We start from the raw sequence: 72,089 nt of genomic DNA, 5'->3' as shown, positions 1-72,089 counted from the left end.
CTCTTCCGCCGTGTGCCACTTTCATGAGGTGACAGGAATAAATCAAAAGGAGAAATTACAGGAGCACCACAGACCCTTCCTTCCCGTACAGCCCACCCGTGGGCAGCGGAGAGGAAGCCGGGAGCAAAGGTGGAGGTGTCCGAGTTCGGTTTTCCTCCTGGCTTATCTTCCCGTTGGCCCCCACACAGATGTCCCCTAGGAACGAACTTGGCTCCCTGGCCTTCATACCAGAATAGGATGGTCCAAAGAGGCCTGAAAAGAGGAACTCATATTTTCTGAACTGATTCTCAATTGACAAGAATTCAAATTTAGGAAAGAGCTGTCTAGCCTTTGACAAACACCCAAGACGCGTATGTGGCTCAGAGACTGAGCGGACATCCTTCTGTCCTCTCTTATCTCCACAGACGTGCCCTGGCTTTGGTTCACGGTTGCTCTGCACGGGCAGCTGAAAGTGCGCCCTTTCTTCCTCCCAGATTCACAAACAACAGGGTCCTTTCCATAACCTGAAGTCCCAGATGCTTGGAAATATTGCCAAATATTTTTTCCAGTTTTTATTTTTTTAAAGTTGTAATTGTCTCTCCTAATTTCAGATTAGAGCATGCATTCACATAATTTGAAGTTTCAGAAAATCGAATTTTCTTCAGAGCATGAAATGAAGTTTGTTCCCCTATCTTTGTGGCTTAGGTCCCTTCTCCGCCTAATGATATCTTCTGAGCTAGAGATTTTTACACACACTTAAAATAGCACATTCTGAATGAAAAAACGAGCTCTTCAAATTAAGGTGGCTGCTGTCAAAACCTGATCACCTGAGTTTGATCACTGGGGCCCACTTGGTGAATGGTGACATTCGACTCCTATAAATTGTTCTCTGACCACATGTGCATGTGACGCATGTTCACCCACAAAATAAACGAATGGAATAAATTTAAAAAAAAACATTTACCTATATCTTTTTCTACCTTTTTTTTTTTTTTTTAAAGACAGGGTTTCTCTGTGTAGCTCTGGCTGACCTGGAACTCACTCTGTAAACCAGGCTGGCCTTGAACTCAGAAATCCGCCTGCCTCTGCCTCCCAAGTACTGGAGGCCTCACCACCAAGCCTGCTCTTTTTCTATTATTCTTTTTTTTTTAACATTAATAATACTTCATTATAAGGAACCACTTTTCATTTTCTCTCTCCTTCATTAGAAGGAAGGCTCCATAAGGGAAAATACTTAGTGAGTATGGGACTGTCTTAAGACCTAGGAATGCTTAGTGCTAAGTAATTCTGGAGCCTCCTCCTAATCCCCAGGTTGCTACATGTCTGTGTAGGGCTCGGATTGGTGTGTGTTCCCTTTGTTCTCCCAGTTGGATTTGCTTAAAATGAAACAATCAGCAACTCTTCTAGGGGCAGAAGAGATGGCTTAGTGGTTAAGGTGGCTTCCCGAGCTTTCAAAAGACCAGAGTTCAGTTCCTTGCACACAAGCTGGGTGCCTCACAGCTGTTGTGTGACAAAACTTTTCTTGGGCAGACACGAGGCACAAGTCCACTCCACAGGCAGGGAAGGCATCACAGGCCAAAGTCCAACTTCATAAACTCTGAGTTTTATTGGGGTTACTTACAGAAATATGAGTGAGGTGTTACTTATAGGAGCAAAAATGACTCAAAGACAGTTACATCACCGAAATCCACCCACCACAGCGGTGACAGTTCACTGAACTGGGAAGCTGGAGCACACTGCATAGCCGGTCAAGTGAGTGACTCTGGTCTACACCCCTTCCAGGCAGCTCTTCCCACCTTAGCTGTCTGAGAACAACTCTCAGCAGCTGCTCTTGCTGACTCTGATAGGGCACAGCCTAGTGAATCTTGTCAGTTTCAGGAACTTCCTGAAGCTATTTTAAATTGTTTGCCTGGGAGGTTATTTCTTCAGTGGTGAAACAGCCAATTCAAGACAGGTTAGATTATATTCACAGCAGATTTATTGGAAAGCTGCTCTTGGCCGAGTTCACTGGCTCCAAGGATTGAGGCCAGGGGAGTCTCTATAGGAAGGTAGGGTGGAAAGGGCATGCAGAGAGAAAAGAGAAGGAGAGAGAGAGACTGAGAGACTCTAAATGTCTAGATTATATAGGGAGGAGCCTCTGAGGGGAAGGGCAGCCCAGGGTTGGGGGCAGGGTGTGTCAGATAGGAACTGAGGGATGCTGGGAGAACCTGGAGCTCAGGTCTGCTTTGATTATGTAAAATAAGCACCTCAGTCCCCTGTCCTGAACTCAAAACCAAACATTATCTTCCGGTTTAAGGAATTTACCTTCCGGACAGAATGTTTTAATCTGGGATGCAACAGGCACATAATAACAGAACTGCAACTTCCGCTCCAGGGCATCTGACCTCTGCAGGTACCGACATACAGGTGTTCATATATATACATGTGCTTAGACACAGCTTACACACACACACACACACACACACATATAAATAACAATAAGGTAAATCTTGAAAACGTTTTGCAATTTAGGGCTGGAGAGATGGTTCAGCCATTAAGAAAAATGCTCTTTGAGCAAGCATGGTGGCCCATGGTTTTAATCCCAACACTCAGGAGGCAGTGATAGGCAGATCTCTGTGAGTTCAAGGCATGGTCTACACAGTGAGTTCCAGGACAGTCAGAGCTACAACTGAGACTCTGTCTCAGGGCAAAAACAAATAAACAAACGGACATACAGACAGACAAACAAAAAACCATGCCTGCCCCTTTTGGTGAGGACCTAGGTTGGGTGCGAAGCCCCCACCCCACCCCACCCCAGGTGGCTTACAACTGCCTATAACTCCAGATCCAGCCATGTCTAATCATCCCTGATCAGGATCTCTGTGCCTGAGTACAGATGCCCATAGACAAGCAAAGCATATAACTAAAAAGAATAATTAATCTTTAAAAAAGGGACAACTCTTCAGGTGAAGTTGGTGGCCACAAAGATGGGGGACTTGGGGGTATCTTGGTGAATTCCTGAGTCAAATCCAGCCTCTACTCACACTAACAACAAAGAATAAAACTGGAGGAGGAGGAGGAGGAAGAGGAGGAGACTGGAGGAGGAGGGAGAGGATGAATTTTTCCCCCTCCAGCTTCTAACAGAGTTTTACAAACAATCGAAGTAATTAAAAGTTCTCAGAAGTGGCCGCTGGTGCCCTTTTCACCGAGGGAATGTGGGCCAAGCATGATATATTAAAAGAGAGAGAGAGCTACTCCATTGAAGTTAAAAATAATCCTCTGTCACATGGCTAATTTGTTGGAATGCAGCAATAAAGGGCTGTGCGCAGAGGGAGAGCGGGATGCAGCTGGCTGGTTTGCATGAGGCCCAGTGCACATCCTGGGGACTGTTTGTGTTTGCAAAAAGAAAAATAAAAAACAAAAAAAACAAACCCCAACTCTGTGTCAGCTGACCACACACACACACACACACACACACAGGAGGCAGGAAGCAGGGAAAGCGAGTTCAAGTTCAGAGCTGTGACCTTTGGGCTTATCAGTTGAGTGGGTGAGAACCAGTCACCTGTGCTGGCCTGGACATTGATTCACTAAAGGAAGGCCTTCTAGTTTCTCCGCCTTTGAATCTATTTCAAAGGAATACATGGCCCCAGGGAAACCTTTGATTCTGAATTCCTGGGGAAACCAACCTATAGTGTCTTGAGAGAATAAAAGCTCAGCTCTTACAAATCAAATCTCGCTTTGCAATGCTGGAGATGTAAAGTTTGTTTTTGAGCCCTAGGGATTGAACCTTGGGCACTCTGCCACTGAGCCACAGTCTCAGGTCTCATTTTATTTATTTATTTATTTATTTATTTATTTATTTATTTATTCATTCATTCATTCATTCTGAGACAGTGTCTTGGAATATTGTCCGGCTGACCTTGAAATCACTCTAGCCGAGACTGGCCTCAAACTTACAATTCTCTTGTCTCAGTCCCCTAAACAAAAGGTGTTAACACAGTAGAACTGCAAAGGAAAATGTTGGCTTCTGAATTTTTCTCTTGTGATGGCAATAGGATTAGAGAAGTTGACTTGCTCAAGGTCATTCAACTAACAAATGACAGCACTGTAGTCAAAGTCAGAGCTTCATCTAGCCAGGAGAGGTAAACTGGTTAGAGGTGTAAGGTTCACAGTGCTCTTGGGTTAAATCCCGGCACAGGGAACTAGAGTACCCTTAGGCGAGGTGCTAACTTTCCCCAGGGTGAGTTTATATCTATAAAACAACTGGGAGAACAGGGTTGTGATGTAGCAAGTTGACAGTGTTTGCTCTCCTAGTGTCTCAGTTCGGGTTTCTATTGCTGCAATGAAACCCAGGGCCTAACAAGCTGGGGAGGAAAGGGTTTATTCGGCCTATGCTTCCGGACCACAGTCCATCCCTGGAGGAAGTCAGGACAGGACCTCAAGTGGGACTGAAACCAGCAGGCAGGAGCTCATGCAGAGACCATGGAGGGGTTCTGCTTGCTTCACATGGCTTGATCAGCCTGCTTTCTTGTAGAACCCAGGGCCAACAGCCAGGGATAGCACCACCCACAGTGGGCTGGGCCCTCCCCCACTGATCGCTAATTGAGAGAATGTCTTGCAGCTGGATCTCATGGATGTATTTCCTCAACAGGGCTCCTACCTCTTCGATGAGTCTAGCTTGTGTCTAATTGACACACAAAACCAGCCAGTACACCTAGCAGGTGCAAAATTCTGCATTTCATTTCCAGCACTTCATAAACTTGGTGTGGTGGGCATTCCAGCAGACGGATGAGAAATTCAAGGTTATCCTTGGCCACGGAGTGAGTTTGAGGTACATGAAAACTTGTTTTGTTTCATGTATGTATGTATGTATGTATGTATGTAATATATGTACGCATGTATGTATGGTTTTTCAAGACAAGGCTTCTCTGGTAATATCCCTGGTTGTCCTGCAACTTGATTTGTAGATTAGGCTGACCTTGAACTCACAAAATTCCAACTGCCTCTGCCTCCTGAGTGCTGAGATTAAAAGGCATGTACGACAATGCCAGCTTGGTTTTTTATTTTTTGTTTTAAAGATTTTACTTATTTTATGTATATGAGTACACTGTAGCTGTCTTCAGACATGTCAGAAAAGGGTATCTAATCCCATTACAGATGGTTGTGAGCCACCATGTGGTTGCTGGGAATTGAACTCAGGACCTCAGGAAGAGCAGTTAGTGCTCTCAATTGCTGAGCCATCTCTCCAGCCCTCCCCTTTTTTAGACAACAAAAAACAGGACCATCAAGTAGAATTGTAGCTGTACTCAATTAATGTTACTCAAAAGATCCTGTCCCAGCAGTGCTTCCCTGCTCTCTGGCCCAGTGTATTCTTGAACGAAACACACATACACACACACACACAGTAACTTTTTATATATCTAAAACAACTCAATGGCTGGGCCACTCCCTAACCTCCATGTGGCTAACTTACCTTCCAGTATTCCCAATCCACCCCTTACTGAAATCTATTCTCCATCTTCGCTGCCCTGGACCCAGTTGCGCAGCCTCCTGGGCCACTCTTCCCTGGCTCCGACCTGGGGGCTATGCTCTCTGTCCTGTACCTTCTCAGATGTGGCATCTTGGTTTTCCTTCTCCCAACATGGCGGGGTTTTCTTTCTCCTTCCGAGGTCCCTTGCCCAAGAATCCTAAAAGTCCTGCTTCTGTCTCCCTGCCCAGCCACTGGTCTCTGACAACTTTATTTACCAATCAGAACCAACTGGGGTAGAATTTCCTCAGTGGGAATCAGGACATGTGGATTCTCATATGATTTTAGAGACTCGGATTAACATAACACAAACCCACAACATAGAATGTCTAAAATGCTTGTAAAATTCTTCTTCTTTTTTTTTTTTCTTCTGGTTTTTTGGATTTGTTTTTTTCGAGATAGGGTTTCTCTGTATAGTCCTGGCTGTCCTGGAACTTACTCTGTAGACCAGGCTGGCCTCGAACTCAGAAATCTGCCTGCCTCTGCCTCCCCTGAGTGCTGGGATTATAGGCATGCGCCACCACTGCCTGGCTCTAAAATAAATTCTTTTTTTCTCTCTTTTTTTTGTTTTTCCAAGACAGGGTTTCTCTGTGTAGCCCTGGCTGTCCTGGAACTCACTCTGTAGACCAGGCTGGCCTCAAACTCAGAAATCTGCCTGCCTCTGCCTCCCAAGTACTGGGATTAAAGGTGTGTGCCACCACCACCCGGCTAAAATAAATTCTTAATGGAAGGCTAATGAAGGCTGGCAAGAAGACTCAAGGGATAAAGATACTTGCCACAAGCCCTGGAGCCCATGGCCTCCAAACACAAGCCTTGGTGCAAATGGGTGAACACACACACACACATACACACACACACACACACGAACATAATTAATTAAAATAAATAAAAGGTTAGTAACTATTGTCTTACACATAGTTCTGCACCATCTGGCATCACATCTGTAGTCTTTTTGTTTTGTTTTCTTTTGAAGATTAACTTGCTAAAAATCCTATTTAGTTTGAGTGGGATTCTGCCTCCCCTCCCCCTCTGACAATGGCACAGTGGCCCCTTGTGTATGAAGAAGGAGGCTGCAAAGTCGGGATAGGCTCTCTGTTCTCAGGTAGCACAGACACCTTCTCCCACTTCCTGCATCCTACCACACTCACGTGGCTACTTTTCCCTCCAGCCTGCATCTCTCAAGCTGCCGACAAGCAAAGACAGGGCCAACACGAAGAAGCCTGAACTGCTGCTTCAATTTAGCAGCCAGATCTGCTCGAATCTTCTAGAATACTTGACCCATTTCCAAGCTCCCAATGGACACCTCTAAAAAGGGGAGTCAATATCTAATGGGAGTTTGGGGTTCGTAAGCTGAGCCCCCTCTGAGAAACGGAGGTCAAGTTCTCTGTGTGGTCTTAACGGTGCTAAGAGCAGAAACTACACTTGGTAGCTTTTGGAAAATTGAAAGTAATACTTTCTGTCACCAGACCAGATTTCATGTATGACAAGATGCAGTGCTCACCAAGGTCCTCAAGGACACTGTGTTTACTTTGTTAGCCTTCTGCTCCTCCAGTTACACTATCTGCCCCCTGGGTTCCTCTGACAGACGCTGCATCACCGCACTGCTGCAGAGAGACCCGTGAGGCCAGGATGGCCAGGAAGGGAATGGCATCCTCTAACGGGAGTGGGTAGCTTGTCCCACAGTGCCAGCATTGCCCAGAGCATCCTCCGGACAGACGGCCTTCCCATGCTTCTTTTCACCCCATGCTTCTTTTCACCCCGTGTGTCCTGGTGGGTGGGTCTCGGGCCGTCCGGTATCTTCCTTTTCCTGAGGTCTGAGGATTAAGAGATTGGGAAGGGGGTACAGGAGGGTAACCCAGTGGCAGAGGACTTACTTATCAAGTACAAGGCTTTAACACTAAAAAGGGCTGAGAAGGATGCTGAGGGTGAAGGAGGGATACAATTTCTTCCCTTCACTCTGTTCCACTAATCTTCAGAACTTCTGGTAAAAAAGATTGTTTAATAGGATGTAAGATGCCTCCTTGGCCACACTGCACCATGTTCTCTAACCTATAGCCTTTATCAGATAAACACCTTCTACTCTTTCTCAACGAACTCAGGGTCTGCTAGGTTCTTAAAGCTGTATTTACAACAGGCTGGCCCTAAACCTGTGACAATCCTCTTACCTCTCAAGTGCTGGGACTGCAGGTGACTGCCACATTCCCAGCCTTGAAGCCTGTCATTTATTAAATGCCTTCTGCAAGTGACCCAGGAGCACAACTATGTGCCAAGGTCCTACAGACTCACCCTCTCTTCCTTCCCCGATAGTTCCCAGCACTAGCAGCAAGGAGTGTTTTGGTTTGGGAATTTCAAGAGACAACAGAGGACTACATCAGACTCTGAGAGAAGTCATGAAGGAGGCGAGAAGGCCATATTTACTCACACCAGCAGGTGAGAGAGCTGGGATGTTTCATGTGGAGGGGACCGAGAAACAAGGGAGAGAGTCACATGGAGGGTGTGGCATCCCTGGTATTTTTCCACAACTTTGCTCTGACTGGATCAGAGACACAGCTGTCACCCACCTCTTCTGCTCCACTCTTGGGCTTTTACATGGACCTCTGGGAGAAGAAATTTGTTCCACTTGTGCAGAAATGTGCAGGGGGCTGAGCACACAAACCAATCTAAAGATATTTGATAGAAAAAAGTTTGGAAAGAAATGAAAATATGCAGAAAAGTATAAAGATGAAAGTTAAAACCAAATAGAAGCTCTCTGCTCTGGGATAGCTACTGTTAATTCTCTTTACTTTCTTTAAAGATTTATTTTTATTTTATATGGAGGATGTTTTACCTGTATGTATATTTGTGTATATATGTGTATGTGTATATGCATCTATGTTTGTATGTATGTGTATATGTATATGCATGTATGTATGCATGCATGCATGTGTATATATGTGCATATATATGTGTGTGTGTGTATGTATATATGTATATCATAGGCTTGCTTAGGGACACTGGCTGCCAGAAGTGGGTGTAGGATTCTTTAGAACTTCCAGACTGTTCCATGTGGTTGTAAGCTGCAATATGGGTGCTGGGAACTGAACTAGGTGTTGTGCAAGAATAGTAACCGCTTTCATCCCTTGAGCCACCTCTGCAGCCCCTATTTTATTTCATCTTTTTAATATAGGGTATCACCTAACTGCAGATTTGCTATGCAGCAGAGTATGTCTGTGAACTCCTGACCTTTCTGTCTGTCTGTCTCTCCCTTCCTAGTGTAGGATTACAAGTGTTGTAGCACCATGGCCAATCAACATTTTGATTGATCACTATCCTTTTTGTTCTATCTGTTTTCAATTTTTCCATTATTCCTGCGTAGGCAAGTAGTCCAAATAAGAGGAAACTGTATATAATGTAGAAGATGAACTTGACATATTCCAAAATCTTTTCGCTCTTCTTTCTAAAAACAGCATTTCATCATGTAGACCAGGATAGCCTCAGATGTCCTTCAGTCTCCTGAATGCTGGGATTATAGGCCCATGTGTACCCATAGTCTGCCATTTCTCTTAATATTTTCATGTACATGTTCTATGAAAAATATTTTTTGCAACTTTCTATTGTTTTTCAGGCTTTAAAAAATTTTGAAATTCATTTGAGAAGAAGGGGCTACCTTTCTGACACGATTGTTGGGGATAAAGAACTGAGGTTTCACTGGGCATAGTGGTGCAAGCCTGTAATGACAGCACTCGGGAGGCAGATGCGAGTCTGAGGCCTTGAAGTTAGCCTCTTCTACATAGCAGGCCAGACACCCAAGGCTGGAGATGGCGGCAGGCCCTTCTTCAAACAATAACAAAGAAGGACTGAGGTTCCCAGAGGTTGCCCTTAGCCATATTTGACCCCTGTTTGTGTGGCCAGACCCTGGGAACAGGACCCTTTGGGAATAGGAACAATTTTTTAACTTAGCAGATGACTTTGTTAAGAAAAAGTAGAAAGGCCGGGCGGTGGTGGTTCACGCCTTTAATCCCAGCACTCAGGAGGCAGAGGCAGGCAGATTTCTGAGTTCGAGACTAGCGAGACTAGTGTAGTCTACAAAGTGAGTTCCAGGACAGCCAGGTTTACACAGAGAAACCCTGTCTCGAAAACCCCCCCCCCCAAAAAAAAAAGAAAGAAAGAAAGAAAAAAAAAAGAAAGAAAGGAAGGAAGGAAGGAAGGAAGGAAGGAAGGAAGAAAGAAAGAAAGAAAGAAAGAAAGAAAGAAAGAAAGAAAGAAAGAAAGAAAGAAAGAAAGAAAAAGAAAAAGTAGAAAGAAAAGTGACAAAGACCAGGACTCTAGGACGTCTCTCTACCCATCACATCCACATTTGCCTGGGCCTCTATGGCTTCAGGAATCCGATCATGAGAACTCGTGAGTGAACAAAGAGTCAAGAAAATCCCTTATCAGCGGGAGAGTTGCTTGACTCAATGTGTTTCCTAATGTAAGTTGGGACAATAGGGGGAAAGAAAGAGAAGAAATAAAAGGTCATTTTCTTTGGCTGCTTTTAATGAGTCACCCCTATGTCATTACCCATCCCTAGTCAGGAAAAGCTTGAGTTTTTTCATGCCAAGAAAAACAGCAGGCAGGAAGAAACAAATTATGGCCTTGTTTGTGTTTTGTGTCCTAACTATTTGATTTATAGACCTTGATCCAGTGATTATGGGATGAAAGAAAATATTTCAGTGCCCCAACCGTAACCTGAACTTAACCAGGGGTGGGTCCCTTGTCCACGGCTAAAAAGTTACGAGGTTGAAATGCTTTGAGAATAAAGGATCAAAGTTTGGGGCTGTCTGTAGGCAATTTTTAAGCTACTCATAAGGTCAAATTCTTTTCTCACACTCCAATATCACAGAACTTTCTTTAGACAGTTTGCTGCCTTCTAGAAGCTGCTCATTGATAGACCTAGGATGTGGTTAAGTACCTACTGTGTACCAAGCACCAAATGAGACACTGGGGATCCACATCAAGTCAGAAGATATCATGTGGTCAGGGGCTCCAAGGGAAGGGGGAAGACAGGAGGATGGTTTAGAGGAAGACAGGAGAGCTGCTAAGAGGAGGCGGCACGTCTTGACCTCACTTAGGTGCTGACATTGGACCAGAGATGGAAAAAAATGTATGTATGGTTGGGGTAAGGTAGGTGGCTCTAAGACTGACTCATAAGCCAGGCCTGTGATATAGGTGATGGTGTAGATCCAGGCCCTTGGGTAACTAAGGCTTATCACAGCTTGGAATATACAACCCGACTTTGTAAAAACAAACAGACAAACATACACACTCTATAGGCAAATCTTCAACTAAGGAGCTGTGTCCTCAGCTCTATGGAAACATTTTTAAGATAAGTCATTAAGTGTAAAAAAAAAATCATGGCATAGATTGTATGTTGCTCATTACAATTTTCTAACAAAAAGTCATAAAATGAGCATATTTGTATTTTTGTGCATTTATATTAAGATGCCTAGAAAAGAAACACACAGAACTAATATACCTTAATATTCACTTACAAATTTTTAAAATGTAAGATTACCATAATTCAAAAACATTAGTATTCTGTGTGTCAGGCTGTGTGAACTTGCTGTAAGTGATGCACTGTCGCTAAGAACGTCATTTTGGTGATTGTTAACACAGCAAATGCTTACGCCTTTGACCTAGAGGTCTGATTTCTTTTTGTACATTGCATAATAATGTATGATCAAGGTCACTAACTTCATTATTGTTTGTGCTTGCAAAAGACTGGAAGCAACCCAAATTCCTACCAGTAGGATCCAAGTTAGGGTATATTAACAACAACTATGAATACTAGAATTATGCAGTGCTGTGCTTCTGTGATGGCGAATCAGGCATTGTCTCTGTATCAGCAGAAAACATTTGGGCATGCATGTGGGGCCAGGAATTAACGCCTCACACATGCTAGACATATATGTTCTACCATGGAGCCATACCCCCCAGCTCTGTCTAAACATTTCTAAGGTAAGTAAAAAACAAAACAAACAAAACAAACAAAACAAAACAAACAAACCATACAGACTGTGTGATGTCCACTATCTATTCTAACAAAAGGGCATAAAATGAGCGTTCTCGTGTTTACTTTCATTGCATTAAGAAGCTTAGGAAAGAAACACAGAGCCTGTGTATGATAGTCTGGACTAGGTGAGGGGAAGGGAGACTGGGTAAAACACCTTTAATCCCAGCACTTGGGAGGCAGAGGCAGGTGGATTTCTGAGTTCAAGGCCAGCCTGGTATACAGAGTGAGCTCCAGGACAGCCAAGGCTACACAGAGAAACCCTGTCTCAGAAAAAGAAACAAACAAACCACAAACAAAAAGGTGACAAAGAGATGTTACTGTATGGCTTTCAATTTTTATTTCCTTTATCTTTTCTTTCTTTTCTTTTCTTTTCTTTTCTTTTTTTTTTTTTTTGGAACTAACTTAATTACAATTCCTAAGGTCAACATTCTGTTATAAACAGATAAAAGTGATGCCTGATTCTTTATGTACAATAATAACATTTTCTTATAACTTATTTAAGTTTTTGGGCACTGGTGTTTTTCCTCCATGTGTCTGTGTGAGGGTGTTAGGTCCTCGGGAACAGGAGTTACAGACAGCTGTGAACTGCTACATGGGTGCCAGAAATTGGACCCGAGGCCTCTGGAAGAACAGTCGGTGTTCTTAACCACTGAGCCCTCTCTCTAGCCCTCCAAATAAGGTTTCCTTAAGTATCAATTTTCACTTAGTGTTTATAAAGACAAAGACCTTGTTTTTTTTTTTTTTCCTTCTACTAAATAAGACATTTCAAGCCTGTGATTAAATTTCTCCAAATGCTATTCCTATACTTCCCTTTTGGATAATACCTTTGCTTGTTAGAGACTGTCTTAATAGTGAAAATAAGATAAAAATGTTTAAAAATCTTGTTGCAAATATTCATACTTGGGACATTCCTGTAAAACTATGTAGTGATCAAGGACTGTATTTTACTGGACAAAAAGTTAAATCTACTTAAAATTTGTCCATTCTAAAGCACTTTATCATGCCTGTGATCTCTAGCACTTTAGATCAATAATTAAATAAACATCTATCACTAATTTTATGTAAGCCTCTAAAAAGTAAAGACAATTAGGTGATTTCATTGATGGAAAACCAAAAACCAAAACCCTCAAGCCTCAAAGAAAAAATTGTACTTTTATATTGCCTTTCTTTGATTTTTTGTTTTTGTTTTTTTGTTTTTGTTTTGAGACAGGGTCTCACTATGTTACCCTAACTGAGCTGGAACTCGCTGTGTAGACCAGGCTGGCCTTGAACTCCCAGAGTTGTGCATCGCCACTGGAGGCCCATTTATTCTCTTTTCTGGAGGCCATTATACCCTCCCCCCCTTCTCTCTCTCTCCTTTTTCAATACAGGGCTTCTCTGTGCATCTTTGGTTGGTCTTGAACTGAAAGATCTGCCTGCCTTTGCCTCCCAAGTGCTAGGACAAAAGGTGTGTGCCACCATGACCTGACTATTTGCTCCTTAAAAACATCAATGCCTTCGATAATTTTGATATCAAATATAATGCTTTTATGCTACAACTGAGCTAAAACTTAATAGCTACTGTGTTATCGGAATGTCAGCAGTAAGTATAGAGGGCTAAAATGTTTCAGGTCCAAACCCAGAGTTGTCTTGAACTAGCTTAGTCTTTTAAATAATCAACCAATCACTTTCCTGTTCATGTGATTTAATATTCTTATGATCAAAACTCAGAAACGACTTAGAAGGATTGACTTTAAGGAAATCTGCAACACTCGATGAGGGCCTGCCTGTCTTCACTCTCTGAGGCCTTCACTGCGACCTTCTCTACCCTCAGATCCTCAGACTCTGCAGGCCCTGCTCCTCCGCTGCTGGCCCCAGCACTGACTCTTCTATTCATGCTCTGGAGGCTTGGAGCTGCTGAGTCACAGTACAGCTGTGTCTCCTCCCGCCCTCAAGGTCTGCCAACAGCCCTGGGCTTTGTTCTACAGATGGGGCTCTCTCTGGTTCTCTCTGTCTCTGTCTCTCTCTTTCTCTTCCCTCTCTTCCTTCCTTATTTATTTACTTTACATCCTGATCAAAACTTCCCCTCCCTCCTCTCCTCCCAGTCCCTCCCTCTCATCCCCACCTCCTCCCCTTCTCCTCAGAAAGGGGGAGTCCAACCGCGGATATCAACCGACCTTGGCATATCAAGTTGAAGAAAGACTAGGCACACCATCTTCTATTGAGGCTAGCTAGACAACGCAGCCCGGTTAGAGGAAAGGGATCCAAAGGCAGACAATGCCTTCAGAGACAGCTGCTCCTCCCACTTTAGGAGGGAGGAGAACCAGCTTCACAACTGTTCTTCTACATGAAGAACCAGCTTCACCACTGTTACATACGTGTAGAAGGCCTGGGTCCATTCTGTGCATGCTCTCTGGTTGGCAGTTCAGTCTCTACGGCCTCAGGTTAGTTGATTCTGTAGGTTTTCTCCTAGAGTCCTGGACCCCTCTGGCTCTTTGAATCCCCCCACCCCTCCCATAGGATCCCCCAAGCTCCGCCCAGTGTTTGGCTGTGGGTCTCTGCATCAGTTTCTATCAGGTGCTGGGTGAAGCCTCTCTGATGACAGTTATGCTAGGTGCCTGTCTGCGAGCATAGCAGACTATCATTAACAGTGTGTGTGTGTGTGTGTGTGTGTGTGCTCCCTCTCCTGGCTTAGCTCTCAAACTGGGCCAGGCATTGGTTGGCCCTTCCCTCACCTTTGGAACTCTGTTCCTTCTCCTCCCGCCCTAATAAGGCTTTTAGTTCTCTGAGACCCCAGTTCCCTGTCCTGTAATTCCAGAACTGGGTTGGTGTTCCTCTAAGCCTGGACAGAATTCCTTGGCTCGATCCACTGATTTCCTAAGATGCTAGGATCTCAGCTGTGATTTCGGGTACAAGGACTTGTCTGCATTCTCTCTCTTTTTCCAGACCCTTTGACTTACTAAACATTTCCTCCTGGTGATTGGTATTCCTGCTTACACAGCTTTTCTTCATCTTTCCTGTGACCTGCGTTTCTCAGGCTGAGATAGAATGTTCTCCCCACTTTGACACTCCTTACTCTCTACACTTTTTGTCTGCTTTTGCTGAATGTTCTGAGCACAGACTAATGTCATTAGGCTCAACAGTAAGTCACCAAGTAGGTTGGTAAATGTATCTGTTCAATGTTATTCTGCCTCATAATACTAAAAATAAAATAAAGGACAAGGAAAGGCAAAGAAGAAAAGAGAATGTTAGAAGGTTATAAAAATGAATTATCTTTAGTGGAGGATGGAGAGATGCCTCAGGGACTGTAGGAGCTTACTGTTCTTACTCAGGACCTGAGGTTGGGCCCCAGTGCTTATGCTGGGTGGTTCACAGCCACCTGTAACTCTGGCTTGAGGGAATCTGCCACCCTCATCTGGTCTCCAATGACACCCACATATATATTCACATCTCCACACATCCATGTTCAAAAAATAAAATCCCCCAAAGAGATTTTATTTATTTATTTATTTATTTATTTATTTATTTATTTATTTATTTATTTAGGTTTTTCGAGACAGGGTTTCTCTGTAGTCCTGGATGTCCTGGAACTCACTCTGTAGACCAGGCTGGCCTTGAACTCAGAGATCCGCCTGCCTCTGCCTCCCAAGTGCTGGGATTAAAGGCGTGCGCCACCACTGCCCAGCAAAAGAGCTATTTTTAATAAAGAAGGAGTTCTGTATAAGACTTTGTTTAAAGTTAAGATGGCTGGGTGTTTCCTGAATAGAAAAAAAAAAGCTAAGGAAGCTTAAACAAGGTACAAAAGTCTTAAGTTATATGAGATATGTAAAAGATAAAACCACAGATGATAGATGTATAATAATTAAAGCTTATTAACAATATCTAAGGTCAAAGTTCAATCAGACCTCAACTTAAATCAATAGAATTCTCTTGTTATTCATCTTAAAAATAAGAATATATGTCTTATCCAGACTTATTTAAATGTGTTTGGATTTTGCACAAACTTTTAGGTATCTGAAAATCCTATTTGAAGGCCTGTAGCTGTACGGACAGAAAGGCTACAAGGAACACTATTTACCTCTTGTGCTTAGCGCCCAGAGGACTCTGGGACATATCTAAAAGAAGCTGAAGCGCTGTGTAAGTCACCTGTCTTCCTGTTCAGAGATGCCTCAGGACTCCTCCAAACTGGATTCTAACTACATTCTGCTAAGAGGAGAGTCAACACAAAAGGCTCTGCCCTTGGTGCTTCCAAGGAGAGCCTCAGTCAGTAAGGCCTTGACTCATCCTCAAATGAAGACTCAATTAGTTTTTTAAAAAAAAGAAAGAAGAAGAAGAAGCTTATGAGGGTTCTTAGCTCAGTGACTAGGAACACTTGCTGCTCTTGCCAGGGACCTGGGCTCAGTTCCGTCACCCACAAGGAGGCTCACAACTGCCTGTAGCTCTGAGGTTCTGAGAACTGTACACATTCAGGTAAAATATCCACAGAATAAAAATAAAGAAATTATTTAAAAAAAAAAAACAGAAAGCAGATACAAAACTAAACAATCCTTTAAAAGATATGAAGGATCCAGGCCTTAAGGTTCTCCCCTAAATAAAACCTGACTGTTTTTACTGATGAGCCTGGTGGGGAACCGAAGCCTCCGCAGCTGTAATTAGAGAAGACTTGTGCTTTTCCTAACTGCAAACAAAATATTGTTTGCATCATCCTGATAATTCTGCTAATGTCTCTTTTGTTTTACAAGATGAGAGCAAAACCACATCAAACACCCTCACCTTGTTGATGGGCAGCTTTGGGACCGAAACTCTGCATCTTGCAGTACAGGGAGGATTAAATCCTTTAGACTTTCAATAGTGGCCCGATTAATCTTTGGACCTTGTGTTTTTCGACTTCTCTGTTACAATCTCAGCAGTGGGACCATTAATCTTTGGACTCTGTGTGCTTAGCTGATTCTTCATTTTGTTTACTCTTGTTGACACTCAATCCACATTTAGCTGATCCCGTGGCAATCTAGCTTTGCCCATCTGTGTCCCCTAGGTTGTCCCTCAATGCCGGGAAGTTAGCGACAGTGGAGACCCTAAATCCTTTATGTGTCCCAGTTTCAGCAAGCAGTTTCCAGATTGACTTAAGGTCCATCTCCTGAGTGATTTTAGGGTCTCAGCTCTTTAGAGGAAATGTTGGCTAGGAAGCCGCTATTGGTCAGCATAGATGGGGGCCTCTCTGATGCTTGGGCGCTTTACTCGTACTCTGAAGGTCCTCTGCCTCTATCTGCTGTGGCTGCTCACTGACCTTCAGTATTGAAGCTGCCTGCTGCCTAACTAAAAAGCATGGTTTCCTACTCTTGACTTTTTAAACTTCTGTGTCTTAGAGAACAAACTTTTTTATCCAGAACATCACTAGAAGTCACGTTGACAACATCCTTTTTCCCAGAATTTCTGATACCGGAGACAGTCGTCCCCCCTGCTCCCATGAAGATGTTGCTCTGGTCCATTAGGAAAGAGCTACAAGAATACCATTCTCCCTTCTCCACTTCTCTGTGGGAGCAAAAGCCAGGACTGTTAGCCAAGGCATTTTGTAATCCTCCTCTATTTGGGTTAAATGGAGATAATTTACATTTTTAGGACTAACTTGTTTCTCTAGATTCTTGCGGTTCATGCTTTTTTAACCCCCAGTACTGGCCAGCTAGGAAAGATGTTTATCAGTCACCTCTCTTTAACTGGTTATCCCTAACAGTGTTCAACTGCCTCCGCCCCCCTCATCCCAGGGAACTTTTCTAGCTCTTTGCCACCCCTTTTGTTAAGAAATTGTAAGATGTGACTACCTCTCTGTCGTGTGGTCTGGACGCTGTGAGCCCTGGCCATGCCGATGTCCACCTGTCTTTATATGGCTTTAGTAACTCTTCTAATGATCTCTAAAAGGACAGTCTGTCTCAGAGCCTCCTTTAAAACTGAAACCTCAAACCTTTTACTGGGAATCAAATCAAGAGCTTTGTGCATACTTGGCAAGCATTCTACTACTGAGCTTCATTCCCGGCCTGCTCTTGGTCATTTTTTTAAAGATTTATTTTTATTATTTTAATTATGTATATGGGGGTGGTATATGCACATTAATGCAAGTGCCCCCATAGGTCAAAGGTATCGGGTGCCCCAGGTCACAGGCAGTTGTGAGCCACCTGATGTGGGTGCTAGGGATGGGATTCAGGTCCTCAGGGAGAGCAATATATGCTCTTAACCACTGGCCCATCTCTTCAGCCCACCTTTGATCATTTTTAAATTGGCTATCCATCAGTTTTAGATTTAAATTTATTGGGCAAGTAAGATGGTTCATGGTTATGTCAAAAGACCCACATGGCAGAAGCACAGAACCAGCTCCTGCTTGTAATTAGTTACATTTCTTTGCTGTGTGTGTTAATGCTGGGTGCGAGTTGAGTGCAGGTGCATGCCTGTACTAGATGGGGCAGGCACTTGATTCTCTTTCTACCATAGCTCTGGGGATCAAACTCAGGAACTCAGGTTTGTGTAGCAAGCACTTTTACCTGCTGATGTAGCTCTCCCTCCTGGTTATTGATCTTCTGTTGAATTGTGAGTGTTCTTTACAGTCTAACATAAACAAGTACCTTACATTAGATATATGACTTCCCAACATTTCCTCCCAAAGACCCTCTCTTTTTCTTTTCTCTTTTCTTTTCTTTTGTTTTTGTTTTTCTCTGTGGAGCCCTGACTGTCCTGGAACTTACTCTGTACACCAGTCTGTCCTAGAATTCAGAGATCCTCCTGCCTCTGCTTCCCAGGTGCTGGGATTAAAGGTGTGTGCTACCATTGCCTGGACATTTCTTCTCTTTTTATGAGCTGTCTTTTATTTTTCTTGAGGGTAGTTTTTGAAGAACTTTAAAAAATAATAATTTTGACTGGGCTGGCTGGAGAGATGGCCCAGCAGTTAAGAGCACTAACTGTTCTTCCAGAGGCCCTGAGTTCAATTCCCAGCAACCACATGGTGGCTCACAACCATCTGTAATGGGGATCTGATGCCCTCTTCTGGTGTGTCTGAAGATGGCGGACAGTGACAGTGTACTCACATAGATAAAATAAATAAATCTTTAAAAAAAATTGACAATGTTAGGTCTATGAGATGGTCGAGCAGATAAAAGTGCTTGTGGCACAGTCCTGCTCTCTAGACCCAATGGTGTAAGGTGAGAACCAGCTCAGTGTACACCACATGCCTACACTTATACTTGAGTAAGTAGTACGCATCACTCTCACACAAAAATAATAATAAACAAAGAAAATGTAATATTAACAGGGCTCAAGTTACTTATTTTTTGTCTTGACTCTTGTGCTTTTGTTGTTGTATTTGTTGCTGTTGCTTTTAATTGTTACAGTTGTTTGGGGGGGGGAGGGGGGAGCTGGAGAGATGACTTAGAGGTTAAGAGCACTTAAGAGTTCCAGAAGTCCCGAGTTCAATTCCCAGCAACCACATGATGAGTCACAACCATTGTAATGGGGTCTGATGTCCGCAGTCACCTCTCTGTTTGCATGTGGAAGATAGAGGTTAATGTCAGGTATCCTCTGTTTCTCCCCCGATCTTAGTTTTTGAGACAGAGTCTCTCAGTGACCCTGGGGCTTGTTGTCTAGATGAGAATGGCTGGCCAGTGAGCACTTAGCATCTGTCTGTCTCCTCTCCCCAGTGCTGGAACTATAGGCGTGCTCTCACAGGGTCCGTCCTTTAACATGAGTTCCAAGCATTGGTCGTCAGGCCTGCATAGCCAGCACTGTGCCCAGAGCTACCTCCCAGCCTGTTTCCCTGCTTCCAAGATTTGAGTTAACACAGTTGTGTTATTTACTTTTTTCTTGTACTCTGTTTAAGTTATGTTCAGAGTTTAGCTTAATTGCTTTCTCAGAATATCTTGTATCAAAGCATTTAATTATTATTAGTTTGTCCAGATACCATGGATAGCCAGCCACCTTTACCTTTTCTCATTACTGTTTCCATGACTGATTTGAGGAAATGGTTCCACTCCATCATCTATTCTAGTCTAGTTTTCTTTCAGTGCTAGGGATGGGACCCAAGGTTTCACCACCGCTAATTAAGAGCTCTATTGTTAAGCTATAGTCTCAGCTCTCTCTCTCTCCTCTCTTTCTCTTTTAAGTTGGGGGCCAGAGACTTGGATCTCAAGAACCCACATGATAGAAGGATAGAAACAACTCCCACTAGTTGTCACATGACTTCCACACATGGGCAGTGGTGCATGCATGCCAATATGTATGCATACACACACATACACACACACACACACAGAAATGTTTAAGAATTAAACAAATATTGTGAGACGGGATGTTCTCCCTTGGATGTAAGCTGTCCCACAGGTTCATGTATTGGAGTACTTGGTCCCAGCTAGTGGTGCAACTGAGGGAAGTTGTGAAACCTTTGAGAAGTGGAGCATAAATAAGGAAGTAGGTTCCCAGATTATGAAACAAGGCATTCCAGGGAACTGGGATTTCTCCCAGGAATTCCATGCACTAAGAAGAAAAGGCTGAAGCCTTCCACCGGTAGCAGGGACAACTTGTGTGCTGGCTGGTTGTATGCTGATTTGACACAAGCTATAGTCATCTGGGAGGAGGGAGCCTTAATTGAGAAAATGCCTCTGTAAGACTGGGCTGTGGGCAAGCCTGTAGAGTATTTCCTTAATTAGTGAGTGATGGGAGAGGGCCTGGCCTACCGTGGATGGTACCGCTCCTGAGCTAATTCCGGCCCTGTTTGACTTCCCTCAGTGATGGACTCTGATGTGGATGTACAAACCAAATAAACCCTTTCCTCTATGACTTGCTTTTGGCGATGGTGTTCCATGACAATAATAGAAATTCTATTAACTACGACAACTTGTTTCCCACGGAGAGATTTCACAGTGCCAATAATTTATCACACCACCCTGCAAGACAAGACTGAAGCTCAGTGATGGGTGGGACCACTCCTTAACCTGGACTGAACAGACACACACACGACTCTGGACCCCTACTTACGTCTCAGCCTCGTGTTAGGACCCAGGAGATGGAATGGCGAGTGTGTTTCACCAGATTTCCTCATCCCTCTTCCCAGTGTAGCCACCCTGACTACATCTTCTCCCTTTTCTGCTTTCCACTTTTTACTTGGTTTTTTGTTAGTTGGCTTGTTGAGATGAGCGGCGGGGGATAGCTAGCTGGGAGAAGCCGGAGGCCAGTCACCCGCACTGATATCTGAACACAGGCCTTTGCGTGTGCTCTGTCCCGGAGCCACCCTCCAGCCTGTGTTTGTTTTCTGAAATGTGAACAGACTTAGTGTCTGTTAAAAATAGCTGAGAAACCCTGGAAAGAGGAAGAGTGAAAGTTCTCTTGCGCTGCTGAGCACAAGAGAGAAAACATTCTTATCAATGCCTAGTTAGCATTCCTTATCAATGCCTAATAGGCCACAACTTCCCACAGAGGCAAAGGTTTGGGGGTGGGGGGGGGGGACCAGCCTGACCTTGGGGTAGGAGTTATGCCCCAGGCTATCTACAACCAAACCTACCTTTAGGCTAGGTGATAAAGACACCTAGCTTTGGGATGACTTGCTGAAATCCCAGACCCTGGCGGACTCAAGGTCGGCCCTGGGAAGGGAAAAGAGAGTAGTGGACTATGATGGCTTTAAGGAAGGGGCTTCGAGGAGGGTGGACAGGGAAGGGTTAGGCCATCAGCCTGCCTCCTTAAGTCAGAGCCAGATCACAGAGCTTAAAAAATATTAGTCCGCCCCGGCCCTTCTCTGGGATATTGAGTTACAAGTCTTCTGTGCAGTGGTTTTACAGTCCCTAACTTACAGTTCTACTCAAGACCTGGCTCCTCTATACAGTCTCATATGGAATCACACGATGTAAAACTGCCTAAAACCTCTTGAAAGAATATAAAATCAGATTCTTTTCCTTTGCAGAGGCTCTGCTCTGGGCCTCCTCCCTTCTGCCCATGGTGGCTCTGTTTTGCTATTATGTAAGCTGTTTCTCTTAATGTCATTTCAACGTTTTAGAAGAGAACCTCTCCTTCTCTTTAAGGCCCTACCAGCCTGTATCTGATAGAATGTACTTTTGTATGTTTGTTTTTTTGAGACAGGGTTTCTCTGTGTAGCTGTGGCTGTCCTGGAACTCCTTCTGTAGACCAGGCTGTCCTTGAACTCAGAGATCCGCCACCTGCCTCTGCCTCCTGAGTGCCGGGATTAGAAGGAGAATGCATCCCATTACCCACATAGGACAGATCCTTTGCTTCTTACCCTTTCCTGAGGAATGGATTGGGCTTCACCACAATGGCTTTCTGTTTGAATAGTACTTTTTATACAAAGTCAGTAAAACAGTCTTGCAAGAAAAATAATGATTCTCCTGGAGCAGGATCTCAAACGTGATATATGCTCTGAAATAAATTACAGGCACACATGTCAGGACCCAGTAGATGGAATGAAGTTCAGGAGATATCTTAGACTTAGGTGGCCTGGGGGGGAGGATTGCCTAATACGTAAAAGTAACAGTACTAAAATATTGATGATGAAGGTGTTTTAAATGATTCTGTCTTCCTCCTAACATAATTTAAGAAGCAGATCCCTCTTAGACCATCTAGAAAGCAAAATCTCCTGTATAATTCTGCTTCTTGATCTGCCAGGGTGTGAGCAAGCTCTCTAATGGGAGATCCTGCCTGCAGCGGGCACTGTACTGAGAACGTCAACAGACAGTCAGTCTGCTGCTGTGGCTCCTCTAAATACTTCTCAAAGAGCTTGAAAAAAATTAAAGCAGCCAAGGAAAGGAAACTATAGACTAATACTTTTCATGAGTACAAACAGCAAGACTCCATGAAACATTAGCAGGACTCAAGATGGCTCAGCTAATAAAGGCTTGTGTCACCAGAATTGGTGACCTGAATTTGATCCCTGCGATTTACAGGGTAGAAGGAGAAAACTGATTCCTACAAGTTGTCTTCAGAGCTCCACAGATGTGTGTGCCGTGAACGTGATCTTCTCCACCCCAGTAAATAAATCAACGTAGTGTGTGTATATATAATATTTAATCAATGTAGCATATATAATATTTAATTATATAATATTTAATTATATATAATATTTAATTACATATATATATATTTAGCGCATTGAGGCTGGGCATGGTGGTATATGCTTTTAATGCCAGCATCTGGAGGTTATGAGAGGCCAGGATAATGGAAAGTTCAAAATTCAAAGCCAGCCTGGGCTATGCAGTGATACTATGTTTCAAAAAGCCAAAAAGTCAGGTAGTGAGATGGCTCAGCTGGTGAAGGTGATTACTACCGTGCCTGGGGACCTGAGTGTTCCTGGGACCCACTCCTTTCAGAAGTTGTCCTCTTAATTGCCCGTGCACCTGGATACTCCATTCTTCCCCTAATACAGAAAAAACAAAGAAATATTTTCTAAAAAAAGAAGGAAGGGGCTACTTAATTGATACCCTGAGGCTTGGTCATTGATCTATTGCTGGGAAGAGACACCATGACCTAGGTAACTCATATAAAAGAAAACATCTAACCAGGAGTTTGATTACAGCTGACTATCACCTGGCAGAGAGCATGGCTGAAAGCAGGCACAGTGCTGCAGCAGTAGCTGAGAGCCACATCTCATCTGCAGACCAAGAAAGAGATGCTTGGCAAAAGCCCGCCCCCAGTGATGCATTTCCTTTGTTAAGGCCACCCTTTCTAACTCTTCTAATCCTTTCAAATAGTGCTACTCCCTGGTAACTTAGATGAGCCTATGGGGGCCATTCTTATTCAAGTCACCATATCCTATATCCAGGAGAAAAAAAAGAAAAAAAGAAAGAAAGCAAGAAAAAAATGAAAAAAAAAAGAGAAAAGTAAATTGAATTTGAATTTTATTAAAAAAGACTAACAACTAACATAATCAAGTATGATTTATCTCAGAAATGCAGGATTTAAAAAAAAACCTTACAATATTAACAGAATAAAGAAAAAATCACATTATTACCCCAGTAGAAGAACAAAAAACATTTGAGAAATTCAAGACCCTTTTTTCTATTTAAAAACAAGACCTATGTCGTGGCCCTTACTGTCTGTAACATACTCCACCTCAAAAATATTATAAAATGATATGGGGTAGTAGATAAGAGTCTGTTACTACTGAGATTATTTTTTGACCTTTAAAAACATTTACAATTATTCATTTTATTCCTCTATATGTGTGCACAGTGCTTAAAGTACCTCTGTGCTGAGGCATCTCACTGGCCGTATATATTTCGAGACTGGGTCTCACTGAATTGCCCGGGCCCCTTGGACTCTTTAATTCTTGGGTTCAGATGACTGCAGTCTTACCCTCCTGAGTAGATGAATTTAAATAATATATATATTGAGACGAGGTCTTACTATGTATCCCTGACTGGACTGGAGCTTGGTATGTAGCTCTGGCTGGCCTTGAACTCTTGAAAATCTACCTGCCTTTGCCTCCTGAGTGCTGGTATTAAAGGTGTGAGCTGCCACAGGTGGCTAAATAATATTTTGCATGATTGTTAATGAAGAATTACTTGGAAGTAAAGGTAATAATGTCTGAAATAGTTCACTACAATTAACAAGAATATTAAAAACAGGGAGAGAAATGGAATGTTAAAAAAATATTAGCCAGACAGTAGAGGTACATTTAATCCCAGAGCTCAGGAGGCAGAGGCAGGTGGATCTCTGTGAATCTGACGCCAGCCTGGTCTATGGAGTTCTAGGACAGCCAAGGTTACACAAAGAGAAATCCTGTCTAAGCAAACAAACAAGCAACCAACAAACAAATAAAATAAAAATATTAACAATCAATGAGCCCAAGTGAAAAGCATATGGATTTTCACTGCATATTTTTGCAGCTTACCTGCTGGAATTACAAAACAAATAAATACAGAAACTAAAAACAAACCACTCCCATCCCCCAGAAACTTTAATAATTCAAAACCTTTTGTTTTATTTACTTTTTTAGGAGAGAGAGTCTCATTGTGTAACTCTGACTGGCCTGGAACTCACGATGTAGATCAAGCTTGAATGAACAGATATCTGCCTGTCTGTTTCCTGAGTTCAGGGATTAATGGTGGTACGGGAAATCATGCCCCAAACACTTTAATAATTTTACTTACCATGATGATGATCACTCCTGTTACTTATGAATATTCACCTCCTGCTCACTGCTTTTCACATTGCAACACATTCTGGAAGCTTCCTCTGGCCTCAGTTCACATTGGTCTGAGGGATCTGTGGCAGAGAGGACAATTTCCACATTGGGGCTCAAGTCTGTCTGTTAATCTGTCACCCTGCAGATAGGGTCCAGTCTCCTGGCTTGTAGTATCTTTCTTCTCTGAGGTTCTATCATTTATCAACATCCCTTTGAGAAAGATGGTGTGTGGGGGGTCCCTACTACTAAAGGAAGTCCTAACCCCTCTCCTCTTGACAGCCTTTGAAATCCCAATTCTAGTCCTTAGACCCTAACAGCATGCCTACTTTTGCTTTGGAAGGACTCCAAATAAGCTTCTTCAACCTCTCCCTTTGCCAAGAGGTTTTTCCACTCTAGCCTCTCAAGGTCTTCAAAAACAGCCTTGCACTTACTTTCCTACGTGGGGGTAGACAGGAAATGGTAAGAGTGCTTTAAGTAAATCGTCATATGAATGATAAAGGTATTTTTATCTTGATTTAAAATTCAGTGTTTTTCAACACTGTTCATAGACGAACTGCATGAGAACCAGAGGAACCGCTTGCTAAAAATGTTGACTTGTGGTTCTATATCCAGACCTCCTGGGCTCCGCGTGTGCAGCAGAGAACCCTCAGGAGAGTCGTATGTTCTGAGGCTCCTTTCAGGCTATTCATTGATCACATATAGTTTCACTGCTTTTGACAATAATCTCTAGAAATTAAACACACATGAACATGCACACTCACATGTGTACACACAGAGGCAGGGGCACACATAGTGTGTGGTGTGTGTGCCTGTCTGTGAGTCTTTTTATTTCTTTTGGAGGAGGACTGGTTTCTTTGGATTTTTTTTTTCTTTTGTTTCAGAACTGGAACTTGAACCTGGGGCCTCAAGCATGCTGAACCAGTATTCCGTTTTTTTACACCTTCAGCTTCCAGAGTTTCTTTGTATTTTTTTCTCCTCTACGCCTCCTCCTCCCCCCCTCCCCCCAACCAGACAGGGTTTCTCTGTGTAGCCCTGGCTGTCCTGGAACTCACTCTGTAGACCAGGCTGGCTTCAAACTCAGAAATCCGCCTGCCTCTGCCTCCCAAGTGCTGGGATTATAAGTGTGCGCCACCACCGCCCGGCAAGAGTTTGTTTCTTGCTAGAAGTGGTGGCACACACATTTAATCCCAGGATTTGGAAGATGGAGCTAGGTGAATCAGGAGATAGGGTCACCCTTGGCTACATGGTCAGTTTGAGATCTGTCTAAGTTATATAAGACCCTGAGCCAAAAAACCAACACACACACACACACACACACACACAGGTGGCCAGAGAGATGGCTCACCTTGTAAAAGTGCTTACACAAAGCTTGATGATTTGAGTTTGATCTTTGGAACCTGCATGGTAGAAGGAGAGAACTGACTACTACAGGCTCTCCTCTGACCTCTATAGGCACTCCACCCCCCACCCCCCAAGTACATAAATGTACATTTTAAAAGTAGGAGGGAAAGGCACCACAATGGAGGCGCAGAGCACTTGCTGTGAGCAAAAGTGAAGACTTAAAAATTCTATTCCCCAGCACTCACATTAAAAGCCAGGCAGGCCTTCATACCTCTGTAATTCTAGTTCTGGGGTGGTGGCAGATCCTGAGAGCTTGCTGGCCATCTGGTATAGCTGAAAACAGCAAGCTCCGGGTTCAGTGAGAGGCTTTCTCTCAGGGACCCAGAGGAGGAATGACCGATGAAGACACCTGACCGATCCTCTAGCCCCCTAGTGCATGATTGAGATTTGTAAACTGCATATCCCCACAAAACAGTGAAAATAAAACACAACGAAGAGCTAGCTTCTTGTACTGCCATTCTCTCACAGAACCTATTATAAAACTTGTGACACAGTAAGTTTTCAGAAAAAAAAAACATTTCTGGAAATGAATCTACATGGTTGAATTTAGGAGTTGTGGAAAATCCTAAGACTCATGAGGGTTTGCCTTCATAGTGACAGAACCTCAAAAGAAGTGCTTCCCTCAGATTGGCCTTGAGTTCTGGACTTGGCTTTCCTGGACCACGGCTTATAACCTGTAAGCCAAATAAACCTTGTACTCCTCAAGCTAGTTTTGGTCAGTAGTTTATGACAGCCATTAGAGCAAACTATAGCACATAGTTTGTGTAATTAGGGACACAGGATATAGAAAGTGCACTCTGCACATAGTGGTACACTTTAAATCCAGCATGTAGGAGGCAGTAGATCTCTGAGTTCCAGGCCTGCCAGTCTGTAAAATTACAGAAACATTTTTAAACAATCAAACAAACAAACTTAGTGAAAGAGGTTGCAAGTAGTTTGCATAGTCATGAGTGCTAGGCTGTGAAGTAACGTCATGAAAACATTTTAGGATGATCAACCTATTAGTTTTCACAGCAATTAAAGATAAAGGCTCACAACCTTGCACATTAACTTAGAATTCCAAATCACCTAGACTTTTAGCAGGAATCATCGGAAGGAAATCTTATTTTAGGCCATTTAGAAACTAAAACAGTTTAGTTTCTAGACAGGCTGTGATCACTGGAGACATTCAATTAGGGATTATTTTGTCAGTAGTGGAGGAAACTTGGGACATCTACCTGCGCCCCAACTGCTGTTGTAAGGCCTTGTCTCTAAGAGCCCTGGAGTCCAACGCCAGTTGCGATTTACACAGCTGTGGCTGAGCTCAGACCTCTCTTAACACACTCTCATTCAGCGTGCCAAGCCTCCGAGCAAGGAAGGTAGAGGTCACCACGCCCATTTTAATCGGTGAGCCTTTGGGTGTCTAAAGGTACCGGTCACCCCGAGTCTGGGGGACAGCAGAGCTTGATACGCAGCTCTGCAAATCTGGTTAGGAAGATAGAAGGGAAAACGCGCTTCCGGGACCCGGGGTGGCGGGAGGGGAAAGAGACTCTGGAGACCGGCTCTCTTCTGCTAGGACCATGTCTGCCCTGCTCTTGGGCCGAGCAGAGAGCGTGCTCTCCTGAGGTGACACCTGTCACCCGGCCACGTTTAGGCGCCGGTCCAAAATCACGGTATCTGATTGGCAAGGTTAGAGGGGCTGGACGACGCTGATTGGTCAGTCGGACGTCGGACCAGGTTTACCCGGTTACGGAAGCCGACGAGGGCCGAGCGCGCGGGCCTGGCGTGAAGGAAGTTAGCGGCGGAATCCCAGATAGAGGCGGAGAGGGACTCGGATCCAATGGCGACCCCAGAGGCCAGCGGCAGCGGCGGGAATGTCGAGGGTTCCGAACCCTCCGTCACCTACTACCGGCTGGAGGAGGTGGCGAAGCGAAACTCGGCGGAGGAGACGTGGATGGTGATCCACGGGCGAGTCTACGATATCACCCGCTTCCTCAGCGAGGTGCGGGCTAGGGAGGCGGGAGGCCTCCGCGCGCTGCCGGGGTGAGGGGAGGAGGCCACGCGTAGCCGTCCGTCCGGCGCCCGGAAGGGACCGTGACCTTCTGAGGGACTGCAGTCTCAGCCTCGGGTGACAACGTGCGCTCCTTAATGCATGGAGCACTCGCAGTATGCTAGATCACACGCCAGGACCATCAGCCCGTTTTCCATAAAGAGAAACTGAGGCTCGCAGAGGCTGAGAACTCTCAAGGTCACACACTTAACGACCTAATCCACCCGAACCCATTTCAGAACTGCTCCTTACTTTCCAGGAAGCATGCCTTAGAAAGCAATGCGTTTGGGGGCTTTTATTTTCTTGAGGAGAAGGCAGGAATTTTATTTTAATTAAAAAAATTAAATTATGTATGGGTGCGGGGGCATTTGCGTTTTGGTGCCTGCAGAAGCCAGAGGTCAGAGCACTAGGAGCTGGAGTAAGAGGAGGTTGTGAGAATCCTGATGTGGGTGTTGGGTACTGAGCTTGGATCCTCTAAGAGAACAGTATGTGCTCTTAACCAATGAGGTGAGATTACTCCCTCCCTGTTCCACTGTTAGGCAGTAGAGTGAGAGAGACTGTGTGTGTGTATGTAAGACAGCCTAATTGTGTAGTCCTATCTGTCCTGGAACTTTTATGTAGACCAGGCTGTGTATCTGTTTTAGTTACTGTTCTATTGCTGTGAAAATATACCATGATGGAGGCAATTATAAAGGAAGCCTTCAGATGGAGATCTGCTTATAGTTTCAGAGGGTCAGTCCATTAATATAATGATAGGAAGGAATAGGATCAGTAGCTGATCCACAAGTTGCTTGCAGAGAGGGGGAGAGGGGGAAGGAGGGAGGGGAGAGAGGGAGAGAGATGAGAGTCTGACTGAGAAAAAGACTAGGGCCTGGTGTGGGCTTTTAAGATCTTAAAACCCATCCCCAGTTACACATCTCCTTCAACAATGCTACGTCCACTCCAACAAGGCCACACCACCCAGTCCTTCCCAAACAATTCCACTAACTGGTGACCAAGCATGCAGATATTTGGGAGGGATGGGGATGTAGAGAACTTTTCTTTTCTTTTCTTTTCTTTTCATTTTCCTTTCCTTTCTTTCTTTCTTTTTTTTCTTTTTTCTTTTGGTTTTTTCGAGACAGGGTTTCTCTGTATAGCCCTGGCTGTCCTGGAACTCACTCTGTAGACCAGGCTGGCCTCAAACTCAGAAATCTGCCTGCCTCTGCCTCCCAAGTGCTGGGATCAAAGGCGTGCACCACCACTGCCTGGCTTAGAGAGAACATTCTTATTTAAACCACCACACTATCTCAAGGGCTGTGTTGTTTCCAGCAACATTTGTTTATTAGTAGTGGAGATCACACCTGTACTTCACCTTTTCCAGCCACATCTTTGGACTGCTGAGTGACAGGTGCTTTGAAGTAGTTAAAGGTGACTTAGATGCCCAGGAGGAGCTGGCAGTAGTTACTGTCATGTTAGAAGGCAGTGGCTTAAAAAAAAAAAAAAAAAGAAGACAGTGGCTTTACCTGAAGGAAGGCAGGGAACGCAGGCTCTATGCAGTAGAATCAATCCACAGGGCTCCCCTGAAATCTTGAGTTTGACTAATCATTTTCTGTGGGCTTTCCCAAGGATGATTAAAACAACAACAAAGCAAAAAGCAACCCCCCCACCCCCGACCCACAGTCCAGTGGTTACCTAGGTGGTAAGTGGGCATATCTACAGAAGGTATTCTGTGCTCCCTCAGTGTTCACCTAGGTTGACCTAGAAATATGATGAGGCAAAGGTTAGTCCTTGGCCTTGGGCGGGCAGGGTGACCCAGTCAGTATTTTTTTCTTCATTCGTTTATTCATTTTATGTGTGGTCATAGGCACGTGTACCAGCTTATGTGTGCATATATGCACCTATGAGAGCAGAGCAAGCCTTCCCCAATCTTCCTGCGTCTAAGGCATCATGCTCTGTTCTCAGTCACATAGAAGACAACTGTGGTCCCTATTCCTAAGAGTTTATAGTCTAATGGGAAAGAAAGACATTAAAAATAACAATTGCAGGTTCTAGATGCCTCATCAGGTAGAGCATTTATTCAAGTCTGACTACCTGAATTTGATTCTTGGGACCTACATAAGGGGGAAGGTGAACCTACTTCACAGCGTTGTTCTCTGACCACCACATACGTGTTTTGGCATGTGTGTGCCTCACCTACCATAATTAGCTAATTAAAATTGTGATAGTCTATGAAGATACATAAACCTGTGATAATCTGTAGCATGGGAACTGGGGTAGTTAAGGTTATTGAGTTATGTTGAAATTCCTAGACCTGAATTTGACATGTGGGGCAGTTTGGTGACCTTGCCAGGTTACACCCTTTGGCATCAGGCTGGTTTCCTAGGCAACACCCCTGTCTTCTAGGTTTACTCTTTTCTCCAAGCAAATGTCATAATTTCCTCCTATGACCCAATAGTTCTGTTATCTTTCTCTGCCCTGCCACACTTTAATCTTCGTACTGGCTTTGGTGATAGACTGCATTTGGCTACAGATTGCTCTTAATCATCCAGCCTATTTCTGCAGCTTCCTCAAGCTAATGACTCTCATTCCATTTTCCAAGTCAGGTGGGCTTCAGTAGAGTTCTATTGTCATGTTTTTACTGCATCAGTATGGAATTTCCATCCACAGAGAACTTGAATAATTTTTTTCCAGCTAGAATGTCAAACTGTAATTGTCATTCCTCACATTCTCTTGTCAGCCCCCCAGTCCTCTGTTCTTTCCATAGACTTAGTAATGGGGAGTGATTCCCATTAGTCACCTGTCCTGTCATTTCCTTATTAGAGCTTAGAGTTTTCAGTCCTCTGTCAGTAGTATTTGGTATTATAATTGAATTGGAGACTGTTTCTGTCCCTATTACATATTCTTTGGATGGTTGAATTGACTGAGATCCTTCACAAGAGAACAACATTTTCTAATAGCTGTAGTGTTTTACTTGGTTACTTTTGTTTGAGTGAGTTAGAAATATATGGACCACACAGTCAGTTGTTTTTTCTCTTTTACTAGTTTATGTCGTAGTTTACCTGAGATTTAAATGCAAGCCAGCTGTGGTGTCTCTTAGCTGAAATCCCTGTATCTATAAAGCTCAGTTGGGAAGATCTTGAATTGGGAACTGTCTGAGCTACAACAAAAACCCAAAACACAAGAGATTTGTATGCAAAGTAGGTGCTAAGGAAAGTGGGCGCTATGTTTTACTTACACTAGGTGAGAATTGTGTTTATTCTGGTATAGAGGTTAGACTGGGGATCTTGGGCTTTCTAGGCAAACACTCTATGAATGAACTGTATTTCTGGCTCTTGATTATGTGATTTGTTTTGTTCAGATTTATTTTTAATTTTCTGCATGTATGTGTATCTCTGTGCCTGAGTACCGAAGCCTGTGGAGACGGGAATAGTGCCCAGTGTGGTACTGGGAACCAAACTGAGTGCTCCTGGAGAGCATTGTGTTTTGCCATGCTAAAAATCAAACTCTGCTTCTGTATGTTTGATGAGCCCACTACTGCTGAGCTGTATCCTGGCCAAAGAAGAAAATTTTTTTTTTTTTTTGGTTTTTCGAGACAGGGTTTCTCTGTGTAGCCATGGCTGTCCTGGAACTCACTCTGTAGACCAGGCTGGCCTTGAACTCAGAAATTCGCCTGCCTCTGCCTCCCAGAGTGCTGGGATCACAGGCGTGCGCCACCACTGCCCAGCTACTTTTTTTGTTGAGGATTGACCCAGCTGTATACCCTTAGCTCTCCATTTTAACCATTTTTACCTGTACAATTCAGTGGCACTCACTTCATTTACAGTATTATGTAGGAAAACTTTCTGAAGTTAGTTCCTTTCTTCCACCTTGTAGGTTCTGGTGATCAAACTCAGTTTGCCAGCAAGAACCATGACCCACTGAGCCATCTAATCAGCCCTTTATCATACTCTTGAGATGAAAAACCTTCTTAGTATGATGGCTTTTCAAATGTAGCCGTCACCATTGTCACCACTTTCAGTCCTGTAGTTTGGCAGCGAGCACATTCGCAGTTTTTTGAGAATGGCCCCCACCAGCCATCTTCAGGGCTTTCTCATTCAAGCTGAAATGCTGCTCATTAAGTCACAAGTGCCCAATACCCGGTCCTCCAGCCTCGGACATCGCTCTTCTGATTTCTGTTTCTCTGAATTTAACTACAGGTGGTACCCATAGAAATGGAGCCATTCACATAAGTCAGCTGTGGCGGTTCAGAATGCTGTGATCCTAGTGCTCAGGATGCTGAGGCAGGAGGATTGATATAAGTTTGAGGCCAGCCTGGGAAGTAGAATTGCTTTATTTTTTATCCTCCTCCTCCATCCTCTTCCTCCACTTCCTCCTCTTCCTCCTGTTCTTCTTTTTGGGTCATTCCTTGCTGGTTTATGGTAACACATTATTTTTTTTTAAGCTTCTTCCCTAAAAACTTTGTTGACTTAGTTTATGAGCTGTTAATGTTTTTTTGCAGATTCTTGGAAGTTTTTCTTCTGTTTCCCCTTCCCTTCTTCCCTTCCTTCCTTCCTTCCTATTTTTATTTTTCTCTGTGTGTGTGTGTGTGTGTGTGTGTATTTGAGTGCAGTACTGAACAGTAATCCTTAGAACTGGTATCTGGTTTTGTTATTGATCTAAGGAACAGTCTTTGACTTTTGAGCATTCTACTGTATGTTTTTCATACATGCTCTTTATTGCTGAAATTTCCTTGTTTCTAGTTTTCTAAGATTATCATGTTAAACTTTGTCAAATGTTTTGCTCTGTCACTGAGATGACTGAGTTGTTTTTCCCTTCTTTTAGTTAATGTGATCTGATTTGTTGATACATTTTATTTTTCTTTAAAAATTAAACATGTATTCATTCAAAGTGTGGGTGTGTGTGCGTGTGTGTCACAACACATGTGGAAGTCAGTAGTGAACTTTTAGGAATCTGTTCTTGCTCTCTCCCTCTATCATGTGGCTCCTGGGGAATGAACTCAGGTCATTAGTCTGAGTGCATAAAGACTCAGGGCCTTAGACTTGTGTGAAAGGCACTTTACTGACTGAGAATTTTCCCATCCTCACTGATCATTTAAAAAAAAAAATCAACCCACAAAATAGGGCTTGGTGACACACGCCTTTAATCCCAGTACTCAGGAGGTAAAGGCAGGTAGATCTCTGTGAGTCTAGGCCAGCCTGGTCTAAGTAGTGAGTTCCAGGACAGCCAGAGCTATGTAGAGAGACTTTGCCTCAATAAAGAAATCTATCTCTCCATCCACTTATCCATCCTTCCATCAAATCCTCTTGCTGGATGATGGTAACACGCATCACTCAGGAGGCAGAGGCAGGCAGATCAGAGTTTAAGGACAGCCAGAGCTACACAAAGAAACCCTGTCTCAAAACAAAAACAAAACCAATAGATTGGAGAGATGGCTCAGTGGTTAAGAGCACTGGCTGCACCTCCAGAGATCCTGAGTTCAATTCCCAGCAACCACATGGAGGCTCACAACCATCTATAATGGGGTCTGATGCCCTCTTCTGGCATATGGTGTACACGCAGATAGAATAAATAAAAACATCTTTAAAAAAAAGATATAAACCTCTCTAAAAACAAAAACAAGAAAATCCCTTTTGTTTCTTTTTTTTCTTTTTTTTTCTTTTTCTTTTTTTTTTTTTTTTTTTTTTTTTTTTTTTTTTTTTTCTGAGACAGGGTTTCTCTGTGTTTCCCTGGCTGTCCTGGAACTCACTCTGTAGACTAGATTGTTTCTTTTTAAAACAGTTTTTAATAGACTTATACATGAGTATACTTTATTATTTCTATCCTTCACTCTCTTCCCTCTAACTCCTCCCATAATCTCCTCTAGTGTTATTATATATACATGTGTTTTGGACTGACCACTTGGAATTGGATAACCTATCAGAAGGCTTCTCCCTGGAGAAGACTGACTTCTCTCAGCAGCCATTGGTCACCTGTAGCTCTTCATCCAGGAGTTGGGGGCTTGTGAAGTTTCTCCCATTCATGTTGGTATGACATCTGGTGTGTTTATTATATGGTTTAGTCTAGGCAACCATATTGTGATTTCATATGTACAAAGTCCTTATCTAACAGCATGTATTCTGGTCCTCTGGCTCTTAACAATCTTTCTGGCCCCTTTCCAGAATGTTCCCGGAGCCCTAGGTATAAGGGTTTTTTAACCTAATAACATTAGCATTATTTGCCTGTAGTTACTTATAGAAAGTTGAACTTTTGACTCTGAACTTTCTTCATTGGCTTTCCTGGGAGCAGGGTGAATACTGTAGCTTTTGCTTTGGGCATCATATTACAAGCTTGAAATGCCACAGCTCACCTGTGAGACAAATATTGAGTAATAAAGAAATCTTGTATGTGTTTTAAGCCTTGCTTTGGCTTGCTCTTGAGCTGAATATGTCATTACACAGTTTGTGGTTCCCACAGAGCGTCATCATTTTTACTCAGAATGGTGGGAAGGAGGCTTTCCTTCCCTCCCACCTTAAATTGAGATCTGATTTTCTTTGTTGGTTCCACAAATAAAAAGAGTGAGGATGAAATTATAAAATAGTGGCATTTTTTGTTTTATTTTTGAGACAGGGTCTCACTATGTAGCTCTAGCTGTGCTGGGACTCTATAGACCAGCCTGGCCTGAAACTCAGACTGCCTATGTCTCCCTGAGTGCTGGGATGTTGTTTTATAAAAGATAGTCAATTCTCAGTGTATTACCTAACACCCTAACATCAAGGCTAGACTTGATTCGCTAGGCCCAACCAATAATCTTCCTACTTAATTCATTCTCAGTGAGAAATTTCATATGTAGTATATGTAACTCAAGCTGTTCTCAGACTTGCCATGAGGAGGACTCTGAGCTCCAGGTCCTATTTTGACATTGCAAGTATCCAGATTGCAGGTGTGTACCATTGTGTTTGATTTCCAAAGCCTTTAAAAATAATAACACTGAATGTTTTCTATAATTTGTTGGATACTATGTAGTATATTACAAATTATACTACAAATTATATGTATGAACAATTTCAGTTGTTTGCCCTCGTGATTGGATGGACAATTGGAAAGTGGCTCCCTATGACTGCCTAGGTTAGTGAGAGTATCATACTGTTTATCACAAAGTTGAAAATTTGAAGTCTGGTTTTTAACTGAGTGATACCAATTTGTCAACATTAGAAAGTCCAAGAATGCCAGGTGGTGGTGGTGCATGCCTTTAATCCCGGCACTTGGGAGGCAGAGGCAGGTGGATTGCTGAGTTTGAGGCCAGCCTGGTCTACACTTGGGAGGCAGAGGCAGGTGGATTGCTGAGTTCAAGGCCAGCCTGGACTACAGAGTGAGTTCCAGGACAGCCAGGGCTATACAGAGAAACCCTGTCTCGGAAAAAACAAAACAAAACAAAACAAAAAAAAAAAAAGAAAGTCCAAGAATGAAGGTAAACACATAAGTCATGGATGCTCTCTACACACAGATTTGAGATGGGGATTAATAAATTGCTTCATAGTACAAGTCACTTGGGTGGGCAAGATGGCTCAAGGGTAAAAGGTGCTATAAAAAAATCACTTCCTAAGATGGGCATAGTGCACCATGCCTTTCATCCTAGCATTTGGGAGGCAGAAGCAGGTGGGCCTCTGTGAGTTCAAGGCCAGCCTGAACTACATAGTGATCGCCAGGACGGCAGACCTACAAAATAGACCCTATCTTAAAATGAACAAAACAAATTCTTTCCTGATTTGGGAGCACAAAAACTCTGCTTATTCTTTATTTATTAGCTAATATAGTGGTTTGTTTTTAAACAGTCTCATGCTTTGCTCATGGTTGAACTGTTTTAGAACAAGCAGAATAAAATGTTGTTATGCTTAGATTGTTAAAGTTTTCTTTTAATTTAAATCAAGTATTTAATTTAAATCAAGTGTGGTGGTGGCACAGGCCTGTAATCCCAGCACTCTGGGAGGCAGAGGCAGGTGGATTTCTGAGTTCGAGGCCAGCCTGGTCTACAGAATGAGTTCCAGGACAGCCAGGGCTACACAGAGAAACCCTGTCTCGAAAAAACCCAACCCCCCCCCCCCAAAAAAAAAAAACCAACCAACCAAACAAACAAAAAACCCCAAACAACTAAATCAAGTATACTTTTAACTAAATTCATTGCATTTTACAATGTTAGTGACACACTGATTCTTTCGGTTTTTTCCTTGGAATGTGTGCATGGGGTGGTGTACATGTGGTGTTGGGATCAAATCTAGGGTCTTGCCCTTACTGAGCTTGCCTGAGCTCTGTCTAACTGTAACCTTTCACTAGGAGTAGTAGTCCCTATGCCTCTTTCCCCCTCTTCCCACTGGTCTGCTCTTTTCTTCTCTTCTAGAGTAAAAGAAAAATGAATGTTGGGGTGGCAAGATGGTTTATTGGGTAAGTGCTTGCTGCAAAGCAAGTTCAATTTCCACAATCCATATGGTAGGAGAGAACTGACTCTTGCAAGTTGTCCTTGGACTTCCAGACAAGTGAGTTGAGGTGTACACACACACACACACACACACACACACAAACAATGTAATAATTGTGTTTGTGTGTGTGTGTGTGTGTGAAGAAAAATGAAAGTTTCTATGAGAAAAGAAATAAGCAGTAGGCTGGAGAGGTAACTCAGCAGCATTTGCTGTTCCTTCAGAAAGCCTGAGTTTGATTCCTAGATGGCGGCTTACAACCATCTGTAACTCTACTCCAGGATCTGCTACCCTCCTTTAGACCCTGCAGGCATGAAGCTTACATGTTATGATACATGGACATGCAGGCATAGCACCCATATACTTTAAAAAGAAAAGACAGCATAGCAAGCAGGGCGCTCCATATGTGTGGCGGCCACTTCAAGTTGCCTATACTATTGCTTATTTTTTTGGTTTTTCGAGGCAGGGTTTTTCTGTGTCTGTCCTGGACCTCACTCTGTAGACAAGGCTGGCCTCGAACTCAGAAATCCTCCTGCCTCTGCCTCCCAAGTGCTGGGATTAAAGGCGTGAGCCACCACCGCCAGCTGCTATGCTATTGCTTAACTCGAGTCAACCATTTCATTGGCTCTACTCCTGGTTTCCACCTCTGTGGAGTAGAAAGTATTAGAAGAGGCTGTGGAAACCAAACTCCACCATAATGCCAATGCCTTGCCGTGGGATGGGCCTCTCCTTCAGTCTCAGCTCAGTGGCTGCTTCCCATGCTTTTCTGTGGCACTGTTTTAGATGTCGTTCCTCTCTGCCCATAATTGGGGAGTAGGGCAGAGGCACTCCATCCAAGTTACTTCTTTGGAACTTGTCCTGTAGTATCTTTAAGAATTTTTATGTTTTATTATGTGTATATGTATGTGTCTGTGTGTGGATATGTGCATGTGTGAGTAAGGGTGTCTGCAGATTCCAGGATCCCCTGGAGATGGAGTACAGGAGGCTGTGAGCCACACAATAAGGGTACTGACTTTGGCCCTTTTCAAGAACAGTACATATTCTTAATTGCTGAGCCATCTTTCCAGCCCTGAGTTTAGTCTTATTCCTGATGATTTCATGTCTGCCTCCAGGTGCTGGGTTTGCAGTCGTGTGCCACTAGGCCTGAGACAGTGTTTATCACGACTGTATTAGTTACTTTTTTTTTCTGTGACAACATAGTTGACATTAAGGAGGGATTTATTTTGACTCACAGTTTGAGGGAAAATGCCATCGTGACAGGGAAAGCATGATGACTGGTGTGAGAGATGGCTGGTCACATGTTTGCAGTCGCCCACATTCAAGGCCTGTCTTAGGAACGTTCTAGAAACATCCTTACAGACACATCTTTAGCTGTGTTTTCTAGGTGAGTCTAAATTGTTGATAGTGGACATTAACCAACACAAAAACTGGCAGACGAGCTGTTGGGGCTAAACTGTACTTGGTCCCATCCTTCATAACTTTGGCTAGGTCTACAGTGTACTCTCATCTATCATAGGACTTCCAGCCTTTGAGCCGGGCGGAGTGCAGCACCTTGTGAACTAGTCTCAAGTCTTTTTTCCTTATCTGACCTCTGAAGAAAGCACAGCAGCTCATTTTTAAGCACTGGCAGACTACAAGCAGCTCTCCAAGTCCCGTGACACTGAAGTTAGGGACTGCCTTGTGCTTGCTGCTGGTGCTGCTTCACTTGTCATTTGTCATTTGTATGTGGATGGTTTTTAGATTGATTCTCAAAGGTCGCTGAACGCTCTTCACTTGTCCAAGATTGTGTATCTATTGGGCTTCCATCTAAAATGCTGCTTGAAGAAAGCGCTATGCAGTGGAAACCATTCAAAACTCTGCCTGTGTCTGATCAGTAAACATATCCAGGGATTTTTCTCTTCTCTGATGTCAGCTGCAGAGTTCTGAAGACATATTTTAAAAACGAACACAAGACTGCACAAAGCCTAAAAACATGCTTAGTGAGTTTTTCCTAAGTTTGTACATCTGTGAAATTGCCTTCCAAGTTCTGGCGTTTCTTCCTAATTAGTACCCCTCTTGTTTCCCCAAGTGATTGCTGTGCTGATGTCTAGCTTTTGCATAATATACTGTTATAAAGCACTCCTTGTACGCATTCATATATAAATCTTAGTAATTATGCATTGACTTAGAAATGCCCCCTACAGGCTTACTACCACTTGTCTACCAAATGCTGACACTGTTTTGGGAGGTTGTGGAACTTTTAGGAGGAGGGGCCTATGCTGACAAAAATAGGTCACTGGGAGCTGACAACAACTGTGGGTTCTAGTCCTACCCCCTGTGTCTTGTGTCCCTGCCACCATGTGTGCCTTCCTGTGCATGGATCAGAAAGCCTCTGAAACCAACTGGAAAGAAGTGTCCTCTCCTCTGTGATATTTCTGTAACTTTTTTTGATCACAATGATACAAAAGTGGCTAATATGGTAATTACTGCCAAAACCAAGAGTTAGAACCTTTAAACAACTTTTACATGTGAGGCATGGTGCCCTGCGCTAATCTCAGCACTGGAAAGGCAGAGGTGGGTGGATCTCTTGTGAGTTTGAGGCCAGCCTAGTCTACATTGTGAATTCCAGGACAGCTAGGGCTGCATAGTGAGATCCTATCTCAAAACAACAGAAACCAAATAAGCTGTCACCTTTTTTTTTTCCCTTATCTTTGCCCCACCTCGATTCTGTGTCATAATTTGCACTACTTTTCTAGTTTGGTCTGTAACACAGCTGCATATGTTTTAAGATATTTATGCGCACATTTCTGGTTGGTTTACTCTTTTCACCCTGAATTCTGGAGTTAAACTTAGTTTGTCAGGTTTACACATCAAGTGCTGTCCTGGATAAACCGTCTCACCGGCCCTACATCTACTTCTTGACAGAAATGTCACTCTGTCACCTCTCTGGGACATTTAATCCAGGTAGAGTATCCCAGGGCAGCTCATATCTCTGTGTCTGCAGACCTTGCCCTTCATTTCCAACATTGTGTAAACCAACTTAAGCAGGATAACTAGGCCTGTAGTTCAGCTGAGTGATAACGCTCACTGTGTGGCAGCAGTGATCTTTCTGTGGGTTTGGTATGTTCTATATACGTTTTTTAAATTTATGTGTATGGGAGTTTGCATGCATGTGTGTCTATGCATCATGCATGTGCTTGGTGTCTGAGGAGGCCATAAGAAGGCATCAGTCAGATCTGGAACTGAAATTACAGACAGTTGTGAGCCCCCATGTGAGTGCTGGGGACAGATTCTGGGTCTCTAGAAGAGCAGTGTTTTTAAGTTCTTAGCCATCTTTCCAGTCCCAGGTTGATAGATTATTAACTCCAAGGCAAGAACCTTTGTAATATAACCTCTCTGAGTCTGAAAACACATGAGAATGGAGTAATAAATTAGAGTTATTTATTTTCCTTAGTTTTCAAACAGATTTACTAAGTCTTTCCTGGCCCTAGGTATTCAGGCTAAAAAGAAGTTTTGTGAATAAACTTTTGACTCAGTTGTTATTCAGGTCAGTTGAAATGAACAGGGAAATTTCATTTGCTCATCTATAGTAAATAAATCTTGGGAGGGGGGGTCAGAAAATAAATCTTTGTAAAGAAAATGATAAAAATATGAACACATATAAATAGGTAAGATTATACATAAAAATAATTTATCATGCTTAAAGTTAGGACTGACTGCACAGCATATATAGCTATAATTGATAATGCTTTTCCAAAGGTTTTAAAAGTATTTTATCAGTAGCTCAAGTTTCCCTTTTCTCTGCCTATGATTTCTAGAGTTAACATAAGAGTAAAGTTAAAACATTTTTGTGTATCTATGTGTGCGAGGTGGGTGGGTATGTTTGCGTGTGAGTGTGTGTGTGTGTGTGTGTGTGTGTGTGTGTAGGCTGGAGTTGACCTTGAGAGTCTTTAATTTGAGGCAGGATCTCTCAGTTGAATTCAGAGGTCACTGATATGGCTGGTCTAGCTGGCTAACATGCTCCAGTGAGCCTTATTTCTACTTTCCCAGCTTTGGAATTTCAGGGGGCTGCTGTGTCCACCTGGCATTTATGTACTTCTGGTTTTCATGCAGGTATTCACTGAGCTATCTCTCTGCCCTAAAACATTTCATTTTTAATTTAAGTTTTTCTTTTTTTTAAGCTGTTTTTTTTTTAATTGGATATTTTCTTTACTTACATTTCAAATGTTATCCCCTTTCCAAGTCTCCCCTTCAGAAACCACCTATCCCATCCCCCCCTCCCCTTGCCTTTATGGGGTGCTTCCCCATTTACCCACCCATTCCTGTCTTCCTGCTCTGGCATTCCCCTACACTGGAGCATTGAACCCCTACAGGACCAAGGGCTCCTCCTCCCAATGATGTCCAACAAGGCTATCCTCTGCCACTGTGTTAAGGTTTCTATTCCTGCACAAACATCATGACCAAGAAGCAAGTTGGGGAGGAAAGGGTTTATTCAGCTTACACTGCCACACTGCTGTTCTTACCAAAGAAAGTCAAGACTGGAACTCAAGCAGGTCAGGAAGCAGGAGATGATGCAGAGGCCATGGAGGGATGTTACTTACTGGCTTGCTTCCCCTGCCTTGCTCATCTTGCTTTTTTATAGAACCCAAGAAAGATCACCAGTCCAGGGTTGGCCCCACCCACAATGGGCCCTCTCTCCTTGATCACTAATTGAGAAAATGCCTTACAGCTGGATCTCATGGAGGCATTTCCCCAACTGAAGCTCCTTTCTCTGTGATAACTCCAGCCTGTGTCAAGTTGACACACAAAGGCCAGTACAGCCACATATGTGGCTGAAGCCATGGGTCCCTCCTCTTTGGTTGGTGGTTCCTGGGGAGCTTGGGCGTCTGGCTGGCTGACACTGTTGCTCCCCCATGGGGCTGCAAACCCCCTGAGCTCCTTCAATTCCTTCTCTAGCTCCTTCACCAGGGACCTGTCGCACAGTCCAATGGTTAGCTGTGAGCATCCACCTCTGAATTTGTCAGGCTCTGGCAGAGCCTCTCAGGAGACAGCCATATCAGGCTCCCATCAGCAAACACTTCCTGGCATCCGCAATAGCGTCTGGGTTTGGTGACTATATATGTGATGGATCCCTGGGGGGGCAGTCTCTGGATGGCCTTTCCTTCAGTCTCTACTCCACACTTTGTCTTCATATTTCCTCCTATAAGTATTTTGTACCCCTTCTAAGAAACACTGAAACACCCACACTTTGGTCTAACTTCTTCTTGAGCTTCATATGGTCTGTGAATTATATCTTGGGTATTCTGAGCTTTTGGGCAAATATCCACTTAGCAGTGGGTACATACCATGTGTGCTCTTTTGTGACTGGGTTACCTCACTCAGAGTGATATTTTCAAGTTCCATCCATTTGCCTAAGAATTTCATAAAGTCATTGTTTTTCATAGCTGAGAAGTATTACATTGTGTAAATGAACCACATTTTCTGTATTCATTCCTCTGTTGAGGGACATCTGGGTTGTTTCCAGCTTCTGGCTATTATAAATAAGGTTGCTATGAACATAGTGGAACATGTGTCCTTATTACATGTTGGAGCATCTTCTGGGTATATCCCCAGGAGTGATCTAGCTGAGTCCTCAGGTAGCACTATGTCCAATTTTCTGAGGAACCGCCAAACTGATTTCTAGAGCTGGTTACTTTCAGTTGCAGCACCTGGAAGTCGAAGGCAGGTGGATCTCTGCATTCAAGGACAAAACAGTGAGTTCCTAGACAGCCAGGCTGCATAGTGAGATCCTGTCTCAACTCCTCCGTCATCCCCCAAGAGAGGTTTTTACATGATACTATTTTTTGTAGTTATTTATCCATTTATTTTATGTAAATGAAATGTCAGTGTTTTACCTTCATGTATGTGTGCTTTGATGCTTGTAGAGGTCAGAAGTATCGGATTCCCTGTAATTGGAGTTACAGATGGTTGTGAATCACCATCTGGGTGCTAGGAACTGAACCTGGGTCCTCTGCAAGAGCCCCCTAAAACATTTTTAAGTTGGCGTTTTCTTTGTGAATTGCCAGCCACACATTTATTATTTCCTCTACTTTCTAGTTTTAAGGCTCAGGACAGAATGGCCCTGTTGCATGTCCATATCTTATATAGCCTCCCTTTTATATAGAGATATTCTTTCAAACAGTAGTTACCAGGTTAAAAGCAACTTTTTTTTTTTTTTTTTTTTTTTTTTTTTTTTTGGATTTGGTTTTTTCGAGACAGGGTTTCTCTGTGTAGCCCTGGCTGTCCTGGAACTCATTCTGAAGACCAGGCTGGCCTCGAACTCAGAAATCTGCCTGCCTCTGCCTCCCAGAGTGCTGGGATTACAGGCGTGCGCCACCACTGCCAGGCACAACTTTTCTTTTTAAATAATCATATTTATATGTATTTTCAAAAATTTGTTGTTAATTTTTGAGATTGTATTTTAAGTACAATAGTTCTCTCTCCAAACCCTCTTAGATACCTTCCTGCTCTCCTTTATATTTGTGGCTTTTTTTTTTTAAATCAATCGTTATCATAGGCACAATCTGTGTGATGTTTCCTCTCTCTCTCTGTGTGTGTGTGTGTGTGTGTGTATGTATGCATGCCTAAGTTTTCAGGGCTGACCGTTTGGCCGTAGATAGCCAGCTGGTGTGTTCTTCCCTTGGGAGGATCACCCCTCTCATGCTCACGCCCACTTTTACTTAGTTGTAAGGGTAGCTCTTAAGTCTTCACAGAAACCCACTTGCCTCTGCCTCTGCCTCTGTCTCCTGAGTGCTGGGAGCTAAAGGGGTGCACCGCCATCTATGTTCAGCTTTCTTTTTCTTTTTCTTTTTCTTTCTCTTTTCTTGTCTTTTCTTGTCTTGTCTTCTCTCCCTCTCCCTCTCCCTCTCCTCCCCCCTCCCCTCCCCTCCCCCCCTCCTCCTCCCCCTCCCCCTCTCCCTTTTCTTTTCTCCCCCCCCCCCCCCCAGACAGGGTTTCTCTGTGTAGCCCTGGCTGTCCTGGACCTCACTCTGTAGACCAGGCTGGTCTTGAACTCAGAAATCTTCCTGCCTCTACCTTCCAAGTGCTGGAATTACAGGCGTGCATGCACCGCTGCTGCTGCTGCTGCTGCTGCTGCTGCCGCCGCCGCCGCCTCCGCCTCCTCTGCCACCACCACCGCCGCCACCACCACCACCACCACCACCTGGCAGCTTTTCATTTTGATACAGGAGCTGACTTGAGTTTGGGATGCCCTGCCTCAGCCTTTTGACATGCTGGGATTCTGAGGCCTGTGCCACCAGGCTTGGCACATCCTCTGACTATGAAAGCCTGTTTGTTGGGATAGGATAAAAGAAAAATATTTTCCATAGTTTAGACATAGAGCAAGTTGGGATGTAGTTCTCTATGCAGTGACTTCATTTTCTCTCAAGACGGAACAGCCGAATGGTGGCAGTGTCACTCCTGCACTAAAATAGCCTGGTTAAACCCTGGGCTCTCCTGGGTGGAAACCTTAGGAGACCAAAATAGCAGCTGTTCTGCTCCTCAGAGAGCTCATGAGTAAGTGACTGTGATTGGTAGGTGACTTGGAAAGGCTTTGCATTTCTCTTGAATTAATCTTTAAAATATTAGCGCTGTTTAAGTGACTGTTATAAGAAGTAACTAATTAAAAAGACATTAGTGTTTCAGAAACACAGGCTTGGGTGTCAATGAAAACTCTAAATTTGTTAATAAGCAAATGTTTGCTGAGTATTGAAGTCAGGGACTGTTGTGTGTTAGTTTAGAAAATAAAGTTTTTAAATAGGTAATACTTGGTGAATACAGTTTCAAAAGACACAGTGTTCACTTTGTGCAGCAACCAGAGTCCCCTTTGGCATATTCATGTATCTACTTTTTTGTCTGTCTGTCTGTCTGTCTGTAGACAGAGCTTTTTGCAGCCCTGGATGGCTCTGTTTGCCATGCTGGCCTGAAACTCAGAGATCTGCTTGCTTCTGCCTCCCTTGTGCTGGGATAAAAGGTCTCTGTTATCGTGCCTGGCAGGTACCAAGTTTTTAAAACTTTATCAGTTTCTCTGTGTGCACATGTGTGTGCCAGCTGCTCCAGAGGGTGAAGGGAGTTAGGACGACTTCTGCAAGTCGGTTCTCTTCATGGGTTTCAGGGATCATAGCCTAGTCTATGTAATAGCACTAGCTGTAAGGATAGGTGTTCTTGTTCTTTGTAGGTTACAGATATGGGCACAAAGCCATCTCACTACTTAGCAGTGTAACTGTAGAGTGTATTTCCCCTCCCCTCCCCTATCTACCTCTTCTTCTTCTTTTTTTAAAATTTAAAACAATTTTAAGCTGATGATGCATACATTTAATCCCAACACTCAAGGAGGCAGAGGCAGGTGGATCTCTGTGAATACGAGTTCAGCTTGGTCTACAGAGCCACTTCCAGGACAGTCAAGGTTACACAGACAAAAGCCCTGTCTCAAAACCAAAAGAAAAAAAAAAAGAGAAGAAAAGAATTTTAAATTTACAAAAATTTCAGGATTAGCCATCCAGGAAGCTGAGGCAGGAAGAATTAATGCACATGCGCACACACACTCATTCACACACATACTCACACATACACACAAACATAGATACACACTCACACATGTACACATAGACACACATACACACATTCACACACACACAAAAGAATAAATATTTTAAAAAGGAAGAAGAGCCGGGTGGTAGTGGCACTCGCCTTTAACCCCAGCACTTGGGAGGCAGAGGCAGGCAGATTTCTGAGTTCGAGGCCAGCCTGGTTTACAGAGTGAGTTCCAGGACAGCCAGGGCTACACAGAGAAATCCTATCTCGAACAAAAATAAATAAATAAATAAATAAATAAATAGGAAGAAGAAAGAAAGGGAATGGGCAAGAACATAGCTCAGTTGGGAGAGTCCCTACCTACCATGCATGAAGCCCTGGGTTCAGTCCCTAGCACCTCATTAACCTAGACATGGTGGTCCACACCTGCAATCCAAGGGGACAGGAAGATCTGGCAGTTAAGTTCATCTTGGGTTTTACATTCCAGATCAGCTGTACCACATGAGACCCCATCTTCAAAAAGAAGTAGGGGGAGGGGAGGAGGAAGAAAGAAAAAATTCAAGAGTAGAATAAAGAGTTCCAGAAATTTGGGCAGGCGGTAGTGGAGCACGCCTATAATCCCAGCACTGTGGGAGGTAGAGGCAGGCGGATTTCTGAGTTCGAGGCCAGCCTGGTCTACAGAGTGAGTTCCAGGACAGCCAAGGCTATACAGAAGAGAAACCCTGTCTCCAAAAAAAAAAAAAAAAAGAAAAAAGAAAAAGAGTTCCAGAAATTCTAGAGTTCTTGTTTGTGGATTTTGTTGCAGTTTTACATACTATGCAGTTTGGGCCAGAATATTGTAGAAAATGGTGCTGTATTCTTCCTGATATGCCCTTACAAATGGCACAGAATTTGTTCCACTAAAGGGAGAGAAGGGATAGAAAGAAAAAAAAACTTCAGTTTGCTTTTTAGAGAGCCCTCTATTTAGCAAATGCTATTTCTTCACAGCATCCTGGTGGGGAAGAGGTTCTGCTGGAACAAGCTGGCGCTGATGCAACTGAAAGCTTTGAAGATGTCGGCCACTCCCCTGATGCTAGGGAGATGTTAAAGCAGTACTACATTGGTGATGTCCATCCGGTAAGAACTGTTGTAGCACTCAGACGCTATGCAGAGAAGACTACTTGACAGTCACTAACAGGATGAGAGAACAAATTATTTAGAGTAAAAATTCATTCAGGTTAGCTCTTGGGCCGGGTTTTCTCCAGAATCATCAAGCCATCCTGGGTTGTACATAGTATCTGAAAAGCCAAGGGAACTGGTTTTTATCTTTTATTGATTGATTCTTGTAATTAGTAACACCTGCTCCCAAAATAGTGGCTTAGCATTCTAATAGGGGATCCTGATGTGCTAAAGAGCGGACCTGGGCACCCTTTTCAGACCCTGAAGTCTCTGAAGGAGCTAACACATTGCTAGATGTCATTTAGATCTGTCTTGAGCATTGGTTTTTCTCTCTCTCTTTTTTAACAGAGTGACCTTAAACCTAAAGGTGATGACAAGGTAAGAAGTCACCACTTTGTAATTTGTGTTTTAAGTATTTCTATTAACTTGAGTAAAATTGCTTTTAAAAATAATTTTAATAAGAGAAGTTAAAATTGGCTGGAGGCCGGGCAGTGGTAGCGCACGCCTTTAATCCCAGCACTTGGGAGGCAGAGGCAGGTAGATTTCTGAGTTCGAGGCCAGCCTGGTCTACAGGGCGAGTTCCAGGGCAGCCATAGCTACACAGAGAAACATTCTCTCAAAAAACCAAAACAAAACAAAACCAGAATGACAACAAGAACAGAAATTCTCTGGAGAGATGGCTCAGTAGTTAAGAACACAGTTTACTCTTCCAGAAGACCAAGGTTTGATTCCTAGCACCCTCATGGTAGCTCAAAACTGTTTATACTCCAGTCCCAGGGATCTAATGTCCTCTTCTAGCTTCTGCTGACACTGCATACACATGGTACACAAGTGGCAGAACACTCATTCACATAAAATAAAATAAAATAAAATAGATAAAGCGGAGAATGTGACCCATGCTCCCAAAGGATCTCTGTGAGTCCATCTTCACTTTCATAGAAACAAAAATTCTGGGTTTTTGTTGTTGTATTTTGTTTGTTTGATTTTGTTTTTCATGATAGTGTTTCTCTGTGTAACAGCCCTGACTGTCCTGGGCTTTGTAGCTGACCTTGAACTCACAGAGATCCACCTGCCTCTAGCTCATGAGTGCTGGGGTTAAAGGTTTGCGTCACCATGCTTGGCTCCCAAAATTCTATTTTTAAGGAATTTGGACTTTATACCTGTCAGGAAAAAGGAAAAGCTGAATCTTAAACAGAAGGAATCATTTTAACATTTCTGTCGTGAGCCCAGCCTTTAATGGCTGAGACAGCTCTTCAGCCCAGTAGGAAACATTTTAATGCTCTGAAAGCTTTTTTTATTGAGACTCCAAAGGTTGTTTACTGTGGTTTTGGAAGAAATTAGTTTATGGGTTCAGTTTGGGAAGACATCTTATTCTTATATAAAACAGATGGCGCACGCCTGTAATCTTAGCACTTGGGAGGCAGAGGCAGGCAGATTTCTGAGTTCAAGGCCAGCCTGGTCTACAGAGTGAGTTCCAGGGCAGCCAGGGCTACACAGAGAAACCCTGTCTCAAACAAACAAACAAACAAACAAACACCAGATGATGGATACTCTGATTAATTTTTTCTCCAAGATATCTTCTTTATAATATAAAGGCCGTTCTTTCTGTCCTCATTTCCTCAAATTAATCTTTAAAATCCTGTATGCTCAGATTATTCCACATCCTTCCCAGTTTAATCAGTGGTGCAGCCAAATCAAAAGGCTTAGTATTAGAGTATTTGGAACCCTATATGTGCTTTGCCTGACTTAAGGACCAAGCAGAAAGCACGGAAGCCTTTTCTACTTCCTGCAAGCAGGGCAGTGTCACCTCCTATGTTCTCTGTCGGTTGGTTCCCTTGACTTCTGTCTTTAGAAGGTTGTTACATGCCCTCTAGTAAAGGGATAGCAGTCTAGGTATCTCCTGGCTCACCGTGGACACAATAGTCTCCCCTTCTTCCTTCTAGATTCTCATTCTTCATTGAGCCAGGAAATAATGAGCAGGTTTGACACAGCAATTCAAATTGGCCTGGGCACAAGAATTCTTTCGATTCAAGAGGCTGCTTGCTTGGCAGTGTGTGCCGTCTGTTGCCCTGAAATCCAGGGTGTGTATATAATTAGCTCTTCTCTCCTCTGCTGCTCGAACTGTTAAGTTACGAAGGAGATGAAATGCCTCTTTAAACAGTTGTCAGCACTGGTGGTTGGTTTCCCTTTCCTCCTCACGCCTTATGCACGCAGTCTTGAATCCTCTTGTGACATTAAGGTAAAATTTGAGCTAATATGATCTTAATTGACCATGTCTAGAAAATGGCACCCTGAGTTTAACATGTGACAGGCAACTCACTCACCTTGAACCTAGTCATCTTCACCCAGCTCTCCAAGGCAATCAAGAAAGCACTCTTTATGTTAAAACAACAGAAAGACACGTTTGCAGTTACAGTGGCTAGAAATCCATCAGTTGTTTCTTGTTGGTTTTCTTATTGCGAATACAGGAGGTACAGCGTTTGTGAGGAATCCACAACAGCATTTCGGAACTTCTGTCCCTTGTACCAGTGTTCTTTCCTGGGTTTCCACTAGTCCTGCTTAGAATCTCTGGAGTTGAGCTGGCTTTCCTTTTGTTTTTTGTTTTTGGTTTTTTGGGACAGGGTCTCTCTGTCCTCAGCCCTGGCTGTCCTGCAACTCACTCTGTAGATCAGGCTGACCTCAAACTCAGAAATCTGCCTGCCTCTGCCTCCCAGAGTGTTGGGATTAAAGGCGTGCACCACCACTGGCCAGCTTTTTTTTTTTTTTTTTTTAGATAATTTATATAATTTTATTTTATGTACATTTCTGTGAACAAGAGCTACAGACAGTTGAGGGCTGCCACGAGGGTGCAGAGAAATGAACCCTGGTCCTCTGGAAGAGTAGCTAGTGCTCTTAACCAGTGAGCCACTTCTTCAGGCCCCTGGGTTTGCATTTTAAATAGCCTAGGAGATAGGAAGGAAGCCAAACACCACACTTTCTGCTGAATGATGTGCCTGCCTGCCTGCCGTAGCAGATGACAACCCAGAGATACTGAATTTGCTCCTGTGCAAGCATTGCCTGCCTTCTGTAAGCCAAACAATTAGAGACTGATCAGCTGAAATAAAAGTGATTGGCCCTGGATTTTTTTTTTTTTCCCCTGCAAGAAGTATAGAAAAAGCCTCCTAGAACACCGAGTAGCATGATAATTTAGATCTGGAAATGGAGGATAGCCCATCCCAGGTTAGGGAGGGACTGAGAGCTGTGCTTTCAAGCCTGCTTTTCTCCAGTTACTTGTCCCCAAGGGACTTAACTCCATTAGGATGAGTCTGGCTGTCTGGCTGTTTGTTTCCAGTCAGGCTGTCTCTTACCCTCCAGGCAGATCAGGCAAAGGCAGTCTTTTGGAAAAATTTCAAGACTCCCTACCAGGTTTTCATAGAATTATATTCCAAATTGATTTCTTTTCCAGTAAGAAATTCTTGATCCCACAGTTTATCTCTGTGCTTGATGTTAGAGCCAAGAGGCTGTGAAGTGACCTGGCCTCTCACAGAGGCTGAAGCAGACACGTCTCTCCTAGGATGCAGAGATCACTGCCTTCCTTCCCCAAGTGGGAGGGAAGCTCATTTATTGATTAGTTTTCTTTCCTGTGGGCCAGGGTTTCTGAATCTGTAAAAAATGATTTCTAAGGCGCAGCCTTTAGCTTTAGGAGACGGTATTCTCATCTTCATCCTCCCTTTCCTTTTGTCTGCACCACCTATCCCCTCAGACAGTCTCTGCCTTCTTCCCAGGGAAAGTCAGTTTTCCAGCCTGGGCTCTGCTGTGTCTGCTGAGGATGACCTGAACTGCCAATCCTCCTGCCTTCCCTTCTGGAGCTCTGGGTTACAGGCATAGGCCACAGTGCCCAGTCTTCATTTCCCAATTCTTTTAGAAACAGCTTTTCATGTTCCTTTTACTGTAGTCTGGGTAATAGTATAATGGTCGCCATTGCTACATTGTAGATCAATAATAACCCAGTGGATGGCAGACATACTACTATATAAAAATGTTAAAGATTTCTTTCTTTTTTTTTTAAGATTTATTTATTTATTATATGTAAGTACACTGTAGCTGTCTTCAGACACACCAGAAGAGGGCACCAGGTCTCATTACAGATGGTTGTGAGCCACCATGTGGTTGCTGGGATTTGAACTCAGGACCTTCGGAAGAGCAGTCAGTGCTCTTAACCACTGAGCCATCTCTCCAGCCCAAAGATTTCTAATTTATAAATCTGACATGTTATTTTTCTCTTTGAGAGGGGATGTCACTGTGGCCTTGACTGACTTGGAACTCAGATCTGCTAGCTATTGCCTCCCAAGTGTTGATAAAGGTGTGCCATGGTCCTGCTTTACCCAGTAATAACTAATCAGAATTAAAGATTAGTTCACGTTTTGGCACATGCTGATGGCATATGATAAGACTGTTGTCTTCAAAAATGAAAAATAATAAAAAGAGACTCATATTTGGTAGGTGGGGATGAAAGAGTCAGTACTTCAAGACCTCCTCAGCTGCACCTGGTCTACATGGAAACCTGTTTCAGAAAAATAAAAAATAGCTCTTTGCTGTTCTTGTCTTAACTACCTAACTTACTGGAGTTTGCAGTGAGGCCCCATAGGATCAGTAGTGACTGCCACTGACCAAGGACTTCTGTCTGCTGATGTGGTTTGCCAGACAGCTATGATCTTTGGGAATTAAACCTAAAATGTCCTGGCCCAGTCACTCTTAAAAAACAAAATACTCTTTACTGAGCAGTGTCAGGTATTAATGTCTCTTATGAAGTTCTAGAAACAAGAAGCCAGACAGTGTTCTTCCATCCTTCCCAACTAGAATTGCTTGGTCACACATCTCCCCTTTAGGTCCAAATATGACCTTCACCTTGGGAGGGCTTATCCTTGAGACAAAATCTCATGTAGCCCAGGCTAGCCTCAAGCTCACCACTTAGTAGATGATGACCTTTTGACCCTCCTTTAACACCTCCCAAGTGACACCTCTGGGGTCACTTGTGTGAGCAGCTGTACCTGGTCAATGTGGTGATAAAACTCAGGCCTCCCTATGTGCTAGGCAACCCTCCTACCAACTGAGCTGCACCCCCAGGCTTTTTTCAGTGATATGTTATGTATTATCACAGGGGCTTCCTTTTGTTCTTATTTGAGACAGTTTCTCTATGCATCAGATAGTATGTTCTTAAGAGAATTTAGAAAATTGTATTAGTGAGTTTTTCTTGTTTTGTATTTTCTCCTGTCAACAGGAAAGTATTTTTATATACAACTACTAACTACAGGGTCATATTTATGAGGCAGTAATTATTGAACTATATTTTTATCCAGAGAAATTATTTGGGACTAGAGAGACAGCTCAGCAGTTAAGAGTGTGTGCTGTTGTTTCAGAGGACTGAAGTTTGATTTCCAGCATTCTTATTAGGTAGCTCACAACAACCTCTAACTCCAGCTCCAGGAACCACACCCTCTTCCAGTTTCCCAGAGCACTGTACTCACAGACTAATGTACTCAAAATCAACAGTAAAAAAATAAAGTTTTTATTGAAAAAAATTGCAGTAACATATATTTTAGTATGCTGGGACTTCATGAGAAGGCTGTTCCAAAGATTATATACTTCATGACATTACATAAACATTTTATAGATTTATACAATATTTAAATATTAAGTCTCTGTTCTCTAACTTTTTAAGTACTGTGCACCTAATAAAATTCAAACAGCAGTACCTTATAAGGGCCATGATATGATGGGGGTTAGGGGGGAGAAAAATCCTTTCTAAAAGTATTTTAAATAAAAATTCCCAACTTGTTTTCCTTAAGTTAGTAGCCACAGAAATGCCATTGAATAAAAAGCTGAGGAAACCATAAAGATTTATTTATTTTATTTATATGAGTACACTATAGCTGTCAGACAAACCAGAAGAGGGCAATGGATCCCATTACAGATGGTTGTGAGCCACCATGTGGTTGCTGGGAATTGAACTCAGGATCTCTGGAAGAGCAGTCAGTGCTCAAACTGCTGAGCCATCTCTCCAGCTCTGTTGAAGACATCTTAAGGCTTAAATTTTAAATCTTTGGAATCCTCTTGGAAAAGCAAATGCCTAGCTTAGGGATTAAATGCAAGCTCCTTATACATTTTATTTATCTGTTATTTATGCTTTTGAAAACTTAATTGTAATCTCTGATTAGGCAAAGATAGAGTACTCTGTCTCTACTGTCAGACCTTATAATCATACATTTGGCTTTCTCTTTCCTACCTTTTTGTTCTGGTGACAAAGTTTACCACATTCCTTAAGTGTGTGTTCTCTTTCACATTTTCTTATAAACAAAAGTTCATTGTGCAGTCCTCCTTCATAGACCCCAGCATCCCTGCCCATGACTGCCAGACTAACATTTCTTTCTTATTATTATTTTCAGATTAAGTCAATATTCAGTGTACAGTGCTTCTAGAGAAAATGTCTGGGAAAACAGTCTCTAGTCAAAGAGAAAAGGAGCTAGTCAAAGAGAAAGAAATAGCATGGGGTAGAGAGGTCCTGCAGTTTCCCTAGGCGTGTGAGAATGGTGTTTCCTCTCCTGCCCTTCAGAATTCAGATCTTGTTTTTGTTTTTGTTTTTTTCGAGAAAGGGCTCTCTGTGTAGCCCTGGCTGTCCTGGAACTCACTCTGTAGACCAGGCTGGCCTCGAACTCAGAAATCCACCTGCCTCTGTCTCCCAAGTGCTGGGACTAAAGGCATGCACCACCACCGCCCGGCCAGAATTCGGATCTTAAAGATCTTGCTAAGATGCCACAACTTAGAAAGTTGTGCTGGAATAATGATGTTATAATTCAGGTTCATCTGAATCTTCATTCTACAGACAAGGAAGCTGAGTTAGTCCTGAGCTGGAAGTTACTACACATAATTTCACTTATGGGCAGCTTTAGAAAAAGTTGACTTGGGGCTGAAAAAAATACCATAGTGGTTAAGAACATTGGCTGTTCATTCAGAGGACCTAGGTTCAGTTCCCTGAACCCACATGGCAGCTCATAACCATCATAACCATTTTTCTTTTTAGTTTTATAAAATTGAGAGAATTGAGCCACAAAATTAAACTTAACTTAGGTGACTTCTTTCTCAACTGACTGAAGGACTTGACTGTCAATGGCTGCGTCTTTAAGTATCACTTATTATGTCTGACTAAAAAGTGGGCGGCAGCCAAGCATGCGCTGTACTGTCAGCGTCCTGTGGGGAGTGTGTGCTTCTCTTCTCTTCCTCCAGTGTGCTATGCAAGTTTTTCTTCTTTCCCCCTTCTAGGAAGGAATTGCTCTTAAAACAGGGGCACTTTAAGGGACTTAGTTAAGAAACAACAACAGCCATCCATTTTACATGCTTTCTTTTTGTTCGGATTGATCGCTCCCCCTCCACATGTTGCAGGCTTGGCTCTCTGCTCCGTCCCCTGATGATGCAGCCCAAGGCGCCCTGTAGTTAGCACACGTTCAGAACTTGGGTATAAAATGAGTATTAAAGATCTGAAATGTACCAGCTGTGTGCTTTCAGACTTGAAATATGTATTCATTTGCATGACGGTGTTTCTAGTTCATACTATATGATAATAATCATAATCAATTTTAAAACAACTTGTTCACTCCACAAGAAAACCACAGACCTTTTCGCAGCCATATTCTATTACCCGTTGCCCAGCTTTCTGTTTCACTCTGTCTACATGAAGGGACTTATAGAACAGGTGGTCTCTTGCGTCTGCTCCTTTTCACTAGCCTGGGTAATGTTTTGAAGGGTCATCCATCTTGTAACGCACTTCGTTGCTTTTTATTTCCAACGTTTTACTTATGTTTATGTGTTTAGATGTTTTGTTTGCTTTCCTATCAGTGTACCATGTGAAGAAGAGTCAGATTTCCATGGGACTGCACTTACAGAGTTGGATTACTATCTGGGTGCTAGGAATTGAACCCAGATCCTCTGGAAGGGCAGCCAGTGCTCTTACCTGCTAAGTCAGCTCCCCATCCCCCAAACCTGATTTTAAGGATTATTTTGGAGACAGTTATGGTGAAAATATACTTGTAATCTCAGCACTTAGAAGGCTAAAGCAGGAGGATCTTGAGTTTAAGGCTACCCTGGACAGAGTGAATCTGTCTTGGGAGAAAAAAGATTGATTTGGTATTCTCTTTCCTTTACCTTCTCTTCCCCTTTCATTGTTAATAATCCAAGTTGGAGAGATGGCTCATTCCTGCTCTTCAGAGGACCTAGGCTTGCTTCCCAGCACCCAGAGATAAAGGGGTATCTAAGTATTTATATCCAGTTCCTGGGTGCCAACACCCTTTCCTGGTTCACATGCAAACATCCAGGCAAACACTTATACACATAACATTAAATAAATCTTTTGTTTTGTTTTGTTTTGTTTTCGAGACAGGGTTTCTCTGTGTAGCCCTGGCTGTCCTGGAATTCACTCTGTAGACCAGGCTGGCCTTGAACTCAGAAATCCTCATGCCTCTGCCTCCCAAGTGCTAGGATTAAAGGTGTGTGCTACCACTGCCTGGCTAAATAAATCTTAAAAAGAAAAGAGAAGTATTAAATAATCCCCCCAAAGTCCCTAGTTTCAATTTCAAAGAGTAAGCTGGGTCATTTCTACAAGCCAGGAATCAGCTGTCTGCACGTCCCGGAGCATTTGACAGCTGATAGTTTTGCAAGAGAAGACTTCTGAGGGCCTTTTAAAATGTTTTCAGAAAATGTGATCATAGCTATGCTGGTGGTAAGCCTGTTAATAGGTCTGTCATGTGACTCAAAATGTTAGTCCATTTCAATAGAGTTTTATCATTGATATTTTTACATGTACATCATTTCTCTGTTCTCATTAGTAACTCTTCACTAAGAAATACCAATGTGTTATAAGAAGTAAAAGATTTCAAGTCTACCCATTGTCTAGAGGTCAAAGGCGTGGAAATGCATAAAGGAAATTCTGTTATACTATCTACACTATCTCTAGATATCTAAGCAGGCTTGTGTGCACTGTACTAATGCTTTCTTTTTGTCATTTTTGAACATGTGACTTCTTCAGGATCCTTCAAAAAATGATTCATGCCAAAGGTTAGTATCGCCTTCTTCCTTATACTCTACATAATTTCTGGCAAGAGGGTCTTTTTAAAAGCACATGTCAGCTGGGCGGTGGTGGCGCACGCCTTGTAATCCCAGCACTCTGGGAGGCAAAGGCAGGCGGGTTTCTGAGTTTGAGGCCAGCCTGGTCTACAGAGTGAGTTCCAGGACAGCCAGGGCTATACAGAGAAACCCTGTCTAGAAAAAAACCAAACCAAAACAAAAAAAAACAAAACAACAACCCACATGTCTCGGGCCTGGAGAAATGGCTCAGCAGTGAAGAGCACTGGCTGTTTTACTAGAGGACCTGGTAACTTCAGCATGGGGTGTGTGGGTGTGTGGAGTGGGGGATCTTATGCCCTCTTCTAGTCTCTGTGGGCACTAGGTATGCACGTGGTAGACAGACATGTAGGCAAAATCTACATATACATAAGTGTTTGTTTTGAGACAAGGTTTCTCTGTGTAGCCCTGGAACTTGCTCGCTAGACCAGGTTGACCTCAAACTCAGAGATCCTTCTGCCTCTGCCTCCAGAGTGCTCTGATTAAAGGTGCATGCCATATAACTAAAGTTTTAAGAAGGAAAACCTAAGCAAAGAATTTCTATGTAGATACAGGTAGCACTAATTGGTTTTGCGGAGGGGGAGAGTATTAATTATTTTTAAACAGAGGATGTGAAAATGAGAGGGAGACAGGGTGGAAGCCCTGGACAGAGCCGGAGGACGGTGGTAGTGAGAGGGTATCATCAAATATATGAATAAATGTATGAAATTTTCAAAGAATCAGTGCTTTTTTAAAAAAAGAATTACCTATGGGCCAGGCGGTGGTGGTGCATGCCTGTAATCCCAGCACTCTGGGAGGCAGAGGCAGGCGGATTTCTGAGTTCGAGGCCAGCCTGGTCTACAGAGTTCCAGGACAGCCAGGGCTATACAGAGAAACCCTGTCTCGAAAAAACCAAATCCAAAAAAAAAAAAAAAAAAAAAGAATTATCTAAAAATACATAAAGATTTAAAAATAATCTCAATAGAATATGCACAGAGATTTGCATTTAGATGCTTTACATAAATACAAGCATATGGAAAAAGGTTTAATGTCTTTATCATTAAAATCATGGGTCTGTCTTACACCTGGGTGGGCAAAACTACAATTTCTATATCTGAGACTTGCTTATTAAAAAACTGAGTTACCAAGACACTTAACCCTTCCTCAGGACTGTTAATGGGAACATTTACTTTGAGAACACTTTGCAGTGTCTAGTAAAATTAACAATATGAATAACTTTTGACCTAACAATTCCACTTCTATGGGTCTTATAATAGAAACATGTCATAAACCAGGGCACAGTAAGCCTGCCTTGTGGTTCCAGTTGCTGTAAGGGATTGTTTGACCCAGGAGTTTTGAGATCAACCTTGGCAACATAGTAAGACTGTTGCCCAAAAGAAAAGCACAAGGAAGCAGATGTATGAATGTTTATAGCTGGCACTGGAGAGATGGCTCAGTGGTAAAGAACATGAGCTGTTCTTGCAGAGGACCTGGGTTTAGTCCTGGCATCCACATGACAGCTCACAATCAGCTATAATTCCAGTTCTGGGGGAATCCAACACCTTCTGACCTTTGAGAACACCAGGCCCTCATATGGCACATATACATACATTCAGGCAAAAAACTCATTCATATAAACTAAATATAAAAATTTTTAAGTTTTTCCTCAAGTAGGCAGAGGCAGGTGGATGTGTATCAGTTTATGATCAGCCCAGTCTACATAGTAAGCTGCAAGCCACTCCACACTACATAGTGAGACCCTGTCTCAAAAGAACAACAACAAAAAGAATGCTTATAGCATTCAACAATGCGCGCACACACACAATATTGTTTTAAGGAGCGTGGTGTCTGCTCTGAAACTCCTAAGGGAAGTCACCTGCAGCACTTCCCATGCATTGCCACTTGCTTAACTTCTTTTAGAACAACCATGCACTCTGTGCATCCTCATTAGTGTCCAAAATTAGAACTAGACAGCAAAGGGCTAGAGAGACAGCTCAGTGGTTATAGGACTGCTGCTCTTGCATGGGTTCCCAGCATCCACATGGTGGCTTACAGCTATCCACAACTCCAGTTCCTGGGTTATCTGATGCCCTCTTTTGACCTCTGAGGGCACCAAGAACCAACATAGAATACATACATACATGCAGACAAAACACTCATAGACTTAAAATAAATAATAAGCCAGGCAGTGGTGGCAAACGCCTTTAATCCCAGCACTTGGGAGGCAGAGGCAGGTGGATTTCTGAGTTCAAGGCCAACCTGGTCTACAGAGTGAGTTCCAGGACAGCCAGGGCTACACAGAGAAACCCTGTCTCGGGGAAAAAAAATTCTAAAAAAACAAAACAAAACTGGCCTCCCAACTTCCATTACCAGCTTCTAACTTGGGATGCAAGGATTATGTTATCTTCCTTAGTAGGAAAGAGAAATATTGGTTATAATAATATAGATAATACAAAAGTCTATATAGAATGATTATTTTCCTCATGGGGTCCTGCTCCTAGCACCATACACATAAAAATTAATATTGTATTATAATTATTTGTTTAAAAATCACAAAGGCAAATCTTAATAGCTCTAACCCCATAACCCAGATATAACTATTTTTATATAAAAACACCTAGAACCGTATGTATGTATATCTTATTTATCTTTTGAAACACCGGAGTAACTATAACTTTTTTTTTTTAATCGTGTGTCTTTGCCTGCATGGGGTGTAAATTTCCTCCTCAGGGACACTGTCTCCTTTGAGACATGGCCTTTCACTGTCCTGTGGTACAGTGGCTCAGCCAGACTGGCAAATGGATGGCCCTGCCCATCCTTACTCCCCAGCACTGACATTGCAAGCCTCGTCACTGCGCCCTGAATTTGTACTTGAGTCCTTGGATCACAGTTTCCTGAACAAGTACATTAACTATTTCCTAGCCCTTAACACTCCTGATCTTCCTGCCTCAGTATCCAAATTCTGTAGTCATGGGCTCTGTGTGTGTGTGTGTTTCCTTTTCTGTTCTCTTTGCTTGCTTGCTTGACAGCATCTTGATGCATAGCTGGGTCTGGGCTGGTGCGTGTACCACAGTCCCCAGCTTGTATGTGTGTTTCGACAGCTTACTCTTTTTGATGTGTTTGTGGTGCTAAGTATTCAAAGTCAGAGCCTTTTTATTTTATGGTAGATAAGTACCACTAAGCTACATCCTTTTTTTTTTTTTTTTGGAGACCTGTCACTGTGTGGTCTTGAACTCTCAAAGATTTGCTTGCTTTTGCCCCCAGAGTGCTGGGATTAAAGGCACACACAACCATGCCTTGTAGGTCAGATCCTTTTTATTTTTAACATCCTTTTTAAAAGGGGGTCTTTAGGGCCCTGCATGTTAGCTTAACAAGAAAAGACAGCTGCCAGATCTCTCATGATTCAAGTTCTCATGTGGCAGAAGGAGAGAACCAACTCCCACATGTTGTCCTCTGACCTCCAAAGATACATCATGCCATGCCCGGGCACATGTGTGCACGAGAACAAATAAATGTAGAGTTGGCTTTGTTTGTTTGCTTTTCCTTTCAAATACTGTATTGTAAAAGCAATTAAGAGAAAAATCAAGATAAATCAAGACCCCTGTCTCATGTATTAAACATGAACGCTGAAAAAATTCAATTATTTAGAGTAAATATTCTCTTTTTTAAGAAGATTTATTATATATATTATGTACACTGTAGCTGTCTCAGACACACCAGAAGAGGGCATCAGATTTCATTACAGATGGTTGTGAGCGACCATGTGATTGCTGGGATTTGAACTCAGGACCTTCAGAAGAACAGTCAGTGCTCTTAACCACTGAGCCATATCTCCAGCCCTAAATATTCTTAACGGATTGCTTTTTCTTCCTTTTTTTTCCAGTTCTTGGGCATATTGGATTGTCCCCATCGTGGGTGCTGTTCTTATAGGTTTCCTGTATCGTCACTTCTGGTGCGACAGCAAATCCTCCTGAGGAGACCATGTTGAAGTGTGGGCACATGCTCCTGGGATGAGAGGTGGAGACTTGTGTGGAGGCTGCGGGTGCTCCCTCCTTGGATCCTGCCAGTTGTTTTCTTTCCCCTTGGAGCCAAGATGGTTGACCAGATATCTATTCTCCTTCAATGTAGGACCAGAGTCTTTCCTCAGCCAGAGCCTGATGCCCAAAGCACCTGTTCACGCTGTGTCCTTGCCAGGGTTTTCTCTCACTGGTTCCCAGTCCTTCCCTTCATTTCAAGAGTTGATGCGAATGACTTAGAGTTCCTGTGTGGTGGTGACATGGCCTTTGGGGACACTACATGATTTCTAATATTTTGAATTCGCAATAGACACAGTTAAGGGAACAGTGGTGTAGTTATGAAACTTTCCCCATTTTTCTTTTAAGTAAATTTATTTTTTTTAAATTCTGATTTAATTTTGTCATTCATAAGGGATTTAATTCATGAGGTTGTGTATCTCTTATTTCAAACACAGCTGCCAAATAATCTTATTTATGATTGTTAGAAGTAAGGAGCCAGTAAGATGGATAAAAGCGATTGCTGAAAAGCCTGACGACCTGCGTCTGAGTCCCTGTACCCACAGGGTAGAAGGAGAGAACCAGTTTCCAAAAGAAATTGACACACACACACACACCAGATGTAATTTTTAAAAATAGAACAACAGCAACAGTGGTTGTCTCCCTCCCCCACCCCGATAGTGTAGCTGATGGTGCCTCCTGACCCTAAGTCCAGCCTTTCTTTTCCCCGAGAGTACTTCACAAAACTGTGTATCCCTTTGATTTCTTAGGGATATAAGAGCTGAGCAGGGGCCAGCTTCAGAATAATCTCTTTTACAAAGAGAACAAACACTACTTGCAGGAGAGCAGTTTAAAAAGTGACCAACATGCACTCTGTTCTGACACCGGTTTCTAACCATCTTCTGCCCTGGCCGTCTTTACCGGTGAAGGATGAGTGTGTGGTCATCCATGGAACTTCACTACAGTCCATGGGTCTTTCTGCTTTTTTGTTTACTGATTAGCAAATTTCTGACTCCCTGTCTTAGAGTAAGAGATTCAAGTTTGATCTTATGTTTATCTCAGTAAAATAACTTACATGTAAATGTCACTGTCCGGCATGCCATTTCAGATTGGAAAACCATGCCAAGAGACTTCTGTTTTCATCTGGGTTTTTACCTCCATGGCTCCAACTTGGTGATTTTGTCCTACTTTTCTATTGAGGATAATGATAATCTGGAAGCTTTTAATGCCCCCCCCCCCCGAATATGAATTTCATTGGAAAGTAGGCAATCATTAAAATTCCTTTTCTCGTTGGTCCAGGCATTTTCCTGGCACCTTTGACTGTCTTCTCTCTCCCTGTGTCAGTGCCTGACAGGACCCAGCTGTTCCTTAGTTTCTGTGATTTTTCTTCACATCTTTGTTCATCACCAGTCCCAGTCAGCTTCTGCGCTAGTGTCACACCCAGCAGGAAACCATGGGATTCCATCAGGACCAGAGGTGTTGGGAAATGTCCTCCTGCCTCCCTTCCAGCTTTCCAGGAGCTTGACAGGACAGGAAACTGCCCATGCAAACTATTTAAAAAAAAGTTCAGCCCAGGACTCGTATCCTGTGATTTAGCAGTTGAATGAATTCAGAATTCATCAAAATAACATTAGCCTTTTCCTTGCATACTTGGATATGATATTTTAGAGTGATTTCTAGGTGACTTTTATATGCCAGAGATGAAGACTTAATCATCCTTTCATCTTTAAAAACATTTGTAACATTGTGTCATAGATTGCCAGCGTAGTTATTCTGTAACAAACGTGGCATGAGGAGCGCACCTGCACATAAAGGCAGGGAAGGCCAGGACCCACTTGCTGGGATAGGGAAGTCACATGGAGCATGCTGGGTAGAAGGACACTGAGTGCAGGGCGGGAGCGGCCCAGCTAACACCAAACCTGATGGTACACCTGGTGGAAAACATCTGCCTTATAGGAAATGTTAAAGAACTGTATTTTCAGCTGGGCATGGTGGCACACACCTTTAATCCCAATGTAGGAGAGGGAGAGGCTGGAAAATCTCTGACTTGAGGCCAGCCTGGTCTACATAGTAAGTTCCGGGACAGTTAGGGCTACATAGAGAGACCATGTCACAACCACCCCACCAAATAAAAGAACTATATTTTTAAGTAAAATTGGTGTTTTGATATTTCTACAGCAAACATCAATACAAAAAGCATTTTTTTTCTATTTTACATGTGTCTTTTCCTGCTTATATGAGCTTTTCCTCCCCTGAGAGCCAGAAGGAGATTTTCATACTTTTGTCTTTGCTATCCATGAAATCTGTCAATACCCAGGGCTTCTTTTGAACTACTGATAATGTGATGTCATTTTGTATTACAAAAAAAAATGATGCTGCTTTTTTTTTTTTTAAATCTTTAATCCCAGTACTTGGGAGGCAGAAGCAGACAGTTCTCTTGAGTTGTAGGCCAGCCTGGTTTACAGAGCAAACTCTAGACCAGCCAAAGCTACATAATGAGACTCTGTCTCAAAACAAAACCCAAAACCTTTCAGGTCTATTTGCTGTAATTCTGTTGCCTACATAAACAGCTAGGTGAAAGATAGGTTTTAGGTGAGAGTCTGTCAAGGCTTTTCATAAACAACAAAGCAATACACCATGAACACAAGTGTATTTTTAAGAGTCTGAACTTGTCAAAGAAGCCTGGACTTTTTAGTGTCATGAAAACCATTATTAAGACTTAGAGGAGCCAGTTCCTGTCCCCTGACAGCACCTCCTGACCTGGGGCAGGGTGGATTTGGTTGTTTATTCTTGAGGTGACCAGCTGCTGTCAAATACACAGGCAATGGCAGGTGAATGCGAGAGATTTCATGTTACCCAGATACAGGGTGTTAACGCCCATTCTCCAAAAGTTTCCACCCAGCCCCGGAAGCTGGTTTTCATCATTGGGTGATGTACCCACTTGTAAAGAAAGCAACAGGAGCCGGGTGGTGGTGGCGCACGCCTGTAATCCCAGCACTCTGGGAGGCAGAGGCAGGTGGATGTCTGAGTTTGAGGCCAGCCTGGTCTACAGAGTGAGTTCCAGGACAGCCAAGGCTACACAGAGAAACCCTGTCTCGAAAAAACCAAATCCAAAAAACCAAAAAAAGAAAAGAAAGCAACAGGACACAGTCTCTGGACTGTTGATATCTCCTTGTGTGATTATTTGAGCAGGGCAAGTCTGTCCAAAGCTCTCACTTGAGCTGGCCGGCTCTTCCAGCACTTGCCATCGTGGCTCATGGGGTTGGGTCCGTGCTCATTTAGTGCTGTTGGCAGTGAAGAGTGACTGACAAGCCAGGGGTGTCACACATGCAGCACTCATGCTTCTGTCTCAGGTGATCCCCATCTGGCTGAGGTCGCCCTGAGATGGCTGAAGCCAGAGAAGAAATGTTGTTTGCCTCCTGCCTCAGGGGGGGTGGACTCACAGACATGTCGTGTCTCAACAAGAAACTGAAGGGTTGAAGTTGTAAGATTCAGTTGCCAAATATCCCAAAAGTAACAGGGAGCTCCGTCCCATTTGGCCAGCTTTGGGATTTGTGGGAGTGGTTTAGGAGGGAGGCTGAAGAAGCAGGGATGTGCCAGTCACCTGCCTTACGCCCCGTGTCTTACTCATGAATTGCAGGGGCTGCTCCTTGCCCACGCCTGCATCATCTAGATCAGCTGCTTGGGTAGAACATCCTTTTGGTTATTTAACTTGCCTTTTCCTGCACCCTCAACTGAGTGGCTAATACTACATTCCTTTTGTGAATTCAACGATGGAGTTTGTTTACCTATTTGGTTTCAGCTTATTTTGAACAAAGATCTTTGTCTCTTTCTACTGGAATGTGCACACAGTGAATGTTTGTTAGAACTACACAATAAAGATACTGTTTTCCTTTTCTTGTCCTGACTACGGTTGCTTTAAAAAAAAAAAAAAGACTTGTTTTTAGGGAAGTGTTGGTGCTGTGCTTCTTAGGTGTTCTGGATGTAGATGGTCGGGGTGCACTGCTAACATTTCATATAACCTAAGTTAGGGTGCGTGGTGGCTCCTCAGGGTTGGTTGTTGGAAGTGGATTTCTCATTTGATAATTGAGAGATCGAGCCATCCAGGCTTGGCCATGTTAAAGGATATGAGGTAGGAACCAGAAAACAAGTTTGGAGTTCTATTTCTACCAGTAAAGAAAAGCCAACATGAGGTAATGTTTTATTGTCTGCAATGCTGGGCCTCAACTGATTGTTTTTCTTGGAACTAGCTAAACTGTTGGGGAAATTTATACACAGAGGTTGAGGTTCTAGCAATTGTGTGAAGCAAGGGAAATAGACCATTTTATAATTACCTCTATCACACACTGATAGCCTTTTAGCATGACCAGCATTAGGTCACGAGTAGATCACTCATTAGGCCCTGGCGATTCCACTACCACAAGAATCGAGGATTAGTCACAGGAAGGGATAGCCCCATTCTTAATGCCAGTATTTGAATCTAATGTTTAATCCCTGATGCTAATAGGAATTCATTACCAAGGCACTCTTCCTGCTGTTTGATAGTTGCCTGACAATTGTTCCCTGATTCACAATAATCAGAGAAGTCTATGACTCCATTTACAAAACTTTAAGTTAAGAAAACCCCACATAATTTATTAAAATCTGGTAATGGGTAGCATACATCTGACAGCATTTAGCTAGATGGCTGATCTGTGAAGTTCAAAGCTCACTCAACTGAGTCGCTTTATATGCATTTTGAAAAATTAATTCTTGAGGCTAGAGAGATGACTTAGAAGCTAAGAGCACTGGCTGCTCTTCTAAAAGGCTTGGGTTCAAGTCTCAGTACCCACATGACCATAAACAATCTGATGTCCTCTTCTGGCCTCTGTAGTCACTGTTGATATGTGATGTCTACATACATGCAAGCAAAACACCCAAACACATAGTTGAAAAACAGACCACAGCTCAATTCTTTTATGAAGCACTGAAACAATTGCTTTTCTGATGGCTTCTGAGAACACAGTTGTAAAACTGTTTATCATTTGTGTGACACCTGTGTGTTAGGAAGTACCAGCAGAGAGCTCCAGGCATTACTGATCTTTGTTCTTACCTTAGCTTCACAAGTGAAATGGGATGCCCAGGTTTTTCAGATTTTACTACTGACTCAGAAAGTCACTAAAGGGAGAGGCAGAACTTGAACCTGCTTGGATATTTTTGTTTTGCCTCTTGCGACAAGGCCTAACCATGTAGCCCAGGATAGCTTCTGAATTCAGCATTCATCTGCTTCAGCTGCCCTGGTGCTGGGTTATGAATTGATGCCACCACATATCTCTGTAGTAATGATAGGCTTGAAATGACTCAATTTTCTTGCAAAACAGATTTTTTTATTTTTTTTATTTATTTATTTTTTTTTTTTGTGGCGCTGGGGATCCAATCCCGGGCTTTCATCCATGCCAAGCTAATACTGTACACTCAGTTTCATTGTAACACCACAGAATGTTCATTAAATTATTTAAGAGAGTCTTGCTGTGTACCTAATCTTACAGAACTCCAGCTCTCCTACCCCAGCCTTCCAAATGTCACATACTTAAACAAGCTTATGGTTAAAAGTATTCAGATATATGGCTGCCAGGAAAATGCTTTCTGTCTATCCGGGTGAAAAATATAATCTCAGTGCTTGGGAGGTTGAGGCAAGTAGATCTTGAATTTGAGGCCAGCCCAAAATTAAAAAGAAAAAGAAAGAAAAGAAGCATATATGTTCTAGAATTGTGCTTAGAATAGTCCTAATGTAAACACTGAAGGAAAACCTAGAGGTTTTTTTAAATAAATATATTTTATTTATTATATACAGTGTCTTCACTGTAGTTGTCTTCAGACAACCCAGAAGAGGGGGTCAGATCTTGTTGCGGATGGTTGTGAGCCACCATGTGGGTTCTGGGATTTGAACTCAGGACCTTCAGAAGACCAGTCAGTGCCCTTAACCTGCTGAGCCATCTCTCCAGCCCCATCCTAGAAGAGGTTTTAATCAACAATTGCTTTCTACCAACAGAAAGCCTAAGAATCCAGTAGTTTAGTCCATGAGGCTGGATGTCCCTTCCTGTTTTTTAGCACACCAGAATCCTGAAGAAATATGCTGAATGCCAGTGAAGGAGTGGACTCGCCAGAGTTTCCTTCTTCCAGGTTCTTTTTATAGCAGACAGCGTGGCCTAGATTAAAAGTCTTCCCATTGCAAAAGATTTTGATTTAGGTGGGTCTTCCCACTTCAAATTATTTAATTCAGGAGAATCCCTCACAAATGAAATCATAAAGTCGCTTGAGCTTTACTTAACTCCAGATGTACTCAGATTGATACCCACAATAGCCACAAGTCAGAGCCTTGTCAACTCGACACAAAAATCACACGAGCTAGCTTGGGTGTGATGGCACAGCCTTTACTCCCAGCATTTGGGAGCCGGAACCTGGAGGGTAACGAGTGGGAGATCAGCCTGGTCTATACAATGCTTCATTTCAAAAATAAAGGAAAAATTAGGGCGTGGGGAGGAGAGGTGGCTGAGTGTTTAAGAGCACTCATTGGCTGTTCTTCAAAAGGACCCAGCTTCAATTTCCAGCACACTCATGGCAGCTCAAATCTGTAACTCGAGTCCCAGGGTTCCAACACCTTCTGAGGGTACCAGCCGCACACATGCTGCACAGACGTGCATGTAAGCAAAACACCCACACACAGAATAATAATTTTTAAAAATGGCTTAGTGGGCAGAAATCCATGCTACACAAGTCTGATGGGGTCTGTTCCTCAAACACATATAAAGACAGGAAGAGAGAAAGGACTCTGGGTATTTGTCCCAGTCCCCATGGCTGTGCACGCCCATATATGTGTGTGTGTGTGTGTGTATGTGTGTGTGTGTATATATATATATATATGTATGTGCGTGTATATATATATGTATGTGTGTGTATATATGGTTTTGTTTTTTCTCAAGACAGGGTTTCTCTGTGTAGCCCTGGCTGTCCTGAAACTCACCGTGTAGACCAGGCTGGCCTCATTTAAAAAGATCCTCCTGCCTCTGCCTTCCAAGTGTTGGGATTAAAGGTGTGCGCCACCACTGCCTGGCAATTTTCTTTTTTAAAGAAGCACACAAAAACAACTGGAGAGGCAGCAGCCTTGTGTCACATCCTATAATCCCAGCTACTCCCGAGGGGGTTTAGGCCAGTCTGCTCTAGCAGGAGGCTGCAACACTGTTTAGTGTTAGAAATCTCTCTCTCTCTCTCTCTCTCTCTCTCTCTCTCTCTCTCTCTCTCTCTCTCTCTCTCTCTCTCTCTCTCAAATGCTTCTATAAGTTCAGGCTGTAGGTAACCCTGTAGGTCATTTTCCTAATTAGTGATTGATGGGGGAGGTTCCAGCCCATTGTGGGTGGGGCTACCTCTGGGCTGGCTCGCCCTCAGTTCTAGAAGAAAGAAGGCAGAGCAAGTCTTAGGACCCAGACTGTAAGAAGCAGCAGCTTCCACAGCCTCTGCATCAGGTCCTGCCTCCAGGTTCCTGCCCTGCTTGAGTTTCTGCCCTGACTTTCTTTGATGATGAACTGTGATGTGGAAGCATAAACTAAATAAACTGTTTTCTCCCCCAAGTTACTTTGGCCACGGTGTTTCATCACAGCCATAGTAAACCTGACTAAGACATGGGACATGGTGGTGCGCACCTGTCATCGTATCCCTGGGGAGCTGGAAAGACGTGAATGAGAAGTTCAAGGGCATTCTGAACTACACAGTGAGTTCGAGGCCAGCCTGAGCTATATGAGATACAATTTCAGAATCACACACACACCCACAATTAGTGAAAATAATAGAAAAAAAATCTGTCAAGTTCAGTTTGCCACTTTTCTGTCTTGGTATACAGCACACTGGAGTCAGGCCTACATCTGAATTGTCAATTGGCTGTGATAATTCTCTTAAAAACGAGTTCACACTTACACAGTGCTTATGAGACACCCCTACACATTACCTCATTTGGTTCTCTTTAACCATCCTACTATAAAGTCATCATCCCCTCTTTATAGAAAGAGAAACTGAGGTATTAAAGGTTACATGACTTAACGTTTACAGGTAAATTTATGGGTCAGAATCTGCACCAGTCTGTCTTACTCTGGCACAGCAACCAGTACCACATATGGAATTGTCTCATTTATGTTGAGTGCTTCAGATGCATCTGAGTATCATTATTAACAGACCTTAGGAGGTAGATGCTGCTACCCTGAGCCTAGACGGTGGGTACTGAGACCATGTGTTTGTGACTCCACTGTGCAAAAATCGTTTGGTAGCATCACTGTTTTCAAACGAATTTCAGTCTAAGTTTATCCAGAAACCCTTTGTGGAAGCAGGGTGCAGTGGCAGTTCTATAGCCCCAGTACTGGGAGGTAGAGGCAGGAAGATCACAGCAAGTTTGGGAGCACTCTTTTTTTTTTTTTTTTGGATTTGGTTTTTTTTTTTTTTTTTTTTCCGAGACAGGGTTTCTCTGTGTAGCCCTGGCTGTCCTGGAACTCACTCTGTAGACCAGGCTGGCCTCAAACTCAGAAATCCTCCTGCCTCTGCCTCCCAGAGTGCTGGGATTACAGGCGTGCGCCACCACTGCCCGGCTGGAGCATTCTTTTCTATAGAACAGGTCCAGGTCTGTCAGAGCTATGGATGGAGCCTCTATTTCAAAACCTAATTGATTAATATAATAAATAAAACTTTAAAAATCCTTTATTTGCAAGAATTACCAGTTAGGGGACTGGAGAGATGGCTCAGCAGTTAAGAGAACTGACTCTTCTTATGAAGGTCCTGAGTTCAAATCCCAGTCAACCACATGGTGGCTCACAACCATCCATAGATCTGGCTCCCTCTTCTGGTGTGTCTGAAGACAGCTACAGTGTACTTAAATATAATAAGTAAATAAATCTTTGGTTAAAAAAAACCTCATTAAAAAAAATAAGAATTACCAGTTAGGGCAGTTAGGAAGGAATGATGTCAAATAACAAAAGTAATAGCGCTTGGGACACTGGGAATCACAAATTCAAGGTTAGTCTGGGCTACCTAACTGGACCCTATTTCAAAGGGAGGGGGGAACACACACACACACACACACACACACACATACACACACACTTGTCTGTTCAGATGTGTTACTTTGTGCTCTGTTTTGTTGTTTCGAGACAGGGTTTCATATAGCCTAGGCTGGCTTCAAACTCCCCATGTAGCCAAAGAGTTTGAATAAAGGTCCTCCCGCCTTTGTCATCTGAGTGGGGAGATTCCGGGTGTACACCGCCACACCCAATTCCTGTGGTGCTAAGAACTGAACCCATGGCTTCATGGATGCTACCCAAGCAGTCTGCCAACCGATCTATGTCCCCAACCATTAATGAAAGTTCTTAATGGCTTCGTGGGTAAAGTTACCTGTTACCCTGAGATTGACTCCCTGGAACTCTCATGGTAGAAGGAGGGAATCTACTCCCCCAAGTTGTTCTCTAATCTCCACATTCATACTGGGCCCACACATGTCCTGCTACACACACCATGTAAGTATAATAAAAAGTAAGTATATAATTTGCATTTTCAAGGCATGTTTCTTCCAGTCTGTTTTTATTTAATTTTATTATTTATGTATGAGTTACTTAGTGGTACTGGGGATTGAACACAGGGCCCTATATGTGCTGGGCAGGAAACTTTTTCTTTAATATTTATTTTTATGCTGGGCCGTGGTGGCTCACGTCTTTAATCCCAGCACTTGGGAGGCAGAGGCAGGCAGATTTCTGAGTTCGAGGTTGGCCTGGTCTACAGAGTGAGTTCCAGGATAGCCAGGGCTACACAGAGAAACCCTGTCTCGGGACACCCCCCCCCCAAAAAAAGATTTATTTTTATTATTTTTAATTATGTATGCACATAATTATGTATTTGCATGTGTGTGTGAGATTGTGCAAAAGAGTGCACGTGCCAGAGTGAATTCTCACACATGCCAATTTTTGTTGGGCAAACCTTGCTCCTTAATTTAAAAGGATTGGTTGAATAAAAATGCCCACAGCTTGTATCTTGGTAGAAGAGAGGTAGGCGGGGCTTCCGTTCCCTGGCTTGGGGTCAGAGTCAGAGACTGGAGGGAGGGAGCAGGGGAAGAAGTCCCCCTGGGGTAGGTGGGTCGTGGGCAAATGGCCATGAGGGCCTGCCTGACAGGAGTAGGAACAGCCCAGGCAGAACCGGGCAAGAACCTCTGGATTATTGACAGGGAAGTAGATAAGACAGCATAGAGGGTTAGTATCTGCCCAGCTCTAGTACTTTAAGGCTTGATTATAAATATAGAGGTTTTGTGGTTTTTATTTGGGAATTAAATTATCAAGGTGGGGTAGAAACCCCCAGTTAATATTTACTGTAACAGCGCCAGATCCCCCTGGAGCTTGAATTACAGGGGCTGTGAGCCACTCAGCACGAGTACTGAGTACTGAGAACTGAGAGTCTTCTGGAAGAGCAAGCCGTGGTCTTAACTGCAGAGCCCCAGGAAAAGCATTGTTTATTGAGCGCATTCTTTATCTGTGAACACCATCTGCATTCTCCGTGACCTCACCCAGCGTGCTTCACACCAGACAAATGGTTACAGAAGAGCTGTAGAGGCTTCCTGAAAGCTCTGCAATCCCTTCGTAAAAACATCAGTTAAAGCCCGGTGGTGGTGGCCCACACCCTTTAATCCCAGCACTTGAGAGGCAGAGAGGCAGGCAGAACTCTTGAGTTTAATGCTAGCCCGGTCTACATATTCCTGGACAGCCAGGGAAAGAAACCCTACAAAGAGAAAGAAATTCTGTTAATAATAATAATAATAATATTTTTTTTCTAAAATGTAAACTTCAAAGATTTGTTTATCTGTATGAGGTGTTTTGTCTGCATTATGTGAGTGCACTACAGGTATGCTGGTGCCCACAGGGGTCAGAAGAGGTCCTCAGTCACTCCAGTTCCAGGGGATCTGATGTAGGTGCTGGGAACTGGACCCAGGTCCTCTGCCAAGAGCAACAAGGGCTGTAAACCCCAACCATCTCTCTAACCTTCATTTTTCCTTGACAGACAACACATGTATGTCATTCAAAAGGTGCTGCAAGCCTTGGGCCAGGGCAGAATGGTCCCTTCCCACTCTGTAAGCTGCCTCGTGAGGAAACCCTGGCAGAAATGAGTTCTCTGGTTTGTGTCTGACCTGAATTCTGAGCAATGGAAGTAACTGCTCAGCCCCAGAGCAGAAGCTGCGCAGGGAGAAGAGGCTGCTTCAGGAGAACAGAGTCTTCTCGCCCCGTCCATCATTCCGAGTAAATCTCGCTCTTCATTAGCAGAATGTAGGAAAATTCCTCTCAGGTCTCACCAGCTAATTCTATTGTTTTTTTTTCTCTTTCTTCTTTCTCCTTGAGAGATCTCTCTGGCAAACCAATACAGAGAACCCACCTTCTGATGGGTTTTGTCGCCAGTTCTGGCTCCAGTCGATGGGTTACCTGGAGCATTGTGTTGGGTCTGACGAGCCAATGGATCCACACGGGCATTGATTAGCAATGTCTGCCAGAGGCAGGAAGAGAGAAGTGGGAGACATGTTTCTCTCTCAATCTTCAAGAAACCTCAGATGACTCCGGTCCAGGTTGACTGAATTCTCCTCATCCCTTTGCTCTTCGTTGTTCTTTGGCTGTTGTTCTGTTTTCCCGTCTACAGTGGAGTTTCACCGAGGGCAGAAGTTGGCTGGGGTACCTACTTCCCTCGCTGTACCCAGGCCAGTGCAATACAGAATTGTGTCGTGTTGTGTTGTATTGCTTTCTTGGGGTAGTTACTGGGAAAAAAAACCCAAGCCAAAATGAAACAAATGGAAACAAAAGACAAAACAAACAAACAAACAAAAGGAAACAGAGGTCACCCTCTCCCTCTCCTGGCAGGGTGCGGAAGACCACTCCAACCTTGACCCGACCTTGTGGAACTTTCGAGGGACATTTACTTAACTGTAAAGAGGATCTCGACTGTTCGTAAGAAATAAACTTGACTACACTGGAGTATTTTATTTTGTGTGTATGAGTGTTTCTGTGTGCACATATATCTGGGCACTACATGTGTCCCCGGTGCCTGGGGAGGTCAGAAGAGAGTCCTGGAGTGGCAGATGGGTGTGAGCCACCATGTGGCTGCGGGGACTTGTGCAAGAGCAGCCAATATTCTTAACCACAGAACCATCACTCCAGCTCCTGGAAGGGGCGGGGCATCTTGAGAAGAAATGCCCCCCACAAACGCTTAGCTCAGACTGCAACATGGAGGTGCACTGGAGGTCCGAATAAAAGGCACATCCCAACTGACACAAGATTGAAGACTACATGACTCCGGTCACTCAGAAGGGAAAGTTGAATCCTAACAAGAATGCAAATTCAAACATCCAGGGACTCTCAGACGGCAGGTATCTTAACAGTACAAGAAGGCCACATCACGCGGCGTTCTATGTATATGTATGCTTTTTGTCTTTAAAATGTATTTATTTATTTTTATGTGCAGACGTTTTGCCTGCATGTATGCCGGTGCACCACAGTGGTGCCCAAGGAAGTCAGAAGAGGGTGTTGGAGTTATGTAGTGCTGGGAACTGGACCCTGGTCCTTTAGAAGATCAGGCAGTGCTCTTAACCACGGAGGCGTCTCTCCAGAGCCCCAGTGTTTTCTGTTTTACTTTAGTAGAAAACAGAATAGGCACTTTTACACTTGATCT

At 43.2% G+C, this 72,089-nt stretch overlaps 1 protein-coding gene across 1 annotated transcript; it reads left to right on the top strand.

Moving 5' to 3' along the window:
- The first annotated feature begins 27,784 nt into the window (after positions 1 to 27,784).
- LOC127671515 (cytochrome b5 type B) lies at positions 27,785 to 63,272 on the top strand. Its single transcript, XM_052166310.1, has 5 exons — positions 27,785 to 28,045; positions 46,060 to 46,188; positions 46,579 to 46,608; positions 55,289 to 55,317; positions 59,246 to 63,272. Exons 1-5 carry the CDS (start codon positions 27,884 to 27,886, stop codon positions 59,334 to 59,336), a joined length of 441 nt encoding a protein of 146 aa, XP_052022270.1. The 5' UTR covers positions 27,785 to 27,883; the 3' UTR covers positions 59,337 to 63,272.
- Positions 63,273 to 72,089: the final 8,817 nt, after the last annotated feature.

Source organism: Apodemus sylvaticus, chromosome 21, assembly GCF_947179515.1.
Source record: "Apodemus sylvaticus chromosome 21, mApoSyl1.1, whole genome shotgun sequence".
Taxonomy (NCBI): domain Eukaryota; kingdom Metazoa; phylum Chordata; class Mammalia; order Rodentia; family Muridae; genus Apodemus; species Apodemus sylvaticus.
The sequence above is the reverse complement of the archived record's forward strand: the minus strand, read 5'-3'. Positions and strand labels throughout refer to the sequence as shown.

Excerpts from the sequence above, each read along its gene's own strand:
- LOC127671515 (XM_052166310.1), top strand. The coding sequence starts at position 27,884 with ATGGCGACCCCAGAGGCCAGCGGCAGCGGCGGGAATGTCGAGGGTTCC. Across the intron at positions 46,609-55,288 it reads AACCTAAAGGTGATGACAAG|GATCCTTCAAAAAATGATTC; the intron begins GTAAGAAGTCAC and ends TGACTTCTTCAG. Across the intron at positions 55,318-59,245 it reads AAAAATGATTCATGCCAAAG|TTCTTGGGCATATTGGATTG; the intron begins GTTAGTATCGCC and ends TTTTTTTTCCAG.